The 70,703-nt window shown below is 42.4% G+C and overlaps 3 protein-coding genes across 5 annotated transcripts in view; 1 reads left to right on the top strand and 2 right to left on the bottom strand.

Annotated features, from left to right (window-relative positions):
• Nucleotides 1–21,986: 21,986 nt before the first annotated feature.
• On the bottom strand, nucleotides 21,987–33,215 carry prdm1b (PR domain containing 1b, with ZNF domain; the record flags this gene model as incomplete). Of its 2 annotated transcripts, XM_079288758.1 has the most annotated exons (6): nucleotides 21,987–23,768; nucleotides 24,260–24,388; nucleotides 24,510–25,429; nucleotides 27,883–28,123; nucleotides 29,612–29,731; nucleotides 33,045–33,215. In XM_079288758.1, 6 exons carry the CDS (start codon nucleotides 33,213–33,215, stop codon nucleotides 23,193–23,195), a joined length of 2,157 nt encoding a protein of 718 aa, XP_079144884.1. In that variant the 3' UTR covers nucleotides 21,987–23,192. The 2 variants fall into 2 exon arrangements, with proteins under 2 accessions (XP_079144884.1, XP_079144885.1); XM_079288759.1 differs by lacking the exons at nucleotides 29,612–29,731; nucleotides 33,045–33,215 and adding an exon at nucleotides 28,443–28,537.
• Nucleotides 33,216–45,535: 12,320 nt separating this feature from the next.
• LOC306791648 (prolyl endopeptidase) lies at nucleotides 45,536–61,820 on the top strand. 2 transcript variants are annotated; one of them, XM_079288478.1, is made up of 16 exons: nucleotides 45,536–45,764; nucleotides 46,661–46,735; nucleotides 46,828–46,961; nucleotides 47,076–47,206; nucleotides 47,314–47,523; nucleotides 47,654–47,775; nucleotides 48,764–48,869; nucleotides 50,014–50,205; nucleotides 51,954–52,151; nucleotides 52,672–52,775; nucleotides 53,044–53,180; nucleotides 53,555–53,649; nucleotides 53,798–53,929; nucleotides 54,899–55,055; nucleotides 55,366–55,685; nucleotides 61,465–61,820. In XM_079288478.1, exons 1-15 carry the CDS (start codon nucleotides 45,723–45,725, stop codon nucleotides 55,658–55,660), a joined length of 2,130 nt encoding a protein of 709 aa, XP_079144604.1. In that variant the 5' UTR covers nucleotides 45,536–45,722; the 3' UTR covers nucleotides 55,661–55,685; nucleotides 61,465–61,820. The 2 variants fall into 2 exon arrangements, with proteins under 2 accessions (XP_079144604.1, XP_079144603.1); XM_079288477.1 differs by lacking the exon at nucleotides 61,465–61,820 and having other exon boundaries at nucleotides 55,366–56,369.
• Nucleotides 61,821–64,367: 2,547 nt separating this feature from the next.
• epha10 (EPH receptor A10) overlaps nucleotides 64,368–70,703 on the bottom strand; it is a gene marked incomplete at both ends in the record, with an annotated part of 154,667 nt that continues 148,331 nt past the window's right edge. Inside the window, 7 exons of the mRNA XM_079288669.1 lie at nucleotides 64,368–64,482; nucleotides 65,796–65,960; nucleotides 66,040–66,230; nucleotides 68,022–68,174; nucleotides 69,071–69,157; nucleotides 69,537–69,653; nucleotides 70,183–70,244. Of these exons, the coding sequence (XP_079144795.1) occupies nucleotides 64,368–64,482; nucleotides 65,796–65,960; nucleotides 66,040–66,230; nucleotides 68,022–68,174; nucleotides 69,071–69,157; nucleotides 69,537–69,653; nucleotides 70,183–70,244 (890 nt within the window). The remainder of the gene's footprint in view (nucleotides 64,483–65,795; nucleotides 65,961–66,039; nucleotides 66,231–68,021; nucleotides 68,175–69,070; nucleotides 69,158–69,536; nucleotides 69,654–70,182; nucleotides 70,245–70,703) is intronic.

The raw sequence follows: 70,703 nt of genomic DNA, 5'->3' as shown, positions 1-70,703 counted from the left end.
CCTTTGGTGATGAAAAGTTTCGAAAGCGCTAGAAGCAAAGTCAACAATCGCAGTGGAGTTTCAGCTGAAGGCGTGAATGAAACATTAAACAATGAAAGCAATCAATCGAATGCAGATCAAGTTTAAAAAAAAACATTGACTGGCTTTATTTTATTATTAAATGCAAAAAAGAAATCCTTAATTACGTAATAAATAAGAAAGGTCCTTTCCTTCAAAACCAATCACAAACTACTGTTACACAACTTTATTAGCATTTACCATGTTCTCGTACTTGTCAGTCACAGTGCTCACTGCTCAGGAAAAGTTACTTTGGCCAAACAGAAGGTTGGCAAGTCGGCAAGAAAGAAACCACAGCTGTCAGGTGGCCACATGAGCACGTACTAATTATGATGACGAGTGGAAACTATTACTGGTGACATAAATACACAATGTCAATAACACACTGCAGCGACACACTCACACAAGGCACCTGTAGCAGTCCTTATTGGTGTCGAACCTGACCATCACTGGATTATGCGGCTAAACAAAAGATGAATGAGATGCTCTTTCCTACTGATGGTGCGTTTGAGTTCATCCCCAAGGTGTTCGATGCATTAATGAGGGATTGTAGCAGCGAGGTTAGGGATGCATTTCACCTGGATCCAATATTTAATGTGAGGGACTTTACATGACCCAAACCCCTTGAAATGACCCATGTCCACCAAAGAGTTCCACCCACAAGTTTAGATATGGCATCTAATGTTTTGGTCCACTGGTAATGATCAAACAAACGCAGCTGCTGTGCGTCGACGACGGCCTTTTTTTTAAAACTCTGCATCATTTTTCACATGCAAAGCAATCTGATCACTGTTCATTTTCAGTTCATGACCACCTCCTGAAATTCACGCCCCTATTGTTGCTTTGCATTTAAAATCGGCCAAACCAATGGATTACAATTTAAGAAGTAAAACATAAGAGTGGGATTACTTTGCTCCTCAACGCAATCTGTCCTGCAGGTGTCAGCAACAATGCAGTCAGATCAGAATTGATCTTCACAGCGACAACAACGCTGCTGTTTAGTAAAGCACTGGCACTCTCTTCTGGAGGGAATGAAAACCATTTGCTGCATTTCTCCTGTTTAACTCTGTGTCACATCTCGGCCAGGCATACATGGGAAACAAGACCAGAGTAGAGACAGTTAAACAATAACACTGTGGACATGAAGTATGTAACAACAAGTGACTTCAACTTTGAAGAGAAAAGTTATTTTTTGTAAGTATGGTGCCCTCTAGAGTGGAGTCCTATATGATGTATTTTTGTGGGTGTAACCCAATTGAGAATATAAGTGTTGTTAAATAACAATATAATAACAACAACCACAACAACAATAATAATAATTATAATTATCATAAGAATAAATAAGAATAAAAAATAAATTTGCACAGTACATATTATTGGGCTTTTTTCAGTTCAAATCCAATTTTTGGCGTATAGATCAACACCTGAAATGCGATTTTTGGATTGTAATGCGTCTCAGTCAGGACGCTTTAGCGACACACATCGAATTTCGAACTTCTCTTTTGCATCCCGATGAACTACCTGTTACCACCACAGTGAGGCCTGCAGACTGCAGCACGAAACATCTCAATGTATGCCGTTGTACCAGACCAACTCAGCGACGGAAGAGAGTTGTGCACTCCCACTTGAAAGTGCGAAGGTGTGATCGATCTGCCAAAACCTAAGCAAGTAGCTTTGGGAGCCTGAGCCAAACCAAAATGTGATTTTTAGGGTGCATCATGCAGTAGTCTTGTAGGGTGAAATGATCCTCCATTTCTCATGCTTCCTACTGACCCCTACATCGTTACCACAACACGTGCCGATGGGTTGGTTGATCCGATCTGATCACCTGCAAATAACAGTGCGTACCATCTGTCTTGAAGATCTGAGATGAAACAGAAAAGGATTTGCCAGCAGGCTGGACTTTAGAGTGGCCTGTACGTGTGTGCTTGTGAGCCTGAGGAGGATGTAGTCTTGTCAGCAAGACCCGGCGGGAGAATCGACAAAGCGTGGAATGCAATTGACAGCAGCTTTTGATTGATGACCTTGATTGAACAGTTGACATGTACTCATTGCTTATCATTGCATTCATAATGGTCGTGTCTAATTGCAGGCCATCATTTATAAAGGAATGCTGATCCTCAGGATGACTAAACCTGTTTGCACAAATGTATGTCTCTCTCTCTCTACGTGTCTCACACACAAAAACAATGGCCCAGCTTCACCATCACTTCGAAAGAAAATAATGATAGTCTGACATTAGCCTGCTAAATTTAAACACGCATTTTGTAAGTTTATGTATAAGTAAACACACAATATGCAGAACAATTACCTGCTTTAAAACAGTCAACAAAAATCTATCAAATTCATATTTCTTTTGCCAACAGGTTGTTTTGCTATAGGTTTGACCTTACTGACCTTATTTATTTAAAGTTTCACAATCCTGTTCTACCGTAGGTTTCTAAGAAAGTTCTACATTTGTAATCCATTTGGACTCTCTCAGTGTATATCGGTACTAACTTAAGAGCTTTTGCACAGAATGTTAAATGGAAGAACGATTGCTTTACGGTTAATTCATGTTCATATGTACAGTGCCTTGCATAAGTATTCACCCCCCTTGGATGTTTCATCCTTTTGTTGCTTTTATACATGAAATCATGGTCAGTATAATTTGGCTATTTTGACAAGAATTTGCAAAAAAAACCTCTTTGAAATATCAAAGTGAAAACAGATTTTTACAAAATAATGTCAATTAATTCTAAATATAAAAGGTAAAGTAAAGATTGCACAAGTATTCACCCCCTTCAGGTCAGTATTTAGTGAATGCACCTTTGGCTGCAATCACAGCGCTGAGTGTGTGTGTGTATGTGTCTCACTCAGGCTGGAACATCTGGACACGAAGATTTTTCTCCATTCTTCCTCAAAGCAGCTCAAGCTCTGTCAGGTTGCTCAGGGATCGGGCGTGAACTGCTCTTCTCAAGTCCAGCCACAAATTCTGGATTGGATTGAGGTCTGGGCTTTGACTTACACTCCAGAACATTCACCTTGTTGTCTTTGAACCATTTGTACCTGGAGTATTTGTGCTTTCTCGCCTCACAGGATGACCGCAGTTTTATCTGGACACTGGTTCTTCAACCAGCCATGGCCCTGCTGACACCTACTACGATCTTCGTTATTAACATTATTAATCCTATTACCGATACCATTAATGCACAGTACTGATTTTGTCTCTTCCCCGGAGTCCTTGTGCTTCCTCTCCTCACAGGTTTCCATGGAGCATGGTTTCATCTGGACCCTGGTCCTTCCTCCTACCATGGCCCTGCTGACTCCAACTGCTAATATCACTTTTATTATTACTCACATTACTATTTCATATTACCGATACCATTAATGCACATTATTGACCTGCTTCTTCACCAGAGTCTCTGTGCTTTCTCGCCTCACAGGTTCCTGTGTATCCGGGTTTACCTGGACCAGGTGTTGCCTCCTGTCGTGGTTGTGTCATACATTGAATGTGCTGTAATTACATTGAATGTGTTGTAATTCACTATCCTGTTCTACACATGACATCATTGCACGTCTGTCTATCCTGGGAGAGGGATCCCTCCTCTATTGCTCTCCCACAGGTTTCTTCCTCTTTCCTCCCCGTTAAAGGGGTTTTTTGGGGAGTTTTTCCTGTTCTGATGTGAGGGTTCCAGGACAAGAGGATGTCAAATGTGTACATATTGTAAAGCCCCCTGAGGCAAATTTGTAATTTGTGATTTTGGGCTGTACAAAAATAAATTGAATTGAATTGAATTGAATTCTGTGGAGCTTTTGCTGTATGCTTGGGCTCGTTGTCTTGCTGGAGAATAAATCTTCTCCCAAGTCGTCGTTCTCTTGCAGACTGAGTCAGATTATCCACCAGGATTTGGGGATATCTTTCTGCATTCATGTCCCCCTCTACCTTTACAAGCCTTCCAGGGCCTGCTGCTGAGAAGCATCCCCAGAGCATGACGCTGACTCCTTCAGAGTGGTCCTAGGTGTTTTGGTGTTCTCCCTCATCAGTCCTCTTCTTGCCCGGTCACTCAGTTTGTGAGGACGGCCGGCTCTAGGAGATTTAAACAAGTGCCACACTCCTTCCATGTCTTAATGATGGACTGAACTGAACTCTGTGGGAGGTCCAGTGAGTTGGAAATATTGTTGTAGCATCTCCTGACTTGTACTTTTCAATGATCTTTTCTCTGAGTTGCTTGGAGTGTTATTTTGTCTTCATGTTGCAATTGTAGCAGGAATACTGATGAACCAGAGACTGGACCTCCCAGACAGCTGTTTTTATACTACAATCACTTGACACACATCAACTGCACTCAGGTGATCTCCATCTCACTACTTGTGACACTGCTGGCATCAACGAGCTGGACTTCTGTTGAATTAGGTCAGTCACTTTAAAGGGGGTGAATACTTATGCAAACACTTATTTTACACGATATATTTTTAATTAATTGACATTAGTTTGTAAAAATCTGTTTTCACTTTGACATGAAAGAAGCCTTTTTTGCAAATTCTTGACAAAAAAGCCAAATTATATTGACCATGATTTCATGTATAAAAGCAACAAAAGGGGAAAACATCCAAGGGGGGTGAATACTTATGCAAGGCACTGTATATACATACATATTTCTTTCAGTCTTCATTATTGCCTTTTCCCAACTGTAAGACTTTGTCAAAAGCAATCAAGTTCACCAAACTATACTCTTATGGTTCCACTAAACCAGATCATGCTATTTTAAAGGCACAACAAACAGCTTGACTGACCTTTGACCTGGGTGTGGTGCCGTAGATAGAACTCTTGTTGCCCGCTGTGATGTTGTCAATCCAGGCCTCGCCATCCTCGGCAGTGTTGCTGGGCTCAGCATAACTGAGGGGTACACAGTTAAAAATGTGAAATGAGTCAAGTTAATTACAGCTGAAATTACATTTTTGAATGTTTCCCACAGCAGGAAAAAAGATGTACCGGTAAATAGCGTGAGCTATGACAAGCTGTGTGGTCAAACATCTGACACTTTGTTTTTCAAATGATATGAATAGAGAAGACCTTTTCTGACGACTCCAGGGACGGACGCTCATGTTTCTAAGCACATCGCAACACATTATGCCCTTAAATGTGACGTATATCCTGCTTTCGTTCCTGTTTTGTTCTCTTTTGTGTTTGTGGTTCTTCTGTAAGGATCGCGTTAAAGGTTTGAGAAGGCTTAAACGCTTAAACGCAACCTTAAACGCAACCCTTAGCGAACCCATACTTCAGTAGCCCCGACATTTCAGTTGCTGCCAAGTGAACGAGTACTGTGTTTTCGTCAAATGTTGAACTGAAGGCACAAATGAAGCGCGATGTTTGCAGAACCGTAACATTGTTTTTCCCTTAGGCAGTATGGGAATTTCTATTTATTTATTGAAACAGGTGATCTTATTGAGACACACAGTTTCATTCCCAGGAGGGATCTGATAAAACTTGGCAGCCACAGGAGGCCACCTACATATTCGGTGGCCACAGAGTACATTTTTGGGGCCATGGCTCATGTGGAACCCTGGAATTAATGAGTTAATATGCAATATACAGTACAGTATACTGAAACATTGAGGGAGTGGGGGAAATCTACACATACAGCTCATCCAGTGTGTGCATCAGTATAAGCAGTGGCTTTAAAAAGAAAGAGAAAATGTTGCCTCATAGCTAAAGTAGTGACTCATTGCTTCGGGAATGTTGAATGGAACCGGCTGAGCAGAGAGTGAGTTTGTGTTTCTTGGAACAGCGTTCCATGTTAAATATGACTTTTACATAGAGCACAGGCTAAGTGTGCAATGAGGGTAAAGGTGAATCTTTTATTAAGTTCGTTTTTTATGACGATAATTCAAACATTAGTAGCAGAGCCACCATTTATAGAACACTGTGACTTCAAAACCCATGCATGTTCACGAGTCGGCATGCATGCAAACACCAACACCATTTGCTGTTTTGCAAGTATAGGAGCGGGACATTTTCCTGGAGCCAAATAGGTGACAACTGATCACACTCTTCCATTTATAAAGGCCTAGTGCAGCATCAGATGGGATTTGACACTGTTAAATAACATCACACACAAATACTTGCAAATAGACAAACGGACGGACAAATACACGGACGTTTTGAGTTTAAACAGCTTCCAAAAGTTGTGCATTTGTCTTTTTTTCAAGCCCAACAGCAGCCCTCCCAATCAGGCAAGCGATTTACAACTGCGGCATGTGAGAGTAATAAGCTGCTGGGGGGCCACAAAAGATGTTGAGAGATAAGAGGATGAGTCATATCCTTTTCCCAAGGTGGTGTGTGTTTACATATCAACACAAAGAGATAAGCCTCTCACTCTGTGAACTGCAACACAGACACATGACATTCTGAAAGAACAGGATGTAACTGCCTTCTTGACTTTCTCTCTGGCCTCTGGCTGTGCAATAAAATGTAGGAATGTTTGTTTGCACAAGAGAGAGAGAGAGAGAGAGAGAGAGAGAGAGAGAGAGAGAGAGAGAGAGAGAGAGAGACAGAGAGAGAGACAGAGAGAGAGAGAGAGAGAGAGAGAGACAGAGAGCGAGAGAGAGTGAGAGAGAGAGAGAGAGACAGAGAGAGAGACAGAGAGAGAGAGAGAGAGAGAGAGAGAGAGAGAGAGAGAGAGAGAGAGAGAGAGAGAGAGACAGAGAGAGAGACAGAGAGAGAGAGAGAGTGAGAGAGAGAGAGAGAGAGAGAGAGAGAGAGAGAGTGAGAGAGAGAGAGAGACAGAGAGAGAGAGAGAGAGAGTGAGAGAGAGAGAGAGAGAGAGAGAGAGAGAGACAGAGAGAGAGACAGAGAGAGAGAGAGAGAGAGAGAGAGAGACAGAGAGCGAGAGAGCGAGAGAGCGAGAGAGAGAGAGAGAGAGAGAGAGAAATGGCCTCCAGCATCTGCAAACTGGCAGACACTTGCTACAGCCAAACCACGTTTTCTATCTGCCGATTGACTTAAATAGGAACCATCTCGTTCATCTCACAGGAGCTGTTCAGCACCTCTAAAACTTGTTTTTGGTTGGTGGCAAATTGGTTATCTTCGGCCATGCCAGCTGCTTCCCCCTTTCCGGTCTTTATGCTACCTGACTGCTCCAGCTTGATATTTGCATTATATACAAGGCTGGTGTCCATCTTCTCATTTCCCTATCCACAAACTACAAACAACTATTTCCACTTCCTAAAATGACTTTTAGGAAGCCAAGTCGATACTTCAGCAGTCTTGCTTCACCTTTGTGTGCTAGGCATGCAGCCACATTCAAGCTTGTCAGACATGCGTCACCAGGACCGTAGGAAGATGACAGACGACTTTAGGTCATCCTGCTATGTGCTCTAGCTACAGTCTGTTTAGTCAAAGGATGTCATGACTGCTTAGCCAAACAATGGCATTTTAATCGGGCTCTAAATGCAACTCAATTTAAACGGTTTTCAGCATCACAATCGCCGTCATCTGTCGAGGGCATCGCTGCAGTAGTCCCACATGTGCTACTATCATCACACAAGTGCTATTGCCTGAAAGGGATGTAGTTCAGTTCATGTTGAACTATTTGTCATTGTTCAGAGCACACAGCTGTCCCAACTAACTGATGCTGGGACTCATTATCACAGTCATTTGCTCATTCTGCTTTGAATAGATAGAGCAAGCGGCAGATTAATGCTGCCTCGTACTCTGCAGTGAATCGTGCAAGATAATCAGATGAATTCCATATTGTTACCTACAGTTGAGGACGGTCTGTGCGCAGACGGGGCTAACCTGCACAGGAGCAAAGCAATGTACTACTCCGTATGTCATACATCTCCTCTTCAAAGAAACCAAACTATCCCTTGGATGATGTAAGTCAGGCATTTTGTTTTTGTCTGCCATGTCATTTGGAGTCAATACCCCCATTTAACAAAAAGCAACAGACGGAATGGAACAGACACAACGTGAACCCAACAGCAGCATCACCAGTTTACTATTTGAAGCCCACAGCTGGATTTGACTGACCAGGCTATCTACAACTTCACTGAATCCAGCAATATGAATGATATTGCAACACATTGGTCAAATACTTGGATTCAATAACAGTTCACTCTGCTTCAATGAGCATGTTTGAGGAAGCATTTCTTCCGAGAGGTGTGCATCACGCTCACTTCATGTAACCACAGTTCCGACACAAAGACAACAGGTCCAACAATACGGTGACTCATTGTGACCACAGATGTTTAACCGCAGCTGAGTTGAGCCATCTAAACTACAACTGTGACTAAAATGTTACAAATGTATTCCCTGCACAATGACGATGGTGCATGCAATACAATACAGCAGGCATGTGGAGCGGCAGGTTTCTCTACATAGCACCTCTTTCGCTCCACAACTTCACTCGGAAGCCAGACTAACCTAGCCAGCACTCAGGGTGTGTTTGACTTGTTTGAAAAGGCAACTTGAGGTTTTCCTCCGTCATCTTATACAGCAGGGGCACAGTTTCAAATGAGTCCATTATGACTTTGACACCACCTGGTACTGATGCTATGGAGTCAAAACAAACCAACAAAATAACTACAAGATATGTTCCTTAGACCCTGAAATCCTCAAGTCTTTGCCAGATAAAACCCTGGACATGGATTCAAAATAAATCCTTGACTAACAACAAAAAGAGATTTAGTCTATGTCTGGATTCAAGTCTGATCTACATTCATTCTGATGTCAACAATTAAGGAATGCACTCAAATCAATTGAACAGAAAATATAATATAATAGCTCATTGACGCTTTCAAGAAGTGATTATGATCAACAATCAGAGGATGAGAGGCTGACGTCCTGTGTTTGTCTGTTTTTGGGGCGACCGTGGCTCACTGGGTTAAGAGGGTCATCTGGGAAGCGGAAGGTCAACGGTTCGATCCCTGACTGGGACGTGTCACGTGTACCTGAGCAATACACTGAACCCCTGGCTCCCCAGGGGCCAATCAATGGCAGCCCACCGCTCCCCATATCCAGGGATGGGTCAAATGCAGTCGTCAAATTTTGTGTATATGACAATAAAAATGGTTTCTTCTTCTTCTGAAAATGAGTTTTAACATGAAGCTTGTTTTTATTTCGTTTGAACTGTTAAACTTTATTCTTGCGTAACCCCTGTGTGCAGCTGTTGTGTGCAATGGCGCTCCTCGCAGTGTCAGCCCATCATTTCTTTACGTCCCTGTGCAAACACAAACTGTCACTGAGTCCGGTCTACAACCACACGGACAACATGATTACAGTGTCCCGGCATGTGACTAGTTGCTCAACCACCCCCCCTCACCTGTGTGTATCTTCACACCCCTTTGCTTATGTGTATATTGTGTTCCCACAGAGCACGGCGTCTCCTATATAAACATTCCAGGCCTCGTGACACTGACAGTCAAAACTGACTTTTAAAAAGTGTTCTATGTGCACGTACGACACTGCAGTCTACAAGACAGCACAAGTAACATGGACTTCAGAGTTATTTCGCCTTTTGTGGTCATCTTTGTTTTTGTGTCTCTTCCTGCCATTTTGTTTATCTATCTTTTCCATGAGATTAGCAGCAACTAATTATTTTCACCATCAATTAATCTGCTTAATCTTAATCACATATGTGGTCTTTAAAATGTCAGAAAATGGTGAGAAATGTTCAATACAGTTGCTCAATGCCAAAGTTTTGCTTGTCTAAGTTGCTTGTTGCACTAGCAGTCCAAAAGGCAAATATATTCAGTATTTAATGTCACAGAAGACTTTTATTAAACCAGAAAATATAAACATGAAGAAGCTAGACCCAGAAATGTTCACTTGAGCTCTTAATAACGTGATCAGAGCAGCAGTTCTTGCTGGTACCCTCAAAATGATGAAATAAGGAGATCGGGGTCAATTAAGAAGCCCACTCTGGATCCAGAGGTGTTGGCCAACTATAGACCGATCTCTAACCTTCCCTTCCTCTCTAAGATCCTTGAGAAAGCAGTTGCAAATCAGTTGTGTGACTTTCTGTGTAACAATAGTTTATTTGAGGATTTTCAGTCAGGATTTAGAAAGCATCATAGCACAGAGACAGCTCTGGTAAAAATAACTAATGAGCTTCTAATCGCATCAGACAAAGGACTCGTCTCTGTTCTTGTCCTGTTAGACCTTAGTGCTGCGTTCGACACTATAGACCACTACATCCTGTTGCACAGACTAGAACATTATATTGGCATCAAAGGAACCGCACTGAACTGGTTTGGATCCTATTTATCGGATCGATCTCAGTTTGTTTATGTAAATGATGAAGCCTCGATGAAGACCAACGTCAGTTATGGAGTTCCACAAGGTTCTGTGCTTGGACCAATCTTGTTCACCTTATATATGCTTCCTTTAGGCAATATTATCAGAAAACACTCTATAACCTTTCATTGTTATGCAGATGATACTCAATTATATATATCGATCAAACCAAACGAAACCAACCAGCTTGCTAAACTGCAAGCGTGTCTTAAGGACATAAAAACCTGGATGACCTGCAACTTCCTGATGTTAAACTCAGACAAAACTGAAGTTATTCTACTCGGCCCAGAACACCTCCGAAATCAGTTCTCTAATGATATAGTTTCTCTAGATGGCATTGCGCTGGCATCCAGCAGCACCGTCAAGAATCTTGGAGTTACCTTTGATCAGGATTTGTCTTTCAACTCTCAGATAAAACTTATTTCTAGGACTGCCTTTTTTCACCGACGTAATATTTCAAAAATCAGGCACATCCTGTCTCAAAGCGATGCAGAGAAATTAGTTCATGCATTTGTTACCTCTAGACTAGATTATTGCAATTCCTTATTTTCAGGCTGCTCTAATAAGTCTCTTAAATCTCTCCAGCTGATCCAGAATGCTGCAGCTCGTGTACAAACAAGAACTAAGAGGAGAGATCATATTACTCCTGTATTAGCTTCTCTGCACTGGCTCCCTGTAAAATCTAGAATAGAATTTAAAATCCTTTTACTCACCTACAAAGCCCGAATTGGTCAGGCTCCATCATATCTTAAAGAGCTTATAGTACCATACTGCCCTACTAGAGAGCTGCGATCCAGTGATTCAGGGTTACTTGTGGTTCCTATAGTCTTAAAAAGTAGGATGGGAGCCAGAGCCTTCAGTTATCAGGCTCCTCTTCTGTGGACCAGCTTCCCGTTTCTGTCCGGGGGGCAGACACACTCACCACATGTAAGAGTAGGCTTAAGACTTTCCTCTTTGATAGTGCTTATAGTTAGGGCTGGCTCTGGCTTGCCTTGGACCGGCCCATGGACAAACTGGTAGAGGCAAAAACTACAGGGGGACTTCCTACACTGAGCACCTCTCTCCTCCTCTTCTTCACCTCCGTCTGTATGCATTGATATCCCATTAATGCTCATTACTAACTTTACTTCTTCCCCGGAGTATTTGTGCTTTCTCCCCTCACAGGATGACAGTTTTATCTGGACACTGGTTCTTCAACCAGCCATGGCCCTGCTGACACCTACTACGATCTTCATGATTAACATTATTAATCCTATTACCGATACCATTAATGCACAGTACTGATTATTAATCCTATTACAGATACCATTAATGCACAGTACTGATTATTAATCCTATTACAGATACCATTAATGCACAGTACTGATTTTGTCTCTTCCCCGGAGTCCTTGTGCTTCCTCTCCTCACAGGTTTCCATGGAGCATGGTTTCATCTGGACCCTGGTCCTTCCTCCTACCATGGCCCTGCTGACTCCAACTGCTAATATCACTTTTATTATTACTCACATTACTATTTCATACTACCGATACCATTAATGCACATTATTGACCTGCTTCTTCACCAGAGTCTCTGTGCTTTCTCGCCTCACAGGTTCCTGTGTATCCGGGTTTACCTGGACCAGGTCTTGCCTCCTGTCGTGGTTGTGTCATACATTGAATGTGCTGTAATTACATTGAATGTGTTGTAATTCACTATCCTGTTCTACACATGACATCATTGCACTCCTGTCCATCCTGGGAGAGGGATCCCTCCTCTATTGCTCTCCCACAGGTTTCTTCCTCTTTCCTCCCCGTTAAAGGGGTTTTTTGGGGAGTTTTTCCTGTTCTGATGTGAGGGTTCCAGGACAAGAGGATGTCAAATGTGTACATATTGTAAAGCCCTCTGAGGCAAATTTGGAATTTGTGATTTTGGGCTGTACAAAAATAAATTGAAATGAATTGAATTGAATTGGGACAGGCGGACAGTTGGGACAGTTGGGACAGTGCCCCCCCCCCCCCCCTTCACTTTCAACCACGAAGTGGAGATCTTCTGACTATTCTTCACATGTTTTTGATTGTTTTGAAATCTATAGCATGTCAGTAAAATGTTGGGGTCTTTTGTTCTTTTTATTCTGCCATCTTCGCTTTTTACCTGTGCCACAGACAAAAACAAACCGTGTAGTTGGGAAGCTTATTTTCTGTCCCACCGGTTGATGCCAAACAAAAAACAAGACAAGTGCTTTTCCTAACTTACACCGTGACTGAGAGGATGTTTACTTAAGCGACAGATGAGGACTCAGACGATGCACTCCTTGTGCAACTAACGAAATTGGGCTTTCACGTTTGGGTTGGGCACAAAAGTGCTCCAACTGACCTCGCTCTCCTTTCAAAATATACTCAATCATCAATTTTGTCTTCGGCTAAACAAATGCCTGTAGCTGCTATATGTTTGACTTTTCCAAAAAGTTTCACAAACCAATTTGCTTGCATGTCCCTTAAAGGATTCTGCAAGCATTCAGAGAACTGAAGGAGGTTTCATTTCCTCCATATTCCATTTGCTCTTTTGCATAATGACTGAAAGAATGGACTGGCATATTATGGATTTCACAGCCCCCTTTTTATCAGTCCTGTCTGGACAGAAATGCCCTTGTGGGCTATCTGAATCTCCATCAACTCAATCATCTTCAAAGTCATGTTAATTCTAAGGAAATGGATTTGGCATGGTGCAGGACATAACCCTTTTCAGCTGCCATTAACCTCATTAAATATACTTTATTGCCTGATAAATGTCTGCACTGACTGCTGGACAGCCAACTGTATGATGAGAGCTGACTTAACCTACAAGGGCATGTCCCATTCAACGAAAGTATGTGAAAGGCTCAACTGAGAAAAGCATCAATCCAAAAGTCCAAAACTTCACCCCAGTCACATCTGTACTTTACTTTACTACTTATATTTCTGTTGACTTTTACTTTTACTTCACTACATTTTGCAAAGAAAACTGATACTTTTACTCCGATACATTTCCCCTGAAACCTTCGTTACTCACTACAGAATCAAATCTATCTTAAGAAGAAAATGAATCATGAGAGCAGCGTCGGGGACTGTGGTGGAACACAGACTGCAAGCCATCAGGTTTGGTGAATCAGTGGTCCTAGCAGCAAGTTAAATCATTGGTTCATCACGTTAATGCACAATTACAAACAAGTGCTCTCAAAGCCGCAGTGTTTTGATTCCCAGTGATGCCAGGATGCTGCAGTTTGTGTCGTGTGTGAAACGAGAAGCCAATGTTGACTTATTTGTGACGTGACTTCCGTACTTAAGCAACGCCACTTCCGGAGATATTTGAACGCAAACCACGATCTTTTCCTGAACCTAACTAAGTCGTTTCATCGCCTAAACCTTATTGTTTCCAGTGAAGAGGGAAGTTTATTTTGAAAAGACAGTATGCATGTAACAAGCCAAAACAGACTCATGTTGCTGGACTTTTGCAGGAAAAACGCACGAAAAATGAGGAGTAACTTTTCGTAAGATATCAATAAAACGGGGATGAATTTATATCATTGTATAAAGACATGACATGAGAAGATCAATCTCATGTCTGTAAGTTAAATCAGCTATAATCACTCTTTTAAAGTGATTAGTGACTCATCTAAAACATTTAAAAAAGGAATAACTTCAACAGAATCATTCTACACTGTAGCTTCTTTACATGTCCTTTCTCATAACACTGACCTGATGCATCAAGTGGATATGTTTTGCTGAACATAATATTATGCATTGGTCCTCTACATCCTCTAGTCTAATGAGCAGACTTATAAACGCACTGTTACAACTCCTTCATAGTGTCATATTGCTTTTCAGAGAATTATGATGATAAGTTCATAGTAGATGCAAAAGTATACTTATGTACATTATGTTATGTTGAACATTGTTGCTCCTGGATGGATCACAGCCAACCCAATTATGTTCAACACAGCTCCATGTCCTTGGTCATGGTGCCACAGCACTTAAAAGAATAAACTTCATCATTCTCACAATTCTGACCCTTTGCTTTTTCATGAACAGCATTTACTTGTACTTTTACTTTCAATACTTAAGTACATTTAATATCAGAAAATGACTTTTACTGATACTGACTTTTTTTTATGATCTTTACTTTTACTCAAGTATGGCTTTTGGCTACTTTATACACCACTGGTATTAGTAGTGTACAACAATAAAGACACTGGCCACTGCGGCATTGTGCAAGCATACCTGAGCAAATGCGGGATCTCATTCGCCGCCTTCACGGGGGTCTTTTTCTTTAACTTAAAGAATTTAAACTTCGTCTTCTCTCTCTCATTCGCGTCCTTCTCCACCGATTCGTCCAGGCTGATCTCGCTCTTGGAGAACAACGTTTTCAGAGACCTTCTGGTTGAGCGCTTCGCCATCTCCACACTGTGCGTAATGACAACGAGGGGCAGAGCAGGACTGATGCGCGGGACAAAAACACTTTCCCAAGGATGATCGGTTCATTCAAAGTTGATGGAAATAATCATGGTGCGGGAGAAAACTGCGCGGATGGCACTTGTTGACAGATAACAGCTGCTTCTGCTGCCTCATTTTCTGTGCAATGTGCAGAGCTCAGGTGTTGCGACACGCCCATGAAAAGCGACACCCAGATCCCAGACAGCCTGCAATAACAAATCACCCTTTGTCACTATCGTATTACACAAAATAATCATTCGAGGATGTTAGATGACGGGTTTCTCCACATTGCAAGTTGCACGCCATGTTTTATTTTGTATTGGCAGTCTGTCTTTCTGATACGATGTTTCTAGTTTTCCTATCTTTCAGGATTTCATAGGTCAGGTATGGAATATCTGTCTCTTGATCTTGTCGGCGGACTAAACAGGAAGGAAATAAGACCCTGGCTTTATCAGTTTATCTTGACACAAATCTGATTCTGTCATGTTTTATAAATATATATGAATATGTTATCAATTACATACATACACACATATAAAGCATATATTAATATAGTCTCTAAACCATTAGTGCATATATAAATCATTATATATATATAAATGCATGAATAATATACATCTAAATAAGTTCTTAATAATTTACTTACACTTTATAAATTATGTTTTTAATCACCTTAATAATTGGTTTGTAATATCTTTAACACTTCATTTACAAATGGGGAATCCGTCATTTACAAAGTATGAAAACACAATCACGAAACACATACCAGACGAGCTTAAAATCTAGAATAAAACATTTACAACTGTTGTTATGAATTGTATGCTAATGAGTGTTAATGTAGGAGCAATGCTTTATCAATGATGAATTAAGTGTTTACTCATACTTAACTCATGCTTCATATCGTGTAGTGATTATAAAGTGTAATTATAATAATTATAATAACATCAGACATCATATTGCGATGGTATGGCAATCACAGCGGATGAATGGTGACATCTTGCGGTCGCTATGCAATTCGCAACCTGATCACAGATCTGATGAAAGGCCACAGAACGACAGGCCCGTGCACACGTTTATGTGCATGGGGCTTACTCCGCCTCACGATGGCGCTACCAGCGTGCTGAATCAACCAAAGACGGCAACCTGCTGCGTCACAAGTAAAAGTAAGTTCCAGTGTGTGCTACTTGTTTGATAAGGACATGGACATGACGCAATGAGTTGTTTGCCCTCTTCGTGACTCATAAAAATGACTGCCAATTACTGTCAATATTTTAAATAGCCTTATATTGCTTTATTGCAGCAGTAGCCGCCCACGTTGGTTGCACTGCTGTTCACAAGGAGATAAGCGACTGAAAACATTATCTGTGATAGTAAGGGTCATTAAAGTGAAATCATAGTGTCCCTCATTGTGCTGGAATTCCCCTCCAGTGACACTGAATTAGCTCATGTGCAATGAATGGTCTAAAAATTCTACATTTAAAAAGACAGATCTCTGCACATGTACACATCCATGCATATATGATTATTAACAGTCAATATTAACACACAGCCACTTGTGTCAGGTTTTTTTCCGATACTGTAAATAAGCAAATGTACACGATGTGATAACACTGACCTGAGGTGCTGTTATTGTGTTCCAGCCTGCTTGCAACAACAGTCAGAAGATGCATCACATATGAAGCATACCACACCTTTTTTTGGCCATAAATCTGATAAATCTGATCCACACACTGCATGATGATGATGCAACTCAGTACTGCTTTGTCTTTGATAAGTTTCAAAATAGAGACACATTGTACAGAGGACATATGTGTCATGTCCATCGGCCACGTACAGTATCAGTAACCCTCTGCTCGTGTATGGTCTAGTTCTGCATCACATTTGACCTCACACCTACATCTCTTTAGCAACTACCAGCAAATGCTTCACATACATTTCACACACTTGCTGGTTTGTAATGTGGCAACACCCATCCATCCATATGTATTTGGTCTCAGTGTTTTCTACATGGGGTAAAGTGCTGCATGTCCTGTCGTGTGCAGTTATGTCATAAGTATGTGTATTAAAAGTAAATCTTAGCCAGCTTTGGTTACTGCACTATATTCAGAGAAAATAACTTATAACCTTTTTTTTTTTAAAGAGTTAGGAATTTACAATATATCTAAAATTAAAAGGACGACGGGATTTTAAAAGAAAGTAAAAGTAATTATTTAAATTTCAAATGTACATCCATACAAATGATGAAATAACAGTGGTTTAGTAAAATAATTCTATATAAAAGATAAAAAACATTTATACAAAACTTCCATTAAATACATGGTCCTCTTGCAATAAATCAAGTGGATAAACCGGTACAGCAGCAGTCGTTTTGTCTATTGACAAGTCCACTTAATTACTTGGAAGATAATCACCAAATACCTAACATCTGGCAGCTGCAACTCTTGAGTGTCACATGACTGACTTTCTGTTTTATTTCAAGAGAAATATGTCGAAGATAATGTTAGATGGTAGAGGTATACGTACCTGTGTGTGTGTGTGTGTGTGTGTTTTATGAGGGTGCATTGTGCGTGACAAGATACTTTGTTCTGATACCAAAGTTCAATTTTGGTTTGAGTTACTAATAGTCAGTGATTGATGTTGACAAGGCAAGAGGTGAACACCTTTAATCCGTGTATCTCATCAGGGTTTATCCCTTCATCATTAGCTTCAGTTTGACCTCAGTGTTTGACTTTCGTTTGTAACAGTTTTTTTAGTCAGCAGTAAAGGCCATATACATGGGTGCAGGGCTCTGAGTAACAGCACGAGGTGGTGACGCCGCAGCAATCAGCTAAATGGGTCTAAAGGTTATGTCAGAATAATAAATGCTGGTTTATATCACCACATTTGGTCAGTTTAAGGCACATAAAGTATATATTCAATCATTCTCTGGCACACATTCCTGAATTTACTTGCGTATAATCACATTACCAAGCAGCAAAACCGAGGGAACATGCAAAATGCCAGCATAACAATACGGAAACACAATGCTCAGTTAATGGGGAGTCGGGGGTTGGTAGGGGCCCAGCAGCTTGTGGCCTATAGGACATTATTTTAAAAGCTCACAGCTGATTTCATTTTTTCATTTAGGTAATTCAATACATGTAGTGTAATAGTATACTATTCAAATTGATTAATTTGTTTCTGGTGAGTTTTAATGACGTGTGTTTTACAATGTTCCGCATCGATACCAATCCTGATATCGGATATTGTGCCGAGCCATTCGATTCAATTCTATGTTCATACACTGTACACGTTGTACAGCGGAATGTTAATTCCTGTTCAAGTTTTGGCTAAACATTGGTCAATACTGTTGAACACTTGAATTTAAATTTCTCTACATTTTGAAGACATTTCCCAGAGTTGCTCGTGTATGGTTTTCAATAATAAATAACGATTCATTCAATTTATATCTAGTATCTATTTGTTATATTTAGTTTTACAAAGTTGAGAGAGCAATGTTTAATCCAATCCTGATGTCGCCTCACACATAAAGGAATGAACCCAGTCACTTCCACACAGTGAGGCGTACAGCTTAATAACTGGTATCACTGGTTATCGGCCGATGTGTGATCGGTGCATCCACAGCTCCACCTACTCCACCAACGCGTCCTCAAGTCAAAACTACGTGGAAAAGCAACCTTACTACGATGTCACAGCTGTGATGGTAAATACATTTTTACGATAGCCACATCAATTATTTAATACACAAAAATTTAAAATCATGATGCAATCCTGAAATTGAAGTGCTGCACGCTTTAAGTTATAAAACACATTCTAGTTACCTGCTATTTTCTATCAGGTTCATAATTCTGATTATTATTATTTCTATTTTCATTCATTTAAGGGTCATTATAACTGACAATAGTAATAATAATGATAATAATAATAACAACAACAATTCCCTGAGCATAAATGACTTATAAACCCTGTTTCCTGCTTTCTTTTCTTTCTTTGTCTTTTGCCTTTGTGTCTCTCCTCCTCTCTCTGTCCCTGTCATATAGAATGATTCACTTTAGGATTGTCATTATTTCTGAGAAAATAATCGGATATGATGTCTGGCAGGTGCTGATGTTGATTGCTTCTAAATATCATGTTAACATAATGGTAATGACACATTGATCTGTCTGATGAACTCCTCCTGCACTCCTCTTTATCAGTTGCAAAGTTCAAGCAGGTTGGACATTGGGCCACGCACCAGAATCAGGGATGTCACTGTAGCATCCACGATATGATAACAAAAAAATAATGATGCGATCTGTGACCAGATCGTGACTTCCCTGGAATCTTTCATTGGCACCATGTAATGTGTACTCAAGACAACTTCCTTGTGAAGAACACACCAGATAGCCAGCCCGGTGCATGCATACAACAGGTGACATCCCAGTGACTGTGAAATGTGAATTTGTGAAGAGATAACTCAGAACATGTTTTTACATTTACTTGATTAACTGTCACAATACTGAGACATGCTCCAGCATTACACCAGCGTGTGTGTGTATGTTTCTTTTTTTTTTGGTGTGTTGTGTTTGGTGTGTTTCTTTAAGTTTTGCCTGTCAACCTACCTATGTGGCAAGTTAAAGGATGTCCTGTTGTGATTCTCAGGGTCTGCGTGAGAGGAACTACAGGCTGTCTGTTTTCGAAGAATAAGAGGAAGAAATTAAAAACAGGATGTCTGCTTCGCATTAGCCCTGTCCTCTCAACAACAGTTCTTCCATCGGCCATGTTGTTTAATTACTGACAGTGTTTCTAATTGATTTGGTTTTGTCTAATTATGATCTTTTCTATTCGCCTTTTTTTTGCTAATTCACATCAGTCTCTCCGCCCTGTACAACAGACACCAAACAGCATTCTTCTCCATGTTTCTCCCATGTTTTCTTTGTTGTTTAGTGCACCAATTTCCCTCCAAGGACAATAAAGGTGTATTGAATTGATTTGAATAGGGCTGAGTGGATTATTACGTGCAAGTGCTTATACGAGGCTGTCTGCAGTTTGAGTTTTTCTTCCGTTCTCTCCTGCGCTTTATCAGAACAGCACACAGGTATTTGACAGTGTCTCTCACGCTCACCACGGCTTCTGCTTCTGTTGCTTGATTGCGCAATACAGTGAACGTGTATAGCTGTCAGTGCAACTGGCTGCCTGCCAGACGTTGAGGATTTCCTGTCACCACTGCAGTTTGACTGTGCATTTGAAAGGTCTGAGGTGCCTTTATTCTGGTCAGAGGCGCGTGGGTGTTTGCTGTGGGGTTCTCCCCCACACAGCTCACAAAAGGAAACACTACAGAATGAGAAGTTGTCGGCAAAAAGAAAGTGGTTAAGACGAGGAGAGAGAGAGAGGGAGACTGCGAGAGAATTACTGTAAAGAGCAAACCTTGCTGACAGTAACTTTGCTGCAGATTTTGTAGATTGAAAGTGTGTCTCACTGTCATGGGACGACAATGATTAAGTTCGAATCATCTTTTGGGGTTTCACGTTCGTTTATGCCTGCTGTGCCCGTAAACCCGTCACACTGTTGTTGAGAAAAGCAGAGGATACGATTCAGGTTTAAAATCGACAAAGCTGAAGTGTTAAAGAATCAAAACAGGTGATACAACCCAGCACCTGCTGTAGCCTACTTAATGATGGCATTGCTTACACTGTAAAGTTACTTGACAGTAAGTGACCACGATGAAACAGGAGTATCTATTGTCGCACTCATTGATTTTGTGAAATAAAAAATGATGTGATGTAAGCAGTGTTTCTTCTGAGTTTCATTGGTGACCGGCTAGTTTCATTTCCTGTATTTTCAAGGAAAGAGAGCCTGAAAAGTGAGCAAATCAGGGGAATGTAGCGTGGGACTTCCTAGAGTTTATTACCAGCAAGAGAGGGGTAGTAAGCAGGATGTCGCAAGGGCGTGTGCATTGTGTTCCTGCCTACAATACACAGGTCCAGTAACTATATAGTTACTGTGTCCATGGAAAGAGCGTTTTGGTAGAATTTCCACATGCGTGAATATCGGGCTACTTTGTTATGAGATGTCGGTAATAGTCTCATGTCAAATTACCAGATAATAAGAATTTTAAAAAGAAGACAAAGAAGAGACAAGGCTTTTACAACCTGGACTTTAACACAGTGGTTCTCAAAGTTTTGTTGACTAAGTGACAATTTAGGGAGTCTGCATATGATTGAGAGCCACGCAAGAAAAATGCACACATCTGACCTCCACATCAAACTTGCAGAGTTGTCCAACATGGCTCACTTTAGCTAACGCCATTAGCATCGTTGACGCGCAGTAATTCGTATGACGCTTGTGAGGTGCCACTAGCTGCCATGCAACCAGTAGTTTTCTACAACGTGAAACTCCTGACCTGACAGATGCTGGTTTGGACAGCGCAGTTTGACGCAGTAGCCGTTATTGAAAGTGAAAGTATTGGGATAATTCAAATGCATGCATTTCAAGTCACATTGCGTGGCCGCCAATAGCTACTAGCCTTCCCAATACCGAGTACCGATCTGAGGCCTACCAGTGTTTAATTAATGAGCTGCATGCCTCACTGTGTAGAAGCGATTGGAATCATTCTCTTAATTGTAAGGCACCAACAGGCTAAAATGAAACATTGTTTCCTAATTTTGGAAAACAAATTGTAACGTCATCATATCCGGCATCCGGCATCATATCCGATCCTCTAAATACATACAGTAGATATACCTGTACTGAATTGTGATTTCATGAGATAATGGTGTCCGATACCTGATCTAGCTGTTGGACCAATATCAGTATTGGTATAAGTGCATCCCTAATTTTAACCCGTTACCATTGCGTTGTCACATCATAACAGTAACAGGAACAGCTTTTTACATAATGCTGATGGAGGCGGCAGACTGATAATGGACGAATAATGTATTTTGTCATTTAATTTAGAGGACTTGTGTTGCGGAGGGTTGATGATTCCTTTTCTGCCATCCCAGTTGCTATATTTAATCCCCGAATCAAATCTTATACCGGTATGAAAACACACGCAAAATACAGGATGTATAGAAACAATATCTTTAATATGCTACATCATGTAAATATAAAAGTATCATCAAAATAGTCTCTCACATATAAATTCTTAACATCTCATATCATGTTTGCAAAAATAAACTACATAGACAAACATATACAAAGTAAAAAAAACACCACCAAAATCATAAAAGAAGTACATCACTGACTCAGCAGTACAATTCTTAAGAACAGTACCTGCTGGTTTTTGGGGAACAACCAAAAGCACACAGATCTTGGCATTTTTGTCCAGTGCCAAGTGAGAAAAACATTAACAATGTTCGGAAATTGTGCCCCTGTGTTGCTCGTTCACAGTAAAGCTTTGTACGTAGGAAATATCTGAAACATTTGAATCCAGTAAAAGCTACACAGCGATCCACTTAATTTGTCAGTGCTGACATAAAAACGTTGCAATAAGAAAGACTAAATTACATTTTCAAAGGACTTTGTTGTTTAGTTTATTTTGGTGGTATTTGGTTTTGTTCAGCACAGTGTGTCTTTGATACATTGATATCTAAATTACCTGCGAGAAGTTGCTGAATAACTAAGAAAAAGTCAAGATTGTGCTTTTTTTCTGAACCTCTTTCTTCACTAAGTTGAATAATGATCCAAAAAACATTACTACATATTCATGTTCTTTGATTGTAGTTTTGGCAATTGCTTATTAACACACAATTTGAAGAGACCTGATTTCTTTTCCCTTTTTAAAATCATAAATAAATAAAATAGTTACAAACAGTTAAAGAGCAGGAATGTGGTTTGTGCCATCATCACTGTGCCCTGTCGTTCGTATAAACTTCCACTCGTTGTACGCATGCACCCAGAAGTTCAAACACGCTGTCACACAAAGCAAAACACTGCACAATTTAACAAGCGAAGACTCAATCCCGGGTTTGTGCCGCATCATTGTTCCTGAGTCTATTTGTGGTTTTCCAAACAGATCACATCTCTGAAAGTGTCAACACACAGAAAAAAAACCAACAGAAAAAAACAATTATACAACAAAATCAATAAAGATGACGTCAATGTTAAGACAATTATAAGTTAAAGCACAAAAAAGCAAACAATTCTCAACCTGAGTGAAAAGAGTTTTCAATACTTCACAGTTTGACACTATCGTCCTCCATTTTCATTTTTTTAACTGAGTTTTGGGAGGAAGTACAATCACTGAATACCCTCGCCCAGTCTTTGGAATGCTCTTGTTTTGGTGCTGCGCTCATTTGATTTAAAAAAGTTTCCCTTTAATGCCCTTCATGGACTATTTAGGGAGTTTCATTTGGCGAAACGTCCGCTTTCTTGGTTTCTGGTATGCTGTATGTCCTTTTCAAATTCCTCCCTCCCTCGATTCCTTCTCACTGTCCTTCTGTCTTCACTGCTGGCCGTTGGTGGAGGTGAACAACGCTGGCCCTCTCCTGATAGGCCAGTGGAGGGCTGTGATGTGACGCGGGTGTTGCTGATTGGGCCATGGGCATAGCTGGTGAGTTAATAGCCTCCGTCAGTGCTTTCAGCAGTAGGGTTGCCTCCTTCTGGTACTCCTTTCCCTCGCCCTCCAAGGTGCGCTCCAACCAGCGCTCCACCGCCTCCTCCACCTGCGGTACCGACGCCGCCTCTGTGAGCATGTCAGCCTCTTGGCTGGCGTCAAACTGCTCCACCATCTGTTTCATGTGTACGTTGACAGACGCGTTGGTGTTTGCCAGGCAGCAGCTGCACTGGTGGATGCCGAGGGAGAAGGAGTGGAAGAAGGCCTGGGCGCATAGCTGGCAACGGTAGGGGCGGTCGCGGCTGCTGTGGAGGCGGCGGTGCAGTTTGAGGTGGATGTACTGGGTGAACTTGGTGTTGCACAGCTTGCACTGGTAGGGTTTCTCCCCGGAGTGGAGGCGGAGGTGTGTTTTCAAGTTGCTGGTGCTACTGAAGCGTTTGTGACACACCTGGAAAGCATGAAGGGAAAGGTTAAGGCATCTGTGAGCAACATTCACTTGGCTGATTATTAACACGTTTGGATTGTGTTTGGGATTATTCTGGAAAAACTGAGCAACACAGTATGATGTAATCTTGATGTGTCATGTACAGTATGGTATAAGGGTTGACCATGTTATTCCAGTTTTGTGGGGTACCTCCATAAAACAACATTTCTTTCTTTGTTCTGTCCTCACTCTCAACACTCACACCCACGGAGTCACACTAGCCAACAGTCACATGATCAATTGGGTAATGGCTCACTCAACACTAAACAGACACTGCCTTACCAGGAATGCATGTGAGTCAGAGATCATTTGGGTGTATTGTGTTTACAGTGTGTTTCTATTGTCTTACACACTCTCGGTTTGACATCAGCATCATTCTCATGTTCAGATCGGCTCGTAAGAAGCGTGTACTGCGAGAAGAGGACCCACACTTGTGATTGTGATTCTCAACATACCTGACATTCATGTGGCTTCTCCCCCGTGTGGACCAGGTGATGTTTCTGGAGGTGGGCCAGCTGAGTGAAGCTCTTTTTACATAGGTTACACTGGAACGGTCTCTCGCCACTGTGCACTCGAAGATGGACCTACAATTACAAAGATCACAGAAAAACAAAACTCATGAGCACTGGTGTCAACCGGTGTGGAAAAATTGGAACACAATGAATACAATTTTCAAGAGCAAGATAGAGGAATTGAAGCGGTTACCTTGAGGTTTGACAGCTGTCCGAAAGTCTTCGAGCAGATATTACAATGATACTTGATCTTTCCGTTCTGCTTCTGCAGTGGGTAGGGCAGCAATTTGTGGCCGGGGCCGTTGCGCGTCGCTGTTTTGCTTTTGATCGTAGCCAGGCTTAGATTCATGGCTTCCTCAAAACCAGAGGGAGACTGCTCGGCAGAATGGTGCTGACTGTCGGGCTTGGGGAGAGGGGAGAGCTCCGGGGTGGCTGGTGCGCCTCGTGGTGGTGACACGTTTGCTTTTAGTTCTTTCAGACCTCCCTGTAAAGACGGAGGGTAGGGGAGGGACACTGGCAGCAGATTAGGTGGGCCGATGGGTGGATACGGGAGGCCGTCGGTCCCCAGGTAGCTGCTGTATCGGAGGGATCCTCTTGAGGGCAGCATACCAGGAAAGGGAGGGGAGTACGAGGGGAGGAGGAGGCGAGGATAGTGCGGGCCGTAGGGAGGAAGGAGCTGGTAATTGGGCTGGAGGGGTCTGGATTGGGGGTAAATGGGGTGGGATGAAACGCCTTCCCTGTAGAGGCCGTGGAGGTGAAGAGGGAGATTTCGGTGCTGTGATGGGAGCGGAGGATGGGGATCCGGTAAGTACCGGTGATTTAAGCCCAGACTAGGCTCTCTGTGTTCGGGTTTAGGGGAAGGAACGATCCCCCGGTCTTCTGGATCTGTATCGCTCGCCTCCTTCTCAACCTTTCTGCTGAAGTCCATGATCTGGTCATCAGGCGTGTCAGGCGGTGTGTCTCTTTCCAAAATCTCCACGTCGATATTCTCCTCTCCATCTTCATCCCTCTCTTCTTTCACCTCCTCTTTTGTTCTGTCCGTAAGCCACGTCTGCTGAGGTAGGTGCTGTTTGGCGTGCTCCGGCTCTTGGTCTTCATTCGAACTCATGTATTCTGTAAATAAATTCAATCAAAATTGAGTATTGTCGCAGAGTTTGATGTGTGAATAACAGCATCAAACAGGGGAAAAAAATCTCATTATAATATCTGGTTCAAATTAAAGTGCCTCACACACTCATCACACACCCATCCACCCACAAACGGCACTCCCTCTTATGGTAAATGATAGTAGTTTCAGTTTGACTTGACGTGTAAATCATAAGGTATAGGTTTCTGTTTGTCAATCGCAGTAGTGATTTGGATGTGTGAGAATAAGTTAAGTGGTAAAGTGTGTGGGAGTCCATGTGTCATGTCAAGAGTTTCATTTGCGAAACCTTTTCTAGGTATAGCTGTCGACTCGCCACAAGATAATGTGAAACAGCTCTTCCTTTTTCCCTTCTCTTTTTGTTCTCTTTTGAGAATTTGTCCCCATTACTGCATGTCGACTGCTTTTTCACGCGTCATGTTATTGTACCGTGTTAACTAGGTGAAGATTCACACAGGGTCATTTAAAAGGCTGTACCAGTGTTTTTGCACGGTTTAGCTCATCTACGATTGATTTGTACTTTATAGCTACAGTTGGTAACTTTAATAAAAACAACTTTTTTGTCATATTTGCTCAAACTGTCACTATATCCTAATCTGTGAAAAAAAGCAAGTTCCTCCGTTTCCTTTTAGTGCCCTTAATGGCATTTGCAAGATTCCACAAAACAACCAATTACGAGCTTAACCAGCACCAATAGACATGAGAGCAGGGGTCTCAAACTCATTTTCACTCCGGGCCACATCAGCATCATGGTCGCCCACAAAGGGCCGGTTGTAAATGTAACTACTCGTAACATATTGTTAAATAGGTCTCTGCATTTGATTATTGTTTATTCAAGTGTTAAAATATTGTACATAAAAATATATTGAAGCACATTTCTGTTATAACTTAAATCCTTTTAATTGAGGGTTAAGAAACCCACATTACTCTATCAAAGATCAAACTATTAAAGAAAATATCAAAGACAAATATCAAACACAAGTTATTACAATAACTTTGTTCAAAGCTTAAAATCCTTTCAAGGATGCGTTTGCAAAACACATGAAGTATTTCATGTGTTTTAAAGCCACGTTTAAAGGAGTCTTCAATGTACATTTACATGTCAAATGTACAGTAACCAGCCAAAGAGCTGCTTCTGTGACTGTGTTTAAGTATCTCATCATTTTGACTTTCTATTTCATAATTTTGACTTTATATCATAGTTATGACTGTCAATCTCATAACTTCGACTTTCTATCTCATAATTTCGACAATGGGGATATTTTTATTATCAAGTCCAACTTAAAATGCCACATAAAATGACGTGGCCGGGAGTTTGAGACCCCTGCATTAGAGGCTCCTCAACTCTGTTTGAATATTATTAATATATATAATATTGCAAATGCCATTAGGGGCAGTAAAGGAGGCAGAGGAACCATATTTAGTTTTTCATAGATTATTTCCCTTATTTTCCCTTCCTTAGTTTGAGAAGAAATATTGTTATTTAAGTTACCAAATGTAGCTTTAAATCACACGATAATGTAGTACATTTCTACATGCGATTTGAAAGGCAGCCACTGGTTTCCTTTTTCCTTTAGCTGAATATTAAAATGAAGTTTTTAGTTTTTCTGGCTTTGTGCATATAGCGCTGCCACCCGAAGCTTCAACAGCCAGTAACTGAGTTGCCAAAGGAGACGTAGACGTAGATGGATCAGAAAATCAAACCCCGGGAGGCAAACAATGTGCATACCTGAACTTGAAAGGAACGCTAAAGCTTTAAAGATCCTAAACGTTGATAAAACGTAATGATACCGCCTTAGAATTAGTCACCAGGGTGAATGGCGACCCATCTGGTGTATCCAGTTGGTATGAGTCATCGGACTTTGTGGCAACAGACAATCGTTTAGGATGATGACTTGCCGTTCTGTGGCTGCAAACATATGACTCACAAAGATACTTTGACCAGGCATTACTCCTCTTAGATTTCTCCTCTCGCCTTAAAATCCCACGTCATTCACCACATCTACGGAGATTTGTTTGGTCTACGTGTATTCCCCCATGATCGTGCATAGATATTTGCCTCTCTACAGTCAGCCAGACAGGAAGAAGTAGCATCAAACCAACTATCTCTACTGTTGGTAAAAGACAACATCAGGTCTTATTCACAAGAAGGAAGAATAAACGTGTCTTCATTCATCTTGAGGACGTATCATTTTGCTGACAATAGATATCATCTCCTGACGCAGACTTTGTGCTATGTGGTTAGTCATGGCCACAGATGTAAATCTGTCACTTTGTCAGATCTAGTGTGTGTCATTGTGCTGCGTTACCTCTAAATCATTCCTTCCTCTGCCTCAAGATGTTTGTTAAATCTTGCCGGGGGAAAAAGACCACCACATCCTGATACAACACTAGCAAAGCCTTCCCCTCCTGCTGCACTCACTGTGTTTGATGTGAACTTGCTGGCCGCAGAGCCTCTGGGCAAACTCCTGGCTGTACCACACCAGCAGCTCCTGGTTGGGCTCCACCGGTCGGATGGTGTAGAAGTAGATGTCCCGGCCGTTCTGGCACGCCACCAGGTTCTGTTCGGCCAGAGAGCGGGCCGGGTTGACGTAACGCATCCAGTTGCTCCTGTGGACGTCATGGCCATCAATGAAGTTTTGGAGCTGCCCACTGCTGTAAATCTGCAGGACAAGAATTAGAGAGACGATGGGGTTAAAACATGTACATACTTGAAGCAACTGATTTGTGTGTAGTCCTTAAAATATTAAATGGTTTCACATTTAATATTGTAAGTAGCTCCATTAATTATATTGCTTGACCATCTGTTGTTCACATGGCAGTGACCACATCCACCATCGATAAAGACATTGCAGCATGCAAATTTAGTCAAATTTAAGCTGATTAAAATCCACATAGAATCATCATCCTCATCACATTTTTCTTTTAAACTACAGAATTTAAATAAATCAAGATTATCAAGGAAACAGTCAGAATGATCACCTCTGCCATGTACAGTTAAATATCCTTCAGCTGTCAGTCACAGTATATTGTTGCTCGTTTGGCCTGCTGCACCCAACAGCTCTGCTCTGTGTGTCCTGAGTGTGTGTTTGTGTCGGTGCGCACTGTATACCGGTACTTATACGAGGATACACCGCCTACTAAGTAGGCGGTGAGGCATGGAGGCGTGGTCGATCACTCACCGCAGTGGCTGTCTCTCTCATTTCCTCTCTTTCCTCCTTTTCTCTTTCTCACTTTTTTTTTGGAGAATATTATTCTTGTTCCTGTGTTGTAATTTAGTTTAGTGCAAGTGGAACACTTAACTATGATCAAAAAAGTATGCCTTTGCTTATGAAAACAAAGAAGTTGTAATTGGTGGCTGTTTGCCAGCACCTGTCTGTCAGGCAGCCAAACACAATCGCAGGCATGCCTTTGGCAGCACGTGACTCCACCTGTGTCATGAGGTCGAAACATAATCGCTCCCAGAGAACGTCACACTTTCACTATTGCACCGCTGCAACGCCCCTTGCAGGTTTACAGGAAATACGTACGATGGCAGAAAAAAACTCCTTTTGGGAATTGACTCAGCAAGAATAGAAAATTTCCTGAGTGACATAAGCTGTATCTGGATGAGAGAGAGAGAGAGAGAGAGAGAGAGAGAGAGAGAGAGAGAGAGAGAGAAAAGAAACAAGAGACTTGAAGACTAAAGTCTGAATGTGTGTGCGTGTATGTTGAACAATAGTCCCTTCCTTTGTGTAAGTGACGGTAAGACTTTGATGACTGTGTGAGATTGAACCCTTTGTTACGTGCTAGCGACATTAACTTCCTCTGAAAGTTTGACCAAAATCCCTGTCCGGCAGTGGAGTGTGTGAAAGCATGATCTTCCCCTTATTGACGTATGGATCTTGGACTTGATGGGAAACTTCTGAAAAACGGATGTCTCTCTCTTTTTTCTTCTTTTTTTTATGAATGACAGAAGAAGAACAAAACATGTCCCCAGTTGCTCCTCAACTGATCCCAGGCTCATTTTCTTACTCCAGATTTGAGACTTTCTCACGTTTTACTAGTATCACACTGAGCTGGGTGGCAGTATTGATGCATAAATGTGATTATGTATCGAGATTGCGTATATATTGTATATATATTTTCATGTACGTGCGCGTTTCCCTTACCCGCCAGAAGTATTTCCTGTTGGCCTGTTTGGGAACGTTGTCTTTGGTGTAGATGACTCCTTGCAGAGGGCCAAAGCGAGTCCCCTGAGGAATGTACTCTTTGCTGAACACGCCCATCACCTGGAACACAGACCAAATACGTCATTAGATTCATCCATTTTCCATCTTTCCCCTCTTGTGAGGAATATTACACATCAACACGTTTAAATCTACATATTGAATAGCGCAATACGTTTGTTCCTCCATTGTTTGTGTCCAGCAGGTCGTTGGCCTGAGCTGCAATCCTGGTGGCTTCGTCATGTTGACCCAGATAGCTCTTCATCCAGGTTAAAACCCACAAGGTGAGACACTTTCGACAGCATATGAAGCAACTAAAAAACGTAATAATATTGACTCTGCTGGCTCGTTAGACTGGTTGCATCAAAACCTAAAAGTCCTGATTATATAATGTGTACAATTAGAGCAAAACCTGTCCTGTTCTGCAGGTGATCGAGTCATTTCTGCCCTTTTGAGGGGAGTTGGAGAAGATAACTGTGTGCTGGAAAAACTAAGAAATCTAAAGCGAGGACGAACAGGATATGTCAGTGTCCTCTCTGTTGTGCAGAGCAGCTTCATGATTCACACTTTCATAGAAAGTGGACAGGCTTGGGGTCAACCACTCTCAAAACGAACCCAAACACACACACACACACACACACACACAAACACACACACACACACACACACACAAACACACACAAGCCATCCGGCAGCAGCATCTGCGGCGTACGCACAGTCTCCGTGTCTTGAGGAGCTTTGTGTTCAATCCTTAAATAGCCCCCCCCCGGCCTTTAACCGCCCCCCCCCCCCTTCCATAAATAAAGACACATTCTTTCTTCTTACCACTAAGGCATTGTAATTCAAACTGACCCTCAAAAGGATTTTCACGGCGTCCTATATAAAGGGCAAACCTGAGCAAACAAAAATGGCGAACACCTGAACACCGAGCAATTGTTTATCAGACAACGATGGAAGGAGTCAGCTTTTGCAAATTATGGAAACGCAGTTCATTAGAAGAACAACAGGTCACTGAGGGCGGCAAGAGTGTATGTGTGTGTGTGTGTGTGTGTGTGTGCGTGCGTTTTGGGGGGTCGAGCGGCCATGGAGGCGAGTGAGGTGATTCCTGGATGCGATGAACCAGTGTGACAGGGGCATTGTGCTTTGCTGGCGTTGCGTGACTAACGAGTCGCTGTGGCCGCCGCTGCAGCATAACTGCTCAGTTCAGCCAGGTTGGGAAGATAGGAGGAGAGAGGTTTGGGGTGATGGGTGTGGCGGGGGATGCGTGATGAAGAACGGAAGAAAGGAGGATGAGCATTCTTAAATGGACCCTTCTGAACGCCCTCCCTTTCTCCTGCCTTCCCCCAATCCCTTGTCTTTTCTTAACCCTCTCGAAATAGCTTGCGGGCCTGCCAGGTTGAGGCCCGGGCGGACGCACGAGCTGCCTGGCTGGCTGCCTGTCCCCAACGAAAGTTAATCATCTGGTTTTAACCTAAATCCCCTCCCCCACCCCAGCACACCACCCTCCTCTCCCTAGCTCACACCCCCCAAATCCGTCCCCTGCGCTGCCCTCTCTCCCAGCTCACTGGCTAACAACCCCATCTGCCACGTGCCCCCTCCACCTTTCTTTGCATTTCCTGGCACGCTTCGGGATGAGAAAAAGGAGGTTTAGAAAAAGTGGCAACGTTACGGAATAGGAGAATAAATGACATCCCTCCTGGTAGCCAAGCAGGTGCTGAAGTAGGGATAGCGTGGGCATGTGCATGATGACATGTGTTGTCTACGTTCTCAGTTTTAATACAGACTCTTTCAATTTGACTCATCTGCCAAACTGAAACAAGTGCATCAGACCTTTGTTTAAAAAATCCCTTCCTAACCTTCCTGATAGCCACGTGAACTGTGCCTTACGTTTAAGGTCAAACATGTACGTGCGCCTGTCCACACAAAGTAGTGGCTGTGTTTCATTGGTCACTGCAGAAAATTTATTTCCCAACTTTAGCTTCAGCGAGTCGAGGAGAAGGATTCACACGAAACCGTCTCCAGTGAGGGAAACTACTCAGTGAACAAGGGCAAGTTTGAGCAAAGCTGATTACCGGCAAGCATGTGAGTCTGTGCACGTGCTTGTTTTCATGTCGCTGATCACATTATCACATCTTAACACATCTTACCTCAATGACAGAAGTTTCAATGTCTCTGTGGGTGATTTTGTGTCTGTTACCTCTCCACTGTCTTGTGGTGTACCGCAGGGCTCTGTTCTGGGGACTCTGTTATTTTCCCTTTATCTTTTGCCTTTGGGACCGATCATAAAAAGTTATCATGTGTCCTATCACTTATATGCAGACGACATCCAACTCCATCTGTCATTCAAACCCAGGGAGGCATTCACATTAACTAGGCTCCTGGACTGTGTCAATGCCATCAGAGACTGGACGGCAGAAAACTGCCTGCAACTCAACGACTTGGGGGGGGGGGGGTTTGAAAGCAGCCCTTAATTAAAGTGATTGTTATCACCTTAGCTTGCATGCTTTTCTCTTCCTGCAGCAGCAAATGCTGCACAGAAAGTAGGCAGAGAGAACTAGAGAAGGGGAACGATGGCAGAAAGTGTTGCCTGGGACAGGACAGAAAGAGGAAGGCGACAACGAAGTCAACCGCAAACATCACAGTGTTGTCTCCAAAACAAGTGAGTGTGACATCTCTCTCTCTCTCTCTCTCTCTCTCGCTCTGTCTTCCTTTTTAAAGAAGAGCATTCTCTCTTCAGTTTCAGTACAAATTGCACTTTTAGAACCCTGCTTGAAGACATGATTGCGGTGCTTGACAGTGACATGTCCGGGCAGATGCCGGATCCTACTGCACTGCAAGCCAAACAGTCAGCTGATGGAAATAGCTCAGGGGTATTGCGTTTCCTCCTCCTAACTCACCTGAGCGGGAGAGGACACAGGAGGTAAATAGGAAAGGATGACGTGGTGGAAACCAAGCTGATTCCTGGCACCTTACTCTGTGTCTACATGTGTGTATTCTGAGACATAAAAAGGCCCCTGACCTCAAGCTGCCAGTGGCCACGCCCCCACATGCTCATTTGCGTGGTGCACTCTGCTGTATGTGCGAAGAGCTCATGAGTCAGCAGATCTTTTGTTCCAAGGAGCCCAATGCAGATGGCCCAACAGAATGTTACGCAACACAGAATTCATATTTTGAAAACTTTAATCTGACAAAACTGACCATTCAGGAACGGCATCTGGGATTGAGCGAACGCAAAGGATTAGAATATGAGCTTTTTCTTTATTCTATAGCATCAGCTTGGCTGCCAGAAAAAAATGATGGATATTGATTTTATGAGATTTGATTTTGTATTTTGATTAAATTGACGAGTGCTCTATTCTCTTGTAATTGCTCTTACCACATTGTCTGTGCTGTGTTCAAAGGTGAGGTTGCGTGGGATGGAGGTCATGGCTTTGGGCAGGTTGAAACTGGGGTCCGACACCTGGTCCGGCACAATGTAGGTGCAGTTGAAGACAAAGTCCACCTCCTGCCACCCACTCATGTCTCCTGGTGTGCTTTCCAGCTTCATCTTGACAATATAGAATATGCAGTAGCTGATGGACTCAGGCTTTATAGAGCTTTAGTTTGGTTTGGCTCTGTTTGGTCTTGGTTGCTATAGAAGCACTTTGGTTTGGTCGGGTAGGTCCCTTGTCTTAGGTACGCTGGTTAAAGCTCAAGATCTTGAAGATAAAGAGAGAGAAAGAGATGTTAGTGCCACAGAAATCAACTGTTATCAATTTGAGTTCGAGGCAAAGTACATGTTTGGACAGAATGAAAATATGCAGCACTCTTCTTGTAAAGCCTGTTTAAGCCTTTTTATGTGACTTATTTATATAAGTCAGACACAACTAGAGTAGGTTGAATCCAAGTAATCTCAGTATCCAAAGTCAACTATAACTGTTTGAAATCCATGCAAAATGTTCAATTTTTTATATTATTTAAAATGCCTCCTGGCAGCCATTCATTGTTCTGGCAGCCGGTTCCATTCATGACAAGCCAAAGTTCATTGACACTTGTCCAACGTCCCATGCTGCACTCTTCATTCAGTTGAACCAGTCATTTCATATGAGGCCAGCAGGTCATCTTGTCATTTTCTGCTCATTCTGTATCATTGATCCATTTTGTTATCCCTGTCAGCAATAAAAAATAAAAATAAAAAGGAGACATGACTTACTTTCACACATTCCTTCAGCTGTAGGATCCGCATGTCTTTGGCTATCTCATCCCTTGACTGTTTCATCCGCTTCCTCCTCTTTATACTCTCTCTTCTTTCTCCCGTGCTTTCTTCAGGGATGCCTCGTCAGTTAGATCCTCTGGGTATCCACTCTTGCTGCGGCCACTCCGTCACCATCACCGGAAACTCATGAGCCTGGATTGCGCCAACCTTTTTTAGCTCAACGCTCCGGCCAATCACGAGCCACTGTGGTCATGTGATTGTGCCATCTGACACACAACTGTTGGCTTTGGACAACAACATCAGTGACGTTGTACACTTGGCCAGCAAGTGGCTGTTGTGATGAATGCTTACACATTGATACACACACACACACACACACACACACACACACACACACACACACACACACACACACACACACACACACACACACACACACACACGTCCACGCGTACACAAAGAAGACATGTTAATGAATGAATAAAGGGAGAGCAGATGGCTGGCCTGTTGCCACTGAAAAACACACTCATAGACTTTTGCTTGGTTTGGCACTTAATGAGCAATCTGCTGCCACTGTATCTCCTTGACCTACATCTCACATCTTTAACTGAGAGTCTTAAGACCCCTGCAACACACACATGACAAAATAAATCCAGAACTTATACAAACACACATTGAACGCAACGTTTCTTCTATATTTTGAATCAGGGAAAACGTAGAAAGAAAAAGGTAAAAAGAATAAGAATCATGTTTTCTTTTTCTTACGCAATGATACGTGCCCTGGGCTGGTTGGTACGTTTGCTCATTCACAGGTACAGATGTAGGGCAGGTCATCCCCGCACGCAGGACTGACACGTGTCTAGTGAGCATCCCCTTTACATTCAGACACACACCCACAGTCTAATAATACAGAGCTCTGGGTCACCTTACCTGGCGGCCTGCCAGGACAGGAGAGCAGGTGAAACATGTGGACTCTTCTATATTTGGCGATGGATGCCTGTCAAAGGGAGCACATATATATATCAGCATGTTTTCATTTGCGGAAATGCCACAAAAAATACAAATGTATCACAGGTGAAATAAATCAGTTTTTCTTGACATAAAAAAAACAGAATGTGGAATCAAGTTTTCCACTTGTGATGGCTTGACATTTTACAAATAAAACGTGCAGAACACAAGTAACTTCTCCATTTAGATTGTGCTACTGTAATTCACATTCAAATGAAATTATCAAATGTTATACAACCCGCGGGCTAAATGTTAAAAATGTCAAAATGACGGATGCAATGCTGGACTCAACTCCCAATTTCTTGTTCTTTGTTTTGTATAATATAACATTTACCACAAAAGCCACAAGAAAACAAGTAGGAAGCTTTAACAATACAATACAAGATGTTTGACGTCAGGACTAAAAGGAAAATGTAGTTCACGAATAAATTTAATAAATAATAATAATTTATTTATTTATATTTATTTAATAAATAATAATTTAATAAATTTAAAGTGCAAAGAATAGAATATATATTTTGACATGGTTGTAGCCAAATATTTACTGAAACACGAACTATGTTTGTGTCCGTCACAAATACCCCGCCTCCTCTCCCCCTTTCTTTCCCAACTTGGCTGGTGAAATAGTAAATTGGCTGCCATATGGCAAGAGTGGAGCTTTACTGCCCGGTGTGGCGTGGGGGTTCATGGTGATGGTAGAAGGAGTGTGTGTGTGTGTGTGTGTGTGTGTGTGTGTGTGTGTGTGTGTGTGTGTGTGTGTGTGTGTGTGTGTGTGTGTGTGTGTGTGTGTGTGTGTGTGTGTGTGTGTGTGTGTGTGTGTGTGTGTGTGTGTGTTGGAGAGGGAGGGTAAGGATTTGGGCTCTTACACTGGCCTGCGCCTGGCTTGGCTAATTTCTCTAATTTGCAGACAGTCTGGGCTCAGGCTCAGGGCTCAGAGCCTAAAGACCCGGCACTCCAGGATAGCAGACTATAGCCGACTCATCTCACACTGGACACACATCACATCCGGGATATTAGATATTGTCAGACACACTTTTTATTTTTTCCAGGGAGGGAAACCTCACATGCAGGGCATGCACAGAAGGGGAGGGAGAGAGATAACGGCACCGGGAGAGCCGAAAAGGCTAAGTGGAGGAAAGACCCGAGGTCGGCTATACTGAAGCTGTCTGAGTCAGAGAAAATTAGACAAAGTAATGTGGCCGAAGACGTGATACTACTTAGCTAATGTTACCTGGGTGTTTTGTAATAGTCTAGTATAAATGAACACCTGTTGCCATGCAATAGTCTAAGTCTGTACTGCTGTCCAGTAGCCATGCAGAGAAAGCTGCCACCTGTTAATGTTGATTATACAGTCAAGTCTTATGAACTGCTTGTTAATAAAAGAGGTGTTCGTTTAAAGTTTTCAAAATTGCTGTGGTAAAGGAGACACTGTAAAGTATTTCATTAGACGAAAGGTACATATACACAAAAGGTCGTTTGGGTTATCCAACAAGAGCAAATCAAAATCTACTGTGACTGCTGCTAATGTAATAACATTTCATTTCTCATGTTTGGACAACGAACATAATGTGTTCTAGGGTCCAGTGAACCCATATGAATAGGGCTGGGCGATAATTCAATCTAATAATTGATCGTCATTCATTTATTACGTCGTCTAAATTGATAATAACAAGCATATACTAACCTAAATTGGCAGAATTATTGATTAAATAACAAAATACTCAACAGTACTTTTATTGTCATGCATTTAATTCACACAAGAGTTTACCAGCCCATGTGGTTTTTCATATTGACTATTCATTTCTTGAATTACCAAGAACATTCAACATCCTTATGTACATTGTTATCGAGATGTGAAATGACCTGTATCGTGATAGAAGATTCTGGCAATATCGCCCAGCCCTATATATGAATGAACATGATATACCATGTGAAAGAATGTATTCATGATCATAGAACAACAAAGAACTAATGTTCCGTTTGGGACGTAGTTCTGTGTCAATATGCTACAAGAAAACAAATAGGGCAATTAGGAGTACAAAGTAAATAATCCGATTGTTTACCCATCAATAACCACGGATTCCACCAACTAGCAGCACCCTGAAGCCTCCGTCCACATGTACCCAAGCCAATGGGCAACCAGCTCATAACATGTGTGTTGTGCAGCTGTACCTTTGCCCAATTGAATCCAAGTTTGATGGTGTCGTTTAACCTCCTTTTGACAGCACATCTGTCAAATGCATATAGATACCTATAGATGCCACATAGGATTTCTTTCCCCCATATATTTACATGATTGCGTCCAGAAGTTTGGCAAGCACTACATATTTGTCATTTCATTTTTGTTGCCGCACAAAGGCTTCTTCCAGAGAATTTTCCTGTAACACCTGGAGCCATAAGCAGGTCGGACAAGTTCAGAATTACTTGATGGATGTTCACCAAGTCACACTGATGTGATGTGTGTGAACTGGAAATGAAACACCCGGCAGCATAAGAAGATGCATTTTAACTTTCTGTTGACATCACAAACAACAGATATGAAAATGAATCTTCTGGTTGCACAATAGAGTTTAAAGATGATTCATGAAAACAAAAGCATGTCAGGGACAAGCTCTGACTTGAGGGTATCCCACTCACGCACTGATAACAACGTGACTTCCAATCGCTAAAGACCTCTATCCATTAAAAAACAAAGATGCCTCCAGGAAAACAATTGCCCCTGCTTGTTGGTATTGAAATGCAATAATGTAATCTTACATATTTAAGGTTGAGCCAGCGGGGATAATCCCTCCGGTTAAAGGGATCTCATGTAAAACTAAGCTGGCCAGGCTCAGTGAACAACAACCGCCTGAAAAGTGATGTTTCTAGGGCTACTTCCTATAGGCCATCCATTTCCTCGCAAAGTCAACGTGGTTGTTGCTAGGGACAACATCTACTGTTACACAGTAACAATGCATTATCAGCCGAATAATCCTCTGCCGCTCAGCTGTTTACTGTTTACCATGGAGGAAGTGGAAAAACACCAAGGGAGGGGAGCACCAGTAAAATAAGAAGGATTGGAGCCCACACAGCGTAATGAAGATAGAGTGACGGGTGTTCGCATTGTCGATGTCGTCACCTATCCATACGCTTCATATACACAGTATGTTGGGGGATGTTTCCTCTACAGACGGACTGACTCGTTGCCAAGAAGCAACAAGAAGTAAAGGAACAACGTGAGCAGTCACATTTCTTTGCATGACTGGTTTGCTTCCACTTTCATTCTCACCCCAAGACAAACATGTCCCTGGACTTGAGACTACAGACTACCTGGTAACTTTACAGTATGTAATACAGCATCAAGTTTATATCTTTAAAGGGATCGTTTCTGATGTATTGAAGTGGGGTTGTATGAGGTACTTAGTGTCTTACCCACAGTAGTCAGCATGCCTTGGAGAAAAGCAATCTACTCCTGTCAACTGGGGAAGCCGCAAAATGTACTACAGCCGAAAACAAAAACAGTATTTTTACATGGCAGAATACAGGAGTTGCTGGTCTAATGCTGGTGTGTTGTTGTATGACCCTTTAAAACACAAACGTCAGGTAAAATGACTGTTTTTGTTGCAAGGAGTCCTATGATTAGATATATATAGATACAGTTGACATTTTCAAAACTTAAAGTAATAGGGCATATTAAGCTTTCCTTGTCATTTCCTTCATTTTATCTTGATCTTGTGTCTTGAATTGTGTTTAAAAAAACAAACCACAGACTTAAATCTTTTCTCCTTATCCGTCTAAAGATTTGCGTAATGTGCTGGACATTGTTTCCGTCGGTCATATTCCACCTCATTGCCTTCTTTTGTTCTTTTTTAAATGATTGTTAAATTCTGTGGAACTGTGCCTCACTCTTTGGAAACGCACATGAGTATTTCATGTGAAGGCTGCAGCAATCGGTGTACATGAAAAAAAGTAAAACAGGTTTGTGGCATCGAAATGACTTCGACTTCTTTTCTTATTTCAACTTTCTTGAACTGATCGCTGCATTATTGACTCTGTGGTACAGTGATGAAGGGATGCAAGGTACAGATTAGAGATGAAATTTACTTCTCGTCCGTGAGCCAACACGTGACTATTATTAGCCGGCAACCATTGCATCACTCTGTTGCAGACACATTGCTTTGCAAATTGAGTTCCCGGCACTGGACATGCATTTGCTATGAAAACCCTTTCATCCATGACTCAAAGCTGAGAAAGATGACACTGCAAAAACTGAAATCCATTCTTCTATAACTGTGCATAGACACACACGCATAACTCAGCCACAGCACAATCAGTCAAAATCAACACAAATTCAACAGAGCTGCATGTGAACTTAAATCAATCAATCAAACAAAAATACAACTCAAAGAGCTTGACAAGACGATTCGAAAGCAAGCCGGAAATGCAAAGAAGGTGAAGAGGCTGATGCACACCAAATAAAGTTAAGAAAAAAATGAAAATATGAAAATACAACACTGAATAAATTGATCATGGTAAAACAATAAAAAAAAGAAGAATGTCGTTGCCTGCCTTTTGCATGTCTGTTTATCCTAAAATACGTGCGTGAAGTGAGAGCTCACACTTTCTCACCATCGTCTGTTGCAATATGCCAATGTTTCTCAGAGGCTGACTCCGACAAACCAAAATAACACATCTCATTTTCACACCTCCTCTGGATTGCACGCCATCACAGAGGAGGAAGGAAGAAGATGGCCATAGGCCCCAACAAGCAACATCCTTATCTGCAATCATCGTCAGTATCAGTCTGTGCACCGTGCATACAGTAACTTTAACCCGTGTGAGGGCTGGTGGAGGGGACTTCTGACCACTTCTAATTTAATCTAACAGCAGAGTATATCTGCTACTTTGAAGAGGTGTTGTGAATTGTTTTCTATTTCGTCATCCACGTTCTACATGCAATTGTGTCGAAAAGTAAATAGATATATTTTCTCTTGTCTTCCCACTCTGCTTTGCAGGCTGTGTAAAATACATGCCCCACTGCAAACGCATCCTTGTATCTTTCCGTGATCCCAGATGAAGCAATGAGCGAAATGCATTGCTCTTAAAATGTGCTCAGTGTCCGGTATACTACCACAAACATTGGCGGATTATTTTTTCTTTTCCAAGTAGTGATGTTCATCTTCCTGTTGTTTCTGGCTACTCTTGTTCTGTGGCACAGTCTTCTTCTTCTTTTTCAGAAAACACAACGAGCCTTTTAGCGCTTGCCTTCTGTGCGCGTTATGAGAGATATTTGTCGATAAATAAATAAATAAGCTGAACCAAAGGATGCATGTGAGACGTATCTGTAAGTTGATGCTGTGATTCCCTCAGTTTAGACATGTGAATGTTCACACTTGTAGCAGAAGGGGAAACACATGCATGGTGCAGCACAGGACCAGTTGAGGATATTTGCACACTATTTACAAACAGTTACTTCTGAAAAGAAATGTGTTTTACCAGCTTGCATGTTCTTCACGTGACGGGGTTGGATTGATTTGTATAACTGCATTCAAATGATTGTCATTGTATTCGATTCGATTGCAATCTTTGTTCCTCAAAAATGTGTGTCGAGTCAGACAAAAAAATGTAGCCAGTGCATGGTGGTTAATTTGGGTTTTGAGAGCTTGCATATGAGACTCTAAAAGCCTGAAACCCTGATTATTGCTAACTCTAGCCATGCCCTACACAGTATGTACAATTACCATCTAGCAGGCCCAAATTACAGGAGCTCCACCAACAGCAGAGTGAGGGGCTACAGCGGGTATTTGGAGACTTAAAGATGTTGTGATAGGGAGAACAGGGATAAGACAGGGGCGATATAAGCGTGTAGCAAAATCTGCACGCTTCTGGCTTGTGGTCAACAGGTGGGCCAATGCACCCCCCCCCCCCCGCCCCCCCGCCCCCCTATCTCACAGAACACCAGCCAAAGAGGAAGACTTTAGCCAAGATCTGTCTGGCAGACAAAGAAGGGGATTTCAGGACCAAATCCAGCGGATCAATTCAAAATGTCTGCTAATTAGGCCCTCCAGAAAAGGAGGTGGGGTGGGAGGTGGGGGGATGAGAGTGAGACAGAGGAGGAGGAGGAGGAGGAGGAGGAGGAGGAGGAAACAAGGGAAAAGAAAAACATCAGATCAGCTGGTGCTGATTCAGAAGTCTAGACGGATAAGGAAAATCCCCAGACAGGCGTACCGCTGTGGAAATCAGGTGAGGCACACTAGGTGACGGCTCACCTCGCTCTTTGGATCAAGCCAAGGTTGCCAGGAATCAGGCTGGCCCTCCCTCCCTCCCTCCATCACTCTCTTCCCCAGTCAGAGGCAACCTCCCAGGCTACAGCGATCAGTTTCTCTGACCCCAATCCTTCCTTCCTCCTCCTCCTCCTCCCACCTTTTCCCTGCCCCTCCTCCTTCCTTCCTCTGGACATCACCGCTTTGACCTAAATCCCCTTATTTCATCTTCATCTTCTTCTCCTCGTCTTTTGGACAACAATCAACCCCCTAATTGTCTTAATCTCACTGGTCTTTTATTGTCCCTGGGGCGTCAAGCGTACTGCAGAACAAAAACATGAACTACAGATCAATACTTGGCATCAGGCCGCAACTTCCACCACCGTCTTTATTGATTTTTTTTCTTCTCACTAATTTAAGATGAGGCTGCACTGCTTATGGATTTAATTAAAACATAGAGGAGGTCGGGCATTTCAATTTTAATAGAGAAAATAATCTTTGTACTTTGTCAACGAAAAATCTGATATATCTCAATATCATATTTCACTGAGAGGATCTGATATCATTCAGTGTTTCATGGAGAGCAACGTTTAACAAAGAGATGAATCGCAGTAAGACGTGAGGTGAAGGACAATATCGTTAAAATTTTGGAAATGTGAAGATGATATCCACATTTTGTGCATCTGATTCAGCTTGAAAGCAGCAGCACAAGCCAGCAATTGTAAACGCCTTCAAATCTTCCCCAAGCCCTTTTGTTATGCTCTCTAAATAAAACAAATCTCAACATTGTCAATATTCTAAAATGAGAAGCTTATGGAATAGCACTCTCAGTTATATTACAATAAGGCTTTGGGCCCTGAGCCAAAAGATATTAGCTTCAGAGCAGCGGTAAGCTCAGGATCAAGAGAAGGTTAGCCGGTGATTTGTGTGTGATTTTGAAATGACAACCGGGATGATAATCATAATATTCAGAATAATAACAGATTATCTGTTTCAGTGGCTGCACTCTGCACCATCTGTGAAGGAGTGGGGCAGGGGGTGATTCAATGTGTGCACTTGTGTGTGTGTGTTTACATGTAGGCACATGTATATTTTCTTTCCACTTGCAATATGCATATGTGTGTCATTTTGGGTCCATTACAGTATTTCAAGATGTTGTGTCCACTGAATAAGAATTCTCCTTTTTCTTTTACCCTCGTGTATTTTCAACTCACTCCTTGGCACATCGTTTTTATTGTTTAGTTTATTTAATGTAGCCTCTAATAACACACCTTTATTAAGACAGTTTTGTCATCACCATCCTTGTTTCCCGTCTTACAACATCAACAGCTCAGCCCCTCCCTCCGCCTCTCCTCTGCCCCTCTCTCTCAGTGGGTGAGTCTGGAGCTGCCTAACAGTCAGATGACATGGTCTGACTCGGCTCTGCTGTAATCTGACATAATCTAATCTCTCTGTCTTCACAGATTGGCAAACTACCTGGGTCTTTCCAGCCAATTATGGCCCATCTGCACAGCACGCCGTGCAGGTCAAAGCCAGCCACCGCGGAGGCCCGGCAAGCCAAGACGGGCTCAGGCTGTCTCGGGCCCAATATAGCTGCTTCCATAACAGCCCATCTGCACGTGGCTTGGCCTGGTCCACTTTCATCCCCTGTGGCCCAAAAGATTAGGGATCCTCCCCTAACTTAACTGCTAATTAAAGCACTTGTTGCCATACAGTTGTAAGGCAATTACCAAAGCAATGATTCGTGGCTAAATGGGCTACTTTGGCACCAAATGTCTCCCTATCAATATTGCTTCTACAGTTCAGAAAAGGTTCCTTTTCTACAAAGTAAGATAACATGACATTTCACAACGTGAACTTTTAGCATTAACATTTTTAGATGTAGTCCAGAAAAAAAACAATATAGCAGTACAGGTTCTTCAAGCACCCTCAGACGGTCAGAAATAAGTAACAAGGTTGAAACTCATATATGCAAATTTGATCACAACTTATCATAACATGAATTAGGTGTGGCTATAAGTATATTTTCATAATATTTGTATTCAACATTTTAAAGTCTATGACCTGTTGAGCATGTAACATGCATTATCTTATTCTTTAGGACTGATAAAGATTCTTATTTGTTTTTTTAATTCGTAAATAAAGTAGAAATAATGTGATCTAATCATTATTTACATTTTTTACTTATAAAATGAATTGTATTGTCCGTGCATAAGTTGTAGATGTACTCGTTATTTTATATGGCGTCTGTCTGACGAGACGGAGAGGTAAATACACCGACACAAGGCCTTCTAACAGCTTATGTTCTCATCAAGCCAGTCTCACTTAATCACCTTAGCTAAATTAATTTGAAATTAGCCCTCTTTCTAACTCCCTGTCCTCCATCTTTCCCCTCCTTTCCACCCCAGCCATTTTTACAGCTTTATGGATTAGACAGATTACTCGTCTGAAACTCTGTTTTTGTTCTTTCTCTCTGTTTCAGCCCCCATCTTTCCATCTTGAGGTGTGTTTAAGCTGTTGTTGTTTTGCCTTGAAACCTGTTACAGAAGAGTTTGTAACACATAACACGTGACTCTTTGTGGTCCTTTTGTGTCTGTTTGTAGTTGTTTGGTGTCACTCACTCTGAAATTGTATTGGACTTTTAGTAGTTATTTCGTGACGATGTTCCGTTGTTTCGTGTGTCTTTGTGGTCATATGTCTCTTTGTAGTTTCTTTGCGTTTCTTTGTAGTTGCTTTGTCTCTCTTTGAAGTCATCTTGTGTCTCTTTGTGGTTGTTTTGCACCTCTTTATAGTCATCGCGAGTTTCTTTGTGGTCTTCTTGTGTCTCATTGAGTTGTTTTATGTTTCTTTGTGGTCATGTAAGTATATTCCTGGTTGGGACATGTCTCTTTGACTGACATTTGGCGAAGGCCAGGGGGTCCCCCGGCACTTTGGGCGCAGGGCCTGTGCCCGGTGGTGCCCGCTGGAATGACATGGGTTCATGTTTATATTGTGAGACAAAGCTGCCACTATTTACCTCTACTGGAAAAGCAGATATGGAATAAGTGAAGCTCAACTGTGTAAATACAGAACCGTTCAACTCGTTTGGGAATTATTTTAAGTGGTTTGACATTTAGGAGTGGCAAAGTGACAGACTCATCTGTACAACTAAATAACATGGAAATGCCATCAAGTGCTTCTTTGGCTTGGCACTGGAATTTGTGGATGTTCCCCAACACAGGAACACATATGATTGTGGTTTTCAGGTTGTATGTGTTATTTTGTGTTCTATTGCCAGTTAATCCAGGTGTCACAAGGGCCTTAGTTTTGTTGTTGTCAGATGACTACCGGTACTCTATAAATAGTGATTTGATTTGTCATCAGAAATACCACTCCACCTTCCCGAAAGAAACAAAGAAAGAAGCAGGGGAAAAAAGAGAAAGACAGATGAGGAATCATAACATTGTTTTTAATCACTCGACATTAATCACGGGTTAAAGTCATAATTCATTGGAAACACCTTTTAGCGGGAAAACACATGACGTGTTCACTCTAAGGAATAATGACAACGCCTTTTTGTGAAAGCTCTAGAACTGCAATCATAGTTGTTTAGTCGGTTGTCTGGAAATAATCAACTCTTTTGACAATCAATAAATCATTGAAGTGAAATGTCAAGAAAGAGTGCCAAACATTTGAGGGCAGCTTCTCAAATGTGACGATATGCTGCTTTTCTGTGATTTATGTCCTTGTAAATTAAATATCTTAAGGTTCCAGACTGATGGTTGGACAAAGCAAGACATTTAAAAACGTCATCTTCGTGTCTGGAAAATTGTGATGGGCATTTTTCACTTTAAAAAACAAACATTTTCTCTATTAATTAAACAATCAGTAGAACATAGGTTAGGTGCAGCCTAGAAAACTTGCCAGGTTTTGAGAGACACTGGTTTACCAAATGTTTTCTGATGACTGGATGTCAGGAAGTGGTTCTCTCGTCTTACTTACGATCCAAGAGACTCAAAGTGATTATGCCTTGTCACCACAAGCCTGTAGTTTCTTTTGTTATAAATGTACAACTTCCTCTTGCGCACGCTCTGTCACCAGTGCGTGCATGCAAACACATCCCCTTTTCTTCGTTCAGTTTAGACTCTCAGTGGATTTTAGTCAGTTTAGTGTAGATTGAGGCGTTTCTGCTGTGCATTTTCTACATTTTCATCTCATTTAAAAAAAAAATGTTTTAGCAGTTCTACTTTTTTGGACACAAATCATATGGCCCAAACGAAAACGAACTATTTTCCATATTATTATTTTTTTGGGGGGTGGTGGATGTTATAAATTGCGCAAATTATCCTCTAAATAACAAATGCGCGCGTGCATAGGTACTACGGCTGTGCCGATATGCCAGGACTTGTCTCGGATGACACATCATTTCCTGGTTGAAGAGCATGCGCAAGCGGGTTGTACAAACGCGTGTGTGGGTTCGTTCGTGCGTGAGTGAGAAAATAATTATTTCACTTTCACTTCAAGGCGCATTTGATTCGGTGGTGACGCTGCATTCAGAATAATTAAAAACAACACGAACAAAGTAGCAACAGAAAATCAACTCAGGGAGACAGAGGAGCACATTAGGAAGATGGCGTTTGAGTACCCGGCTGCACGAAGAGATGAGAGTAAGGTCAGTGTCGAAGTCCTGCTGCTTTGCTTTCTCGCTCTCTGTCTGTTCGTCTTTCCGTGAAATGATCTGGTGGAAGCACACGAGCAAGAAAAGCGAGACCAGGAAGCGGCAGACACTGGGCTGAGGGTTAGGCCAATGGCGACTGACCGAGAGAGAATCAAAAACAAAACTTTGAGAAGTACCGTTAACTCTTTCATTTAGCCTCCTCGTGACAAATGAGTCAAACGTCTTAACATTAGCGCCCCACGAGACAATATCCCAGTGGTCATAATGCGAATACTGACGGCGCTTCATTGAGGTGTGCCGCAGTTAAAGTAGCATATTGCTCGAGGCTTCCTAACAACTACTATTCTCTGATACTGCACTTTTACTTTGTATGCAGGGCTGTAGTCAGGACTTTGCAGAGTCACTGTTTCCAAACATCCCCAGCCACGTAAAAGCATTTTGACAAGGCCCCAAATAACACAACAAAACGACATCTCCTCAGCACCTGATTTACTTACGTTTTCATTCTACTGATTCGCTTGGTTTCTGAAATTGTATTATCTGCCAACAGGCTGGTTTAAAGGCTGTTTCAAAGAATGATTTACTGGTCTAAATATGTTTAATATGAATTTAATTTAGTGCTGTAAAGATACTTAATGTGCTAACAAAGACAACTTAGAACACCAGGCAAACAAATAATTTTAGGCTCTTAAAAATTGCAGGAAAACAATTATAAAAAGTTGTTGCTTCTGTCAAACATATTTTCAGCTTTAATTCAATGAATAAATGACTGATGATTGATATTTTTTGCCACTGCACAAGAGAATCCTCTCTGTCGAGGAAAGTCCAGTTTGAATGCTGAGGATTCAACGTGGCTCTTTTGTGTGCGCTTGTTCTTGTCTAACTTGTAGGTGGATGACCACCATGGAACTAAGATCTGCGATCCCTACACGTGGCTGGAAGACCCGGATAGTGCAGAAACAATGGTATGTATTGATCTCTTGCAGAAAGCTGAAGCTGTGTTTTTACCAAAATCTTTGCAAATCCCGTCGCTCCTCTCTCTCCTTTTGCATCTCAGGCCTTTGTTGAGGAGCAGAACGACCTGACCATGCCGTACCTGGAGCGGTGTGCTGTCCGGGCTCAGTTCCACCAGCGTCTCACCGAGCTCTATGACTATCCCAAATACAGCTGCCCCTACAAAAGAGGGAAGAGGTACGAGTTGAAATTGAAAGAATGGCCACTGCACGGACTGAAAAACACTTATGAGAGGGACTAACTTGAATTTGAAAAAAAGAAAAGAAACTATACTTGTCATGTTATTTCCAGGTACTTCTACTTCCACAACAAAGGTCTCCAGAACCAGAATGTGCTGTATGTGCAGGACTCTCTGGATGGAGCTGCCACTGTATTCTTTGACCCCAATAAACTCTCTGAAGATGGCACTGTGGCACTGAAGAGTGAGTCAAACCGCAGAGCACACGCGCTGCACTTTATTGTGCACAGATGTAAAGCTGTTCAGTGCTGAATCCCTCCTCCTCCTCTTTGTCCCTCTCTCTTCACCCAGTGGGCCGTCTGTCAGAGGAGTGTGAATATTTTGCGTATGGTTTGAGCAGCAGTGGTTCAGACTGGGTGACGGTGAGTTTCATGAAGGCGGACGATCTCACTCTGCTGCCCGATGTACTGGAGAGGGTTAAATTCAGCTGCTTGGCCTGGACTCACGATGCCAAGGGCGTCTTTTACAACTGCTACTTGCGCCAGGAAGGCAAAACTGACGGTGAGGAAGATTCACCGTACTCTCAAACGCATGCTCCATCCGGGAGACACCACCTTTGCTACAAGCCTATTACAAATGCATTCAAGACTTAACCCCTCCTTGTTCCCCCCCCCCCCCCCCCCCACTAAAGGCACAGAGACCACCTGCAACATCAATCAGAAGCTCTTCTACCACGTCATCGGCACCAAGCAGTCGGAGGACATTCTGGTTGCAGAGTTCCCCGAACATCCCAAGTGGCACAGCTCAGTCACCGTAAGTCCATAGTACTCTTGAATCAGTCATTATAATCACCCGTTTGTAATCAGGGCAGTGATGGATGAGGTTGTCGGATCATTTACTTAAGTAAAAGTACTAATACTACAGTACTGCTTTCAAATATAATCAAAATAACTTCATTTAACTTCGACAAAGATGACAAAGAGCAGACAACACACAAGTGCAGCTTAAAACTGTTTATGATGTCCACTAGTAGGATGCTTTAAATTCTGTATAAATGAATGATAAATAGGATCAAGCACACAAGTTATCTCGGGCATTAATGAGTCAGATGGAAGCTATTTGTAGTCCTTTCGTCTGCTGTAGATGCCACTTGGTGGTTCTTGGTTACTGTAATGGGGACTTTCTAGATCTGACAGTGGATCAGATCGCTGCAGCTGATTCAGAATGACATCGTTACACTTCCTAAAAGAGGGTGTACCCAATGTCTCTTTTTGCTTTGATTCAAAGCCACTTTCGAGGTTTTTGAATGAAGCTTTGAATGTCTGATATCATATTTTATCGCCATAGAAAATGGAAAAAAATGTAATGAAGTGATTCATCGTCTTTCTTATAACATCAACTTTTTTTAATGAATATAACTCGTCAAATACGGACTGAAGCAGAATGTATCGTTAGACATTTGTCTTTCTTTAATACTTTTGGACTTTACAAAGCTCCGGAGTTATTTTAAATGTTTGACTCACACAAGTCTTACATCTTACCCGGCGATAACTGGAATCTGATTCTAGAAATAGTATGATACCAATGATGTCATTGTGGCCCAATATTTATCAGCAGCCGTGCAGAAATACTGCCTTTTGAACAAAAAAAATTCCATCTGCACTTAAACAATTAGTCACTTTTGCGCGTGTGCCATGTGCCAGTGATAGAAGTTAAAAGTTGTCATAGCAAATGACGACATACCTCTCTTTGTCGTTCTCTGCTTCCTTCTTTCCCGTCTTGATTCCTTCCCTTTTTCCAGATATCGGATGACGGCCGATACGCTGTTCTGTCCGTCACTGAAGGCTGTGAACCTGTCAACCAGCTGTGGTACTGTGACCTGCAGCAGCTCCCCGACGGCATCGCAGGTCTGTGAACTTGTGACGCACTCCCCAACTGACAACAAGTCACGTTATTTCCGAAGTGGGATCACAGCTGCAACTTATCCTTCGGTCTGCTTTGGCATGATTGTGACTTCTGTCTGCACGTATGATATAGTATTCTGGATGTTTTTTCTTTTTTAGAAAGCAAAATGCCCCATCTATTTACCCCAGCAATCCCCTCCCTGCTCACAAAAACAAAATATGGTTGTGACTCTTAAATAGATTTTAAGTTGATGTAAACTGTCAACTAGGTCGTCAAAGTCCCCAAGTATAGATGAATATCGATCCCCGAATTAAGATATCTTTGTAGAATAAAGCATTTCGTGAGAAGTAAATGTCTCTGGAAAAAGGCATCATTATCAGAAGTATCTATTTATTTTTAAAGGGCGTTCTTTTCTTTATTAATCTGCCAATAAAATGTTTTGTCCAAAACCCACAGTTATTCACTTAACAATAATATATGTGAAATAAATAAATACAGCAAAGCCTCTTCCACATCTAAGCTTGAACCAGAAAATGAGGAAATAATTAATTATCAAAATACTTGGCGATTATTTCTCTGTCTATTAATTAATTCATTCATAAACTAGAATTCCAATTGTTTTTATTTCACGTGTTAGTAGCACCCGAGCTGCAGCATTAAAACAAAGTTCTCTGTCAAGTTTTGGGTCAGTTTGATGTCGTTTTGCTGTGAAGTATTATCACCACATCTTGGATACGAGTGAGTGCTGCTTCTCTTGAAAAGATTTGCAGAAAAAAAGTCATTTCCCACATTCAACATTCTTGGAAAAGCACACCAACAGATTTCTGAGATGCCCTTTACCTCTGCAGCTTCAGGGCACAACAGAAGCGAGGCCGGTGACTCACTGGTTCCTTCACCAGATGTTGAGATTTCGAAATTCACTTCGCAAAATGTTTTCTGGTTTAAAAGACGATCCCCCACACGCAAAGCAATGTGGACACTTTCTAGTCTTTACACGCCATCATAATTCAGATGGACAGGTGTGGGTTTTGGCTTCGCGAGAGGTTTAGATCACTGCAACTCATACCGGTCAAAGACGATAATGAAAGGAACATCATGCATCTTTTATAATGGAGTTTTTGTTGTTTTATTCATCTTCTGCTCCAGGTCTGCTGCCATGGGTCAAACTTGTAGACAACTTCGACGCCCAGTACTCGTACGTCACCAATGAGGGATCCGTGTTCACGTTCCGCTCCAACTTGGATGCTCCTCGGTACTGTCTCCTGAACATAGACATCCAGAAACCAGACAGGCAGCACTGGACTACCCTCATTCCACAGCATGACAAGGACGTCCTGGGTGAGAGTGGGAGGAAACCTCCGTAGAATATGCTGTAGAAGACCTTCGCTGGCACGGCAGCTGTGGGCTTGTGTTAGAACTTCTGGAAAGAAATCTTGCAAAATAGTTTTTCACAGAATATCTGTCCGAATGTGATGACAGTCCAACCACAACAACTGGGAAGTTCTGCGTCTGTGGTCAGAGACTGTCGTCAAAGGGATGTCTGCTCAAAAAGTGAAACTTTGCTTATATCTCTTTGTCGTCATTTTTTTATTTATTATTATGACTCATTTGAATGATGGTAACGTTACCAAGACATCACTGAAACGGCAGTAAATGTCCAAGCTTCCGCTAAAATATGTGCCACACACACACACACACACACACACACACCATCAGAAATAACAAAAGGTACAAACTATGTTAAGGAAGATCATTTGAATGTTTGGGCAACACTCTATTTTAAGTCCCCCTGTTTATGATTTATAAACTGTGTTTAAACATTCAGTAGATGTTTTATAGCACACTATAATAAAGTAAGCAGACACGGCGATGAGTAAGTGTGGGCTGGTGTATAAACAGATACTGAATGGCACTTCTGTAACAATGTAAGATAGGTCGACATAGTATAATTTATAACTTCTGACGATCATTGTACTTTAATAAGCACTTAAAATGTCCTAATAGCTACTTTATAATGTGTAAAGCTTTCATTGAATTGAGTGTTTGGATACTCTCTAAATGTGGTTAAATGTAGCAGTAAAGTGTTGCATGTTAAGTGAATGATAGTGATATCAGTGATATGCTTTTATTAGTGCAAGTTAATGATCTTTTCTCAAATTTCACATTTTCACCAAGTTTTTAAATTAATAGGAATTTAATTATGTTAAAATGCAATCAATATGAATGTATAACTTTTTGAAAAGTAGTAGTCCATTTACTGTTTGTACAGCATCTGGGTAAAGCAGCGCTACACACATCAAACGGTCACGGTACACACAGTCCACAGCAATGAGTTGACCGTTGCGTCTGATAACATGTCATTTCCTGTTAAAGAGAGCTCTTACTGTGTCATAAACTGTTCCGCTGTACTAGCCTTTTAACTGATGCAAAGTAGGAAGTCACTGATTCATCAGTTCACGCTGCATTGTCCTCGTCTTGGCACTGACGACTCTCAAAGGCAAAAGGCCATATATGGATGTGTGCTCGCTGTGTGTACTAAACATGGTCACCGAGAGGAGCTTGACAGCATGTGTAGCCGCACTGACTCCTACCGAGCAGTGCGGCCTGACTCCTACCGAGCAGTGCGGCCTGACTCCTACCGAGCAGTGCGGCCTGACTCCTACCGAGCAGTGCGGCCTGACTCCTACCGAGCAGTGCGGCCTGACTTGAGCAGTATTGTGTCTTAAGACTGCCTCCTGCTGGCAGTCGATGACATTTCATCCCGTCACAGTGAACAGTCTATACCTGTATTAACTCTTTGCTCTACCTGTGCAGTAACATCTGAATGAACTGAACTCATCAATTTGGTCATATTCAATGCACAGCCATTATATTTGGCTTCATCCCAGGATCATGAGTACTTCTTATTTTCAAGATATATATCGGGATAATTAGCAGAGAGGAAGAGGACCTCTGTAGTAACAGAGAAAGGAAACCAGACGACTTGTAGACCGTTTCCCTTGGACACGGTGTTTTTAATAACACCAGGCAGCTTTCACATGTTCTGTTCGCTTTCTATCACTTCCTTTTTCATGATCCTTCTGCAGGCTTCGTCTCCTGTGTGAACCAGCACCACCTGGTGGTCAACTATCTGCATGACGTGAAGGACATCCTGCAGCTGTGTGAGCTGTCCACCGGCCTGGTGGTCAGGGACCTGCCGCTGGACGTCGGCTCAGTGGCCGGAGTGAGCTGCAAGAAGAACCACTCTGACTTCTTCTACAAGTTCACCTCCTTCACTACACCTGGTGACTCCTCTTTCCTTTCATTCCATGAATTGTATTTTAGTTGTCTTATATTAACAAAAAGAGAGAATAAAAAAAGGAGCGAGAAAGCTACGAATCCCACAAAAGAACTGCAAAAGCAATTACCATCAGTGCATACACATAATTTGGGCGGCACTAATTATTTAGATTGTTGATAAATAGGCTGATTCTTGTTTTCATGAGTTTAGTTAGTTTTTCCACAAAAATGTTGAAAAATGGCCTTGGGGCCTTTTTTCAAATTTGTCGTTTTCTCCATCAAGCAATCGAAAATCCAAATAGTATTCAGTCTGCTAACATGTAAAACAAAGAATATTTGGAAAATTCTCACATTTGAGAAGCGGAAACCAGGGAATATTTTGCATTTCTGCTTGACAAACATTTTTATTGTTTTCATCAAATGATCTCACTACATACGAACTATCGGTTATTGAAATATCCCCATGCAGTGAGTTAAACACACGGTGACCTCTAACCTGTGTGCGTGTTGTTCCGTGGTGGCCAGGTATCATTTACCACTGTGATTTGAGTGAGTCCAGCCCAGAGCCCAGCGTGTTCAGGGAGGTGGAGGTGAAGGGCATCAAGCAAGAGGACTACGAGACCAGCCAGGTGACGCCTTGCTGTTTTCTCTCCTACTTCCCTGTTACCCTTTTATGTTGTTTTGTTTCCCGTCATCTTACAGGTTATTCTTGTTCGTGTTGCTTCACTGCATCTACTGTATATTCATATCATGATTCAGATTTCCCAGAATCGTGTTCACTGTGGTTGAGGAAGTGGAAAATGTTTTTTGTGCACAGCTCATCTTAGACTTAATTTGTATGAACTCTGTGTCATTTTATAACACGGACGTAAAAGATATATGTTTTTGCATTTACAGGTATTTTATCCCAGTAAAGATGGAACCGAGATCCCCATGTTCTTAGTTCACGCCAAGGGCCTAAAGAAGGATGCCACTCGTCCCGTCTTCCTTTATGGCTACGGGGGCTTTGAGGCTTCCATCCAACCGTACTACAAGTAAGTACAACGGGACCGCTCTCTTCTTCTGGTTTTCACTGACACGGGTGAACACTAATCCGTTCCAAAATACCTCAAGTGTGGGGGGGTAACAGAGTAGAGGATATCCCAGCTTTCTATAAAACAGAGCTGCCGTGTTGGCTCTGCACGACCCTCCGCTGCTCTTCACCTGATCCTCTCTGCTGGCGTGTCACTTCCATGTTGTGTGTGATGTTACAAGAATCAAACATTGTGATTTTAAAGTCGTATTTGAACAGGTTTTACTGTATCCTGCTTAAACTACATTTCATATTTTTCATTTATGCTGCTATTGTAACATTGATTGTACGTTCATGGCTGTATTTCCCCTGTCTGTCCGTCTTGTCTGTGCTCAGTGTTGCTTACCTTCTGTATGTGAGACACCTGGGAGGCATCCTGGCAGTGGCCAACATCAGAGGGGGAGGAGAGTACGGCCTCACCTGGTACAAAGGTACAGACAACCAAGGAGTAATGGCATCCCGACCTGGAACAGGCTGTGTGAAGGGGGCAGTGGCCGGTGTTCATTCAGAATAATTAAAGCTCTTCTAAAGTCAAATTCTGTGTTCACTGAACTTCTGCTGATTATTGTGTTTGTGCAGCTGGTACATTAGGGAACAAGCAGAATTGCTTCGATGACTTCCAGTGCGCAGCAGAGTATCTGGTCCAGGAGAAGTACACCACAGCCAGCCGCATCGCCATCAACGGAGCCTCTAATGGAGGACTGCTCGTGGGTGAGTACAGGACCGGCTGTGTGTTTGTGTGAAAGCCGGACATGGAGAACAAGTAAAAGGGTTTTAAAGGTACACCCTGGAAGCTATTATGCAGCCGCTGTACATCATGTGTTACATTTAGGGGTTGGAATTTTGAAAGTGGGGAAATCTTGCTTTTTATGTTGTAAGTCTGCTCTCTTGATTTACAGAATATGATTTTAGAGGGCAACATAAAATGTGTTGTCTTTAAGCTTTTTGGGTGTTATCGATGCTCCAAAATGTTTCTAAGTCCAAAAAACCTTTCTTGAGGGAGAGTTATCCTCCACAAACATTAAAAAAAAGCTTAATAATGAGCTGGAGAGGCAGAATGATTGCTTATTGATCCACCAGATATAAGCAAAAAGTGATATAATATATGAGTGCGTCTATGGTTCGGCCGTGGTGGTGTTTTGTGTGTGGCGATGGATGGATGCTGCGTATATTGTCCTGCTTCTTGTCCCTTTGCCTTTCACATGCCGGCTCAATGGAGCTTTATTTCCACTTCCCCCTCATGTTAACAGCTCACCTCCAGCATCCTATACACCTTCAAGGCTACTAACACTGTTACTGTACATATCCATGTTCTTACAGTTTTATAAAGGCAAACTAAGAGCCAGCTGAGATCACTGGCTCATTGCAAGTCTCCGCTGCATTGATCACAATGCGTGCTTTCTATTACGTCTTTGGCATAATTAATAGTGTAAAATGAATTCACCAGTAGTTAGCTGCTGCGCTTCAATTCATTTTGCTGTTAAACAGCACATTAAACAGAGCTTTGTCACATCATTTACCAAAAGGCTGGCTGCCATATGGCGCCACACAAACCCAACTAATGACTTCTCCCCTGGTGTGTAAGTGGCGATGTAGGCGTGATCGTGTCCTACCGTGTGAATTTTAAAAGCAAAATGGAATGTTTTACGCAAATTTTGAAATTCACACACACACACACAGCGGCATGCGTGAACCAGCGTCCAGAACTGTTCGGCTGTGCTGTGGCAGAGGTGGGGGTGATGGATATGCTGAAGTTCCACAAATTCACCATCGGCCACGCCTGGACCACCGACTACGGCTGTTCAGACGACCCGGAGCAGTTCAAGTGGCTCATCAAGTACGAAACACAGACGCAACACATCACTAGAACATACTGCTGCACGAGAACACGTTCCTCCGGGATCCTCCGGTCACATGCGGCCCTGCGCATGTACGAAATGTTAATAATTATACAACCGAAGTCCCGGAGCCCAAAATATGGTCTTCGGGACAGCCCTAATAATCTAAAACCTACCCACATAAGTAATGAAATAGCAGCAAAGCATCTGATTCACACATTACAGCTCACAAATCACTCCCATATTCTCTCTTCTCTCGGATTCCCTTCCAGTGATCCTCTCAACCTGTCTTCCTCACCCTCTCTCCAGGTATTCCCCTCTCCATAATCTGCCGCAGTCTCCTTACTCTGGCCCTCCCTACCCCGCCATCCTGCTCCTGACAGCCGATCACGATGACCGCGTGGTGCCTCTCCACACCCTGAAGTACTGTGCGGCCTTGCAGCGCGGAGTGGGCAGCAGCCCCGTGCAGCGTCAGCCTCTGATGGTCAGGGTGGACACCCGGAGTGGGCACGGCGCCGGGAAGCCCACCACCAAGGCCATCCTGGAGGAGGCGCACATCTTTTCCTTCATCGCTGAGACACTTGGGCTGAGCTGGGTCGATTGAAGAGATGATGATGACGCACTATGAGGTGGGGCTTTTTAGAGGATGAATGATTTACGGTCTTGTTGTTGTGGGAACATGCTTTTACTATTTAGTGAAGGACAGAGGAATGCATTGGTACAACTAAAGTAGACTGTTAGAGAAAGATGTGAGAACAACAACAGATGAAGTAATATTACTGGAAAAATAATAACTACCAACTATTGAGATACTAACTACAATGCCTCTTTTGAAACGACTCTTGTTGATCTGATTTGTTCAGCATCATTGGTGGAAGAAGTATTGAATAAAGTAAATGAAGCACTATCTCAACATCGAAATGTTTGTTTTTTCCAATACAACATAAAAGATTGACTTACGAAAAAGGACAAAAGTTCATCAGCAGTTACTTTTAAGTATCAAAAGTGCCGTGGTGACATCGGGGTTTTTGGTGCAGTCTATTGACTGCTGTTTATTGTATGATGTTCTCCACTTCAGTCAACTATCGACTGAAGGCGTAAAATGCCAGAAAATACATACTTAACTAAAACAGCCATTTTCCCCCGAGTGTTATATTGTATATTTGATTACGTTGTTAGTGCTGAATTTTATTGTTGCAGCTGATTGAAATAAATAAATAAATAAATTGAAACTGCTTTCTTTATTTGCCAGGTGATTTAATCTCCAGTAAATCTGAAAATAATTAGACGAGACCAGTGACCACTCTCCACGAGACCCGACTGGCTTTGAACAGATCTCCTTATGAACGCAGTGTATCTTGAGTAAAATATCACCATTAACAAAACCTGTGACCTGGTCAAGAAACTCTTCCTCCACAAAACCTTTTGTGAAAAACAACCAATCATTTGTTGAATAATAATTTGCTTTGTATATGCAATATCTATCTGTCCAGTAACTTTAATTGTCAAATATATTAGGAGTTAAAAGTTGAACACTTCGCTGACATGTAATGCAAGTAGAAGTACCATACAATTTAAAACCAAAAATCTGTTGAAAGTACGTTACTGAGTGAATTTACTTGCTTTACGCCGCTGTTCAAAACACGAGTCATGTCTGTCGGGTGCAGTTCTCATATAGTTCAGCAGGTGGCAGTATGGGACCACACAGAGACTCACTGTGTGCCAAACACTTGAAGGTGAGTTCAGTGGCATTCTGCTTGAGGGCGAGATGTAAGTCCTTCATATGGTCGGCCTTCTGGTGGATTGAGACTAGTAGGAAACGTCCGCTTGAGACGACAGTAGAAGGACACACAGGAATGAGCGCTTGTGTAAAGGGGTGGACCGGTGCAGTTGTGAGGAGAGACGGATGGGTGGAAATCCTTTAACGTGTGTAGAAAGATGGAGAGTGATGACAGACGGCAGATATATGGCGAGACAGTGAGAAGCAACAAGCGGAGAGAGACTGAAAGTGCACTTATGGAGAGTCTCGGGACAGACGGGTGTTTAAACTGTCAAACAAAAAGAAAGATGGAAACACTCTGCCGGCCAATCGCAGACGGTGAGGGAAGTCGTCCGGTCGGTCACTCTGAGTTTAATCTCTGCTCAGTGGAAAGTTCTGATTTGGTCAGACTGAATCCTGGGCTTTATCTAAGTACCCTCTCAGTGGATAGATGGGATGGGAAAAGGAGAGGGGGAAAGCAGAGAAGGCTGCAGGAGGAGGATTTGCAGACAATGACTCTGCCACTGGGGCAAAGTGGTTGAATGAAGCCGGGAAAGACAAAGCCAGTCATAAGCTGGACATATGAGACACGGAGAGAGAGGTTTAAGACCATGCAGGAACAAAAAAAAAAGACTGTGGAGCTCTGCTCCCAGGAGTGTCCCAGAGGATTGCGCCGGCTTTCGCTCCTTCATTTCCTTCATCATTCACATCACCCCCCCCCCCCCCCCCCCCCCCCCCATTCACACATGTTACATGCAGCCTTCACAGCTCTTTTTCTCTGGAGGAACACAAGCTCTTACCTACAAAAGCCCCACTGTCTCACACTCGCAGGTCCCCGTCCTGTCCTCTTTGTTTACTTTACTCTCTCTCCCCCCCCCCCCCCATAATGCAGGGATTCATTTCCCAAAGCCGATTTGAGCTGCGGCACGCTTCGGCGAAGAGCGGAGAGCAGAACTTTTTGTGCTGAGGGGAAGTTTCCCCTTCACACCAGCTTAGAGGTGGACTGCTCTCCCCTTTATGCCGCTCGCTTTAATCTTCACACGGAGCAGAGGGAGCGAGGGAGGACGAGAAGGGGAGAGGGCTCTCAACACACAGCTGGGAATCACTCATGTTGTTACAGAGGTGTCGTCTGCTTTCCCATGTGCCTCTTTGAATCCTTCGGCTTCTTCCTGTTCCCGCTCACATTTCTGGACTCTCGTTTGTTCTTTGCCTTTCCAGCTTAGAAGGTTTCTTTTATTATGAGGTGGTGTCTTATCGAGCTAATGTAGATCAGAGTGGCGGGTTTGTGTAAAGCCCAGGGCATTATGTAGAGTATCAGGGAGTTACTGGTTTTACAGTTACCGGTTCCTAGAACCAAAGGTGACGTCTTTAAAAATGTTTTTCCAACCAACACTTCAAAATGTAATTGTTTCGATTAAACAAAAGAACATTTGGCATTCTTACTTGATGATTGACTCAAACATTTAATCAAAACATTTGATGAAAACTGATCAGTCCATCAACAGAACTACGGTAGATAGACAGACAGATATGTATTTTATTTATCCCCATGGGGAAATTTGTATGTTACAGCAGCAAGACGCACCAAGAAGCAAAGTAGCAGAGTAACCAAAAATATTAAGTATTAAAAAATGCACAATAGAATAACAGAGTAGGACAAATTAAATATCAGAATATAGAATACATAAGATAAAATGACAAAATTGCACAGTATATACAATGAAATAGAATAAGTGTTAAATGAACTAACTAGGTGAAGAACAGGATGATCTGGCCGGAGCGGATTTGTTGTACAGTCTTACAGCAGAGGGCAGGAATGTTCTCCTGTATCTTTCCTTGTGACAGCGGAGCTGGATGAGTCTGTTAAACTGTTTATCTGTACCAATCTGTCAACTGATCATTTCAGCTCCACCACAATTATTTGGCATTTCTGAAAAATCTGAATTGTCTATTAATATTTACAATTTATTAATAAACTGTTTCAGCACTAGAGGTCTAGATTCTTGTTGTGGTATTCAAAAAAAATGTACTGTTTTGATTCATGGTTAATATTTAGTTTACATCAACGATACAATATATTCTTTTGTCTCACTGTACATGTCATTATATGCAAGTACTTCACATACACTGTATAAAAGTACAGGGGTAATATTTACTCTGGTGTGTGTGTGTGTGTGTGAGAGAGTGAGAGAGACGCCAGGACAGGACTCCATCTCTTAGTGGAGATGCATTTTCAGAGCCTTGATATGTATGTAATCCTCTCCATCTGACAAAGGGCCCGCACGCTTTGAAGCCATGCATTGTATGTGGGAGGCTCTGGGTTCAGCTGTCCAGTTTTCTTTTTTTCTCGGCCCTCCCGCCCAGGCCTTAAGGTGTGGAGTTTGACACTAAAAGGAAATCTACCAGTTATTTGAAGGCCTTAAACGCATCTCGAGTGTGGTCTTGATTCTGAAAAAAATATGGTTTTCACGTACAACTATCTATATTTTGTAACACAATTTGCTTTAATCTCTTGTAAGAATCCCTGTCCCAGTCTCATTTACAGTGAATAAACAGGCAAATCTGATTTGACGATTTACACTCAAACCGTGAGAAGCTGATCAAATACCAACTGAAACAAACGCCCGCCGCCACTGAGAAGAGCTACTGCGGGTTATGTTGTCTGCGTACTAAGATGTCACACTTAAACTAATGGCATTTATTATATTATACCACAAGAGAGCAGAATGCAGAATGCCATTCACTTCATTTGGCATGTGTGCGGTTGCAAGATGGTTCACGACCCCAAGCAGGCAGGAGTCAAGTGTCGAGGCTATGAAGATATCCTGATGTATATTATGTAGAGAAGAGCCGATGGCTTTATATAAGACGAGGTTTTACATTTTATTTCCCAAATAGAACGGTGCGATGCTGCAAAGCACCTTACTGCTCTTTTTAGTTCATATCCACGTTTTATTAGTTCTTAATGAATACATAAACGTTCTTCAGAGCCGCACAGTTTCATTCTCATACACATGATCTTGATGAGCCTGACATGTAAGCTTCTTTTGTTTGTTTTTCTCCTTCACATATCTTGAAAGCATGCAAGAAATTCACGAAAAGCTTCCGATAATGAATTGTTAAAATCCGGTGTTACTGTAGCAGGAGTTCAACTGCTGCTTAGCCGTGGTCTGCTCAGCAGCATCTCAAACAGGTGATGTTTGCTTGCGTGGGAGCTTTAGAAAGCTGTAGCCAGCGACGGCTCCGAGATGAAACTCATTAAGTCTCGAGCTCGAATCAGAATTTAATATAAAAAGTATGGATTGCTGCTGCAACTGTATGAGATAAATAAAAAAATCTCTTCCTCAAAATGCATGCCCATGGACTGTCATTAAAGTTGAAGTACATTTGCACACGCGTGATATGCACATACACACCTTATTGCGCACACACACGCACTGACCTGTGCGAGCGAGCACCGAGGCCCATACGGCACACTCACGGCTACACACCCCGCACAGTTGCCCACATCAAACCCACGCTAAGTTAATTTGCATTTACAATAATTTCCCATACGCACAGTGCTAGTCTGAAGGTGGGCGTTTTGTAATAAAGAGAAAGAGAAACTTAAGTTCACACGAAGAGAGAAAAACCACAAGCCTCAAAAGTAGGCTGGGAGCGAAAAGCAGAAGTTAAATTCTGTTGTAAGAGGAAACCTGCATTAACCTTGTACACGTAGATAAGTAGTACGAGACGCCCAGGTAGCCTTACGGTTACAGGACTGAAGGCCGTCGGTTCATTTCTTTGCGCCAGAGGTAAAAAAGTTGGCTGACGATTGGGAGTTTGTTTTCAACCGCATTCACTTAGAATTTAGCTGCTCAATGCATCTACCCTGTTCCCTTTGGCAAGGCACTGAAACCCAGAATCGACTGTGAATGTCTCTTTAAGGGAGGCACACGTCTCAGATGGATCGTTCAAAACTATGCGAACCTGAGCCGGGTTGGGGCTAACTTTGGCGCTAACCCCCTCACTTATCAGCAGGTGACAAGAAAGACATGGGAAGTTGGCATGGGTCTTCAGGAGTTCTGTTTATTCACTGACAGCCTAAGTTGTACACACCTTGCACTACTATGTACACAGCAATTCAATTACTCACCCAACATCACACTCACGCAACCACTAATCCAGTAGGTAGAAAACGGTTTTTTAAAATGTTGTAGTATAGCATGTCGAAAGTCATGAAAAAGTATAGCATGACGGAAAATTGAAAAGTCACAGCAAGTTGAAAAAAGTCAGTATATGGCATGTCGATAAGTCTGACAAAAATTCATAGTATGTTGGTCAGAAAAAGTCCTAGTTGAAAAAAGTAAAAAATGTAATATGTCAAACAATAATAGTATAACAAAAAACTAAATAAATATGTCATGGTATAGTACCTGGAAATAATTCTCAAGTTATAGCATGTCAATCTTTTTGAAAAAAGTCAGTATAGTATTTTGAAAAGGTCATGTAAAAATGTCATAGAATATACATTGAAAAAACAAAGTCATAGTATGGTATGGTGAATAACAGTATCGTAACCACCCAGGGATAGTATGTGCACTGTTCCATGTATTTGTGTACAATGCTGATGTTCTGTGTTGTTGATCTCCCTCCCTGGTGTGCTGCAGGCGAGGTTGACTGATGGGCTGAGTGTTCGTGTGTCGGTTGTTCCCAGGAGCGGATTGGTTCCAGCCTCAAGAGGCCGGTTTCCCTCAGCCCCTGCAGGACTCGCTTATCTTTTCTTCCAGCAAAAATGCCAGTCAGCATGTTCTCTGTGAAGTGTTAAACAGCCCAGGTTTCTGAGGGGTGGTTAGCATTTTGGCAAATCTCCTTTTAGGAGTTAGATTAGCAACTTCTCTTGTTTCATTATTTGAGTAGATCAGCATTAAGTTCATATGTTTTGCTGTTGAATCACTCTGAAGCTGCGAGTTTTAAATATACTATTAAACACCTTCATATTCCTGGTTGTTGTTGGAAACGGGGCAGAGGAGATTCTCACTTTTCATGTTGTGCCAGCTTTAACCCTAAGCCGGGTCGTAACAAATAGTATGTAGAAAAATGAAAGTTAAAAAAAAATCGTCAGTATAGTACGTCAAAAAAAGTTATACAGTTATGTATAATTATTGCATTTTTTTTTAAACCCTCAAATATCAGCCTCACACATTTTGTATTGGTCGGGTTGTAGTATTGTGGATTTAGTTTCAAGGTTTACACTCCATCCTAAGATAGAAGACAAGGACAAACAACTTTTGCCTGGATTGGAGATTTTTTAATAACACGTTTCAATATTGCGACAGCCATCAGATTTTCTTTTAACAGGTAAAAATCATCAAAAAACTAACAAAGAATTTTTTTCCCCCACTTTTATATTCCAAACACCAGTTTCTTGGCTATGGCCCTAAATTCAAACAAATAAAACCCTTACACAGTGAGCATATATTATATTCAACACATTGTTCTTCAAACAAATTATAAAAATAGATTTCGCATTTTCAAATACATATTTACAGTATTAAACATGTATAATGGTCACAGTAACAGACGGGGCTAGAGATGTGAAGGTTTCATTCATCGTGGTGACGAGGTCCGGTGTGTGTGTCAAAGAGACCATCAGAGTGTTTCTTCAGATGTTAACATGTGCGTGATAACATCTATAAGGACATGAGTTTACTGATTTGACGAAACGGTTACAGCGAGAAGAGTACAAGGAGAACGAATAAAAACTCATTTTGCACCAAAGATAAACCAGCAACAATATTCCAGTCATAAATGCATGTACCTTGTTTTGTGAAAACGTATGATAATCAAATAATGCCCCGATAAACACCTTCCAAGTCTCCAGTATAGAATTGGTCGGGGGGGCAGATCACTGTACAGAGTATTTTAGGAGTTCTCTGGGGGGAAAAGTGCAACCATGTAGTATGATAGCATATTCACAGCAACATAGAATATAAACTTAAACATGATAATCCAACAGCTACAAAGAAAACAGAAAAGTCCATTAGGCATTCCTTAATACTGTGTCCTTACTGCAACACACACACACACACACACCGTAGTGTATACAGCAAATCCAATGATTATGGACCTAAACTTAACTGTACCAACTCCAGTGTTGAAGAATACACAGATACTGTGTGCTGACAGTAAAAACCCTCCAGTGTTCCTCTCACTTCCTGTGTACAAACAACTCATTTGTTCAGATATAAACTCAGTCACATAAAAATCAACTAAACAGAAACAAGACAGAACTCCAGAACTCCTTTGCTTGACTTTTTTTTTTTTCTTCTTCCAAATACCACAAGTTAAATGAACGCTCCTAACCTCTTTTCTGCAGTGTGTTACAGTCTGTAAACATAAATAAATATCTGAAGCAGGCCATCTTCCAGAGGTGGCCCGTGCTCAATGCAGAGTATTAAACATGGTCGTGACAGAGGCTTTGGAGAGGAGGATCGTGCTACCGAGATGACGTTCAGCAGGCTAAAGGGAACGGTAGATGTTTTAAATGCAAACAGAAACAACCGGATACAAAGGAAATAAGAAGATACAATGATGGAGACAACATACCACAAACTAATGAAGATCAAACACACATCCAACCTTTACAATTGTATCCTGCAGCAACCATCAGCAGCCCCAAAGAAGAAGAACACACAGGTTGACGTTCCTGAAAGTACAGTATATCATCCCCCATCACCTACAGTAGCTTTGTCCATCACGTCAGCACACTTTATACACCGACTATAGGACTGTACTGGATGCTCGCCTCGTTTCTTTAGAGGCCTCATCCAACTCATCACCTCACTCTTGTCCCATGTCAAGGGACAGCACAGTCTTCTTAAGCTACTGCAGCCATGTTTAAACTAGTTTCAAAGATGTATCTTTACCATCTGATGTGAGATCAGCTCTGACCTACAATGATGAGATTCTGTATCCGCTGTGCCAGTTCTATGAGAGGAGAGTGATTTGATCCAGGACCAGCACAATCGCTGCTGGCTTTGGCGACTTGAAGTTTGTAGTGAATCAATGCTGTGATAAAGGGAAATTCTATCCAACATGTTGACGTGTCTTTGAGCACCAGTCCATAACCGCCGTGTTTGCGGCGCACTGCATCCGTGCCCGCCTCCTGCTCAGAGGTCAGCTTCAGGCAGAGCCCCTCCTGCTTGAGACAACATTTCACATGTCTTTACGCACTGATCCAGAGCCAGTGAGGCGGAGCTGACAGTTATTGAAATGCAGATAGAAGTCACAAAAGAAAGGTCAGGTGACGTCGCTCCTCTGCTATCCCTCTAGCGCGACAGTAACGCCGCTCGTCTCTGAGGGGATTCATAGAAAAAAAAAAGAAGTAAGGAATCAAGGAAGGCATGAGGAAGCGTGGGAAGGAGGAGTAGATAGAGTGCAGTTGAGCTGGAAGATCTGCTCATCTTTCCTTCAGTTTGGAATAGGTCTCTCTCTCTCTCCCCCCGTCATCCGTCTGTGCACACGAGTGGGTCTGCAGCAGCAGTGGCAGAGTAGGCATGTCGACTGCTTGTTAGACCTGCACACCGCGGCCGTGCATTTGGATCACCTGGGCTCTGAGGGTCTGGATGGCAGCCAGTATCAACTTCTGGTGCTCAAGGGAGGTGATGCCAAGACTCAGTACATCTCTGTGGAGCAAAGAAACAAAGAAAGGAAGATGAATGCATTGGACTGTATGTCATTGGCTGGTAAAACAGCCCAACACAGGTATACAACTGGTAGAGTTGCAGTCAAGACCAAGACTGAGTAAAGACCAATACCACACTGTCTCATAATGCGCGACACATTTTCAATAAAACGTGGAACACTCCAACCACAAGCACTCCTCAAATGGATCTGAAAGAACAACATTTGTACAAAAACACAGAAAACAAATGAAGATTCCTCTTCATTCACCCTTCTGTTGACATATATACTGTACATGTGTGTGTACCATGAAAATGTGTCTTGATAAAATAATTAAAAGCATCGTGGAAGTGAATTTTAATTTGTTTTCTGTGAACAATAGTGATATCCTCCATGATGTCACAGTGTACTGACACAACCAGGAGTGCACTTCTACATGACTGCAGTGAGGTGGGAAGTTAAAGCTGTTGATGATGCGCAAACAGGTTTTTTTGTATGTGTGAATACAACACGACTGACAGCATGTATTTGCTGCATGGAGTTTCCACATGTGAGAAATAGTTTTGCTCCTTATGCCCTGTGCACGGGACTGGTACTACCTGGGGCCCAATAGTCATTTGTAATAATTGTCTGTGATCTTAATCCGGTGTAAATCTGCTTTGTCCTTAATTAGAAATTCCACCACAAATGAGCTGCTAAACTTCACTCAACACTGAGCTCATGTGATGAAATCAGACTCGTGCGAATCGGCATCTCTGGGATTTGGGGTTTTATGTTTTCTCCTGCCTGATAACCTGGTCGAGAATCACGTCGGACATTATATATTAAATTATTCTGACAGCATTTTGGGTGAAAATTCAGGAGGCTCATCTCGCTACAGAACATGGACATCAATCCCTGTGGGCACCAAAACAAGAGGTGTTTGTGAATCTACGTAAACATAAATGCAATGTCATTGTATTTATCATATCGAATATCAATGATCTTGTTTCACATCTTTAATATAAGCAGATGTTACACAGAGCCTTAACATACCGTCCCGGGGGAAATGTCAGTAAATTAGAGTAAAATACAGATTTATACTCGAGGTCCACTGGTAATACCAGTCCATCTGAAGTTAGAGTTTTATCCATTATACAGTATATTTACCTTATTTTAGGGCTGCAACTAATTTGTAATCTAATTATCGAGAATTATGCCTCCAGTAAAAGCAGTAAATCGTCACAATTTAGAAACTAGAATATTTACATTTTTAAATGATCTGTTCTCTTAATTGTGAAAGGTCACTGCTACACAGACACGTAAAGCCACTTACTGTACAGTCATTCGTGCCACAGACTCCAAGTAGCAGTATCCTGCAGCGGTGAAGTTGTCCTTGTACCGGCCCATGTCCACCGCGTCCAGCCACTCTCCCACCGAGTTAAAGGCCGGGAAGGAGGGCAGCGGCCTCTCTGCTAGAGTAATGGATGAACTCAGGGTTCTGGAGAAGAAGAAACGGGGGTTTGGTTGCGCGTCGATAGGAAATCTCTTCACTGAGCCGATGCACTACCGGGCCGTACCTGCGTGCCAACGTGGAGGAACCGATGGCGTCGGGGGAGCGAATGCTCTTGCTGAGGGCCGAGTGGATCTGGCTGAAGCTGGGCCTCTCTGTCCTCTCCTTCTGCCAACAGTCCAGCATCAGCTGATGGAGATGCGGAGGGCAGTTAACCGGAGCCGGCAGCCTGAAGCCGTCCTCGATGGCCTTGATCACCTACAGGGCACGCAGACGAAGGCAAATAGTTATATCAGGTTAGAACATTTGAAATTAGTGTTGGGAATGTCAAGTACTCATCACAGTTGGAATTGGATGAATTCCCAAAGAGAATGTATGCGACTGGTAGGGCGGAACGGGGAGAGTTAATAAGAATGTAAAAAGTGTTGTCCTACTTTACAAAGTTGAGGACGGCGTTTAAAACCTGATTTTGTTTCCTCCCGTCACCAACTACACCACCTACACTGTTCCATTGCATTGTTTTGCTTTTCGTTAATTGAACTTATTTCGAGGCAGCATCCTTTAAGGTCACCTTGCGAGTCATCGCCAGCTGCAAAATAAGCAGAATTTCCCAGAGAGATACTGCTGACCTAAACAATATGAGCCGACTACAAATATGCAGCGATGTCTCGACTCAAAGCTACGACTACAACAAAAGAAAAGCCAGAGCCGTACAGCGAGTGTGCAGCTGTTATCGGAGAGAGAGGCGAAAGGTACGCTGGCAAACTGACTGAAAGGTCACGTCACAGGATATTCAATGTCTCAGTGTCACTTCACAGGATATTTGATGGGGTATCACAACAGCTGGGCTGCTATCAGCGGAACATTTTACTCCAACATTTTAATTTCCTATAATACAATATGTTGTCTGCCAGTGGATGAAAAAAAAAACAGAAGAGAAATTAAAGAGACGGAACAAACAGACCACAAGAGCGATTGTTTCCTTACCCGGACCCACTCTAGAAGATAAGCTGCTAAACACAACCAGTCAGACGGAATGATTCATCTCAGGTCAGCATTGTTAATCCAACCCCGTGAGACCTCAGTCTTCAAATAGCACAGCATGAAAAGCGTCCCTCCAGACCTCCTCACTCCTCCATCACACTACTGTTGTCCCCATTCAAAGCCCACCTCGCAGGAGACCTCCTCTCAGTGTATGCAGGGGCGTACAAAAGGAGGAAATAGTCGGCGCATAATCACAGAAATGACATCCATCAGAAATGGCATTATTTCCTAAAACGCTCTTTCTTCTCTCTGCCCGCCGTCCTCTCAGCCCCTTAAGCTGCTATCTCACTAAAGAGCCGTCATAAAAGCCTTTTCAGCATTTGACATTCTCCATTTAATCAAAGGCGGTAGGTAAAGGGCACGACGGATCACAGGTGGACGGGCCGACCAACAATTCCGTGATGATATAATGTATCAATTTAAAATGGACTAATATCCCCGGCGCGCTACAAGCTTGACCTTTGGCCTCTCAATTGGAAAGTTTGATAACATGAACCGGGCTGAGAGGGAAGAAGAATAGTCTCAAAGAATAATCTGCTCTCTTGCCTCTTCAGCAGACTTGCATCACACTTTCAACTGCACTCTACAGGCATGACGTCCTGCACAAAGTCAAATAAAAAACACCTTTTTGTGAAGGACAAAGCGGTTTTAACACTAGGATGGCACTCTGGGACAGGCGGGGGGGGGGGGGGGGGGGGCGACCACTAGAAGGGGGTCAATGCGTCCTTAGGAGAAAACAGGATTGGTCATGGAGCTGATGCAGACTTAAAGAGGGGGACTTAGGCTCGGCAAAAGCTTTCAGAGGTACTGTGGCTCTTTGGCTTTCTTTTAATAGCATCCGAGCTGGGCATGAATACGGAGTTCATTGAGAGAGGGAGGGAGACTGCTAAAGTGCAGATGTTCTCTAAAAAAGGAAGGGAGGGAGAAATATAAAGGACATGAATGGGAAGATTAATGAAAAAGCAGCCTCCTATCTCGAAGCTTTTCTCACACACACACACTTACGTCCTGGTTGCCCATATCCCAGTAGGGTCTCTCTCCATAGGACATGACCTCCCACATGACGATGCCGAAGCTCCAGACGTCTGAGGCGGAGGAGAAGCGGTGGTACTGGATGGCCTCGGGAGCGGTCCACAGCACCGCGCTCTTCCCTCCGTGCTGCAGCAGAGAAGCGGGCCGGTAAGACGTGGAGTCAAAGGGTGTGGAGAGTTCGTAGAAATGAAGCTTTAATATTCTCTTTCAACAGCTTTTGAACATATTTTCAGTCGATCAAAAGACTCTTTAGAGGAGTTGGTTCACCTTCAGTGGAACCCAAAAACATCCGTGGAAATAAAGCACCGAAAAAAATGTTTTTCTTCCTGAGAGCTTAATTATATGACCTCAGCTGGACAAACTCTCACTTGGTCCACGGCTCATTAAAAACATCAGCTGTACACGTGTGACCAACAGGCTTTGTGCCACTCTGACGGTCATTCATCAGGAAAGTACAATCTAACAACCTGAACCTAAAACCTTTTTACCGTGATTTCTTTGGTATCACTTTCTAAGACACACTTATGATGCTTTATAATCTGCTTACTGTACAATCAAAGTTATCAGCACTCATAAATATCCATAATGCTTAATAACAACGACCATAGCACATTGTAAAAGATTTCATCACGACTTATTCGCTCAAATATCACAACACTATCATTGCTGGTCACTCGGTGACACTGATCCGAGTGTGTTATAATTCTCAGTTGTAATGCATTGTATTCTTTTTATAATGCATTATAATCACGATTATAAGAGACAATTAATTCTACATTTGTGTGTTGTTCATCTTTATTTAACGCAAACAATGACCACTTGGAGTTACTAATAATAATTATTATGATATATTATAACAGTTATAATAATGTATTACAACTATGTGAACCAATAACCAATAGTTATGAAGAATGTGCAATGATTATTGTTATAAAGTATGAATATTCATGAGGGCTTATAACTATGACCATACCATGCTATAAGCAGATTATAACACATTATAAATATCGTTCTCTTCTTACCTGTGTGGTGTAGATGGCCTCTATCTTGTCCTCCTGACGAGGTCTGAAGCCAGAAACCTTGCAGCCCAGGTTGGAGTTCACCAGCACCTGAGAGCGGCAGAACAAACTCATCAGCATTGGTTGCATTAGGAGAACAAACTCATCAGCATTGGTTGCATTAGGAGAACAAACTCATCAGCATTGGTTGCATTAGGAGAGCAAACCATCTCAGTGTGGGCAAAGCTCTCATCGCACCACGGACAACCGATTGTTTACGACAACAAATTGACTGGTCCTTCATGTTTCTGCAACGCGACCACCGCCATCTGCAGGTCCGACAGACGGGCTCTTTAGAGAAACGCCACACAGTGAAACCCGAATGTGACTCAACGATTTTCGACAGTGTTGTCTTTACTGTAACCAAAAGCTACCGCCAAAAGTGATTGTCAAAGACGTTTGCATCACTCCTCCCACCTGCCTCCCTTACCTTGTGTGCGGCCAGCCGTTTGTGGATGAAGCCCATATCGGTGAGGTACTTCATCCCCGATGCCACACCAGTCAGCAGATCCATCAGCTGCATTACACTCAACTGGCCTTCGTGCTTCTGAGGTTATTGTGAGGCGAAGGGAAAGACGACCAGGGAGGCGGTGAATGGAAAAGCAATGGAAGAGGAAGAGAGGAGAGTTGAGAGGATATATAGTGTGGATACAGTGATCCGAAAAGGCGGCACATCTGTTGGTACAGTACAATGATGTGCTCACTGGGCTAAATCCCTTTATTTGGAGGATAAAAAACAAACAGCCCATTAATTCATATCATTATAGTGCACGCTGCAACGGTTCACAGAGCAGAGCGGCACAATAACAGTTTACAGAAGCTTACAGCACAAACACTATTTGTGCTGTTAATTATGGTGCATTTCCTTATTACTGTAATAAGTGCAGCTGCCCCAGGACTGCACGATAATAATAGTGCATTTAGGATCATTAGAGCAAAAGGCCTTGTTTGTAAAAGGGCTCCGAAATGGAATAATGACGGGGGTTCATTTTGTTATGGGACAATGAGCAAGCACGTCTGCATACGTGCGTTTAAGATAAACGCAGAAACACGCACACAAATTGCACAAAACTTACCCTAAGGAAGGAATCCAAGGCCCCGTTGGTCAGGCTCTCCACGATGATCATCATGGTGTTCCCTGGAGAACGCCAAGGAGAGCAGGACAGGACAGCAGATGAAGACGTGAAATGGAAAGAATCAAAGGGGGGGGGGGGTGAGAGAAGTAACAGAGACAGAGAGTAAGTCCAGTCCACTTGGCAACACGGCAGGCATTGTGCAAAGCCATTCCTCACCCAGTGAACTGTGGTGAAGCCAGGAGAACCTGTGTGCTGCCCCGGCTGTCTCAGCACGTTTAACGACCCTCAAACACTCACTCGCGCACACACACACACACGCAAACACACACACACACACACACACGCAAACACACACACAGATATATGTGGCCCGAGGCGTGCGCATTCGTACACACCACACACACGCACGACAGATACATACGTGCACACACTGTGGCCAGGCACAGATGGCAGGGATCCAGCAGTGCTGTGAAGTGCACAGAGGAGGAAAGTGAGACTGCAGCAGTTGGAGTGGAGAGGAA

This window comes from Melanostigma gelatinosum, assembly GCF_949748355.1.
Source record: "Melanostigma gelatinosum genome assembly, chromosome: 17".
In the NCBI taxonomy this organism is placed as follows: domain Eukaryota; kingdom Metazoa; phylum Chordata; class Actinopteri; order Perciformes; family Zoarcidae; genus Melanostigma; species Melanostigma gelatinosum.
Note: the sequence above shows the minus strand (reverse complement) of the source record. Positions and strands in the feature narration are given on the sequence as shown.

What these genes read in the sequence shown, in the direction of transcription:
- LOC306791648 (XM_079288478.1), top strand. Translation starts at nt 45,723, where the DNA reads ATGGCGTTTGAGTACCCGGCTGCACGAAGAGATGAGAGTAAG. An exon ending in TGGCACTGTGGCACTGAAGA is followed by an intron (nt 47,207 to 47,313) that starts GTGAGTCAAACC and finishes CTCTTCACCCAG; the next exon opens with TGGGCCGTCTGTCAGAGGAG. An exon ending in AGTGGCACAGCTCAGTCACC is followed by an intron (nt 47,776 to 48,763) that starts GTAAGTCCATAG and finishes CCCTTTTTCCAG; the next exon opens with ATATCGGATGACGGCCGATA.